We start from the raw sequence: 72089 nt of genomic DNA on the forward strand, positions 1-72089 counted from the left end.
CCAATGACCTGCACAGCACTGGACCCTCCTGAAGCCTGAACCTATGGAAGCAAGCCAACTCATCTTTTTAAAAAGGAGTAATGTAATGTATTAGCTTGTCTTCTAAAATCATCCAACACAAAACAGTTCCTCCGAACACGGAGGAACTGACTGTTAGGAATACTGTCTTTCCATCCTCTGTGCATGACTGCTTCCGTATTGTAGATCAACTAATCCACATCCTTAATGTAGGTCTCAGTAACAATTTTATTATCCCTCGCCGACAATGCTACATCCAAAAAATTAATATGTGAATAACTATGGTAATTTGTGAACCTAATACCAAACATTGTGATTTAAGGGAGAAAGAAACAATGTGATTATCCCACATCTCAAATTAAAACCAAATCATCAATATTTATGCCATAGAGAACTAGGCTTGCCCAAATATAGAATCCCATGTGTACCTCTTTTTAAAAAGAGCCATATAGAAGTTCGCAAAGCTCTGCAACAGGTAAAAATTCTACTTATTTCTTAAAACCCTTGATGAAGTAGGGTTCTTAATACCATATACATTAATTTCTCCTAAATGATCTGATCTAATTGAATCTTCCTCAATGGTTCTAATTCTTTCAGAGCTAAATAATCAACTTTATCCAGAATTATAGGCAAACCTTCATCTTTATCAAAGCTATAGGAGCAAAATATATTTTTCAATTGAGTGCTCTCAAATATTTATTAAGGTCCACTAATAAAAAGAAAAAAATAAGTTTAGTTGCTGGGGCGAATTTCAATGCCTTCTCCAAAAGCTTCATCACACATTGAGTGAGAACCTTGGAGAATAGATTAAATACTCCAATACTCCATTAGGACTCAATACAGATGTACATTTTTGGAGTGATTTCACCCCCCCCCCTCTACATCCTCTAATTTTATGTCTGTGTTTCTTTTATTTGTCTGTATGGTTTTTGGCCAAGCTTTTTGTTCATATGTTAAAGGTAATGGGTCCTTGTCACGGACTTACCTTATCCCCGCCGCTCCGTCCAGCCGCACTTCCGCATTCAGGACCATGTGACCGCACCCGGAGGCGGTCACATGACCACAACCTAGAGGCGGGGATTTTGAATCCCCTTCAGTATAAAAACCTCACTCTGACACTCGCTGAGTGTCAGAGCAACACTTAGCTGTTCCTGGCTCCTGCTCTTCGTGGATTGCAGTGTCTTCCTGTTTCCAGTGTCTCCTGTGTGCTGATCTCTGCCTGTTTGACTTCCCTGGCTCTCTAATCCCTGTGTACCGACCCGGCTTGCTGACCATTCTCCTATTCTTGTGACCCGTGTACCGAACCTGGCTTGTTGACTCCGAGTTGCCTTCTGATTCTGCCTGACTCCATTCCTGTGTACCGAACCGGCTTGTTGACTCCGCTACCACCGCTTCACTCCGCTGTACTACATCTTGAGGCGAACCTGGGGACCGCGACCTGCGACTCCTGGCAGCGAAGCCCACCCCGCCTTGCGGCGGTTCTTGGTGAACACCGGGGAGATCGTTAGACTCCGCACCTCAGGTAAGCCAGCGCTAATCAAGATTAGTAATATAGTATCCAGAATCTGTTACAGTCCTTTCCTTACAAAGAAGAATAAGAGAAATTCATACGAACTGCAGGCTTTGTAGGAGATTTATCAATAGATCTTGCCATTTTTGTCCTCGTCTGCCTTTGATCACATGAATTTTGTGACTTTTTGGGTAGATTAATTTTTTGTAGACATTCCTATCTATTAGTAAATCTAGTCTAAACGCTTGAATCTCTTCTAATTTTCTTGTCCTTCTCACTATGGGGAAGACTAGTATCAGTATGTTTTTCATATTCAATGTACCTTGTATCTTTACTAGTCCCAGCTCTACCTCCCTATCTGTGTTGAGTAAAAGATGCTTTTCTTTTTCTTTATCTTTGTCTTTTTCTACATACAAATTATCAGTTCTTTTTTTTTTTTTATAAGATCCCACCTTATCATTGCTATAATCATCTTAATCTTGTGTTAACTTGGAGTCTTTGACTTTAATTAATGATTTTTCATAATCATCAGTTCTTTTATTAACCTTAAGATCTCTATCCTTAAAGACTTCTTTATTCTCAAATTCACTCGACAGGGTCTGGGTTCTTTCAATTTTATCTTGAATCACCTCTAACTTGCTGGTTCTATACTTTATCAAAAGCCTAATTAAGCTAAATGAACAATTATCTAATACTAGTTAAAAGCCTGTCAAAATGACAGAAAAAAATAAGAGTAAGATGCAAAGTTCCTGCACGATGGTAAATTTGACCGTTAATTTGGAAAAACTAGGTACTGTGGCGGGTCAATATTAGTGCCCATGGATGCAAATGCTAAAGCAATATTAATGGATCTTATGTTGTCAAAGATATTTTTTGAATGTTCATGCTGTCCTTTCACTAAGCGCTCAATAGCAGGGACAGAACATATTGCACCCAATTTGACTTGTGGCAGCATTGATTGAATAGTTTGTCAGATGGATGCTCAGCCGCACAATGCTTAGCAAAATTCTCAAATACTGGGACCACAGTTATGAGCATTAATATTTGTTTCATCAAAGTTACTGACATCAAGAATGACGTGGCATCTTGTTTGCTGACTTTGTAGACGTTGATGTGATATTACCTCTTCGATTGTTTTCTCTATGACTGGCAATTTGCATGGTGATGATGATCACATTTGCGTTCACTTTTGGTCATCAGTCATAGTTTGTTGTCCGGCTTTATTCCACTACGCCCTTCGTCTTTTTGCTGCTTCTTGCTATGCAGTTACTCCCACAGCAGACATTTGCCTTTTAGGTGACATCGCAGTTACACTTTTCTACTCAAATTAATTAGTATATTCCTATTAATTTAACACTAAGTTCAAATCGAATGGATAGAAAATTTAATCAATTTGGAATAGCAAAGGTCGTTAAAAATGTTAACTGCCTAAAAACCAAAATAAACCAAACAAAATAAGCCCAAGAAATGAGGAAAATCTAGTGACTAGGAATAGTGACGTACACAAAAGAGTCACTTTACAAATATTTGTTTTGTTTGTGTATTTATAAAGGTGAGGAGCAGCGGTAGCCTTTTATATATTTAGATAGTATTCCACTCTTTAGTAAAAGTCAAGTCATCCTTAAATGATTTAGATTTAAATATCCTTAAACCTCTTGGCAGCAAATTCCCATCTATATATTTTTGAAGCGTCACCTGGTCCCACCAATACCTAGTTTCAGCTAGACAGAGGGACTCTAATTTACTTACTAATTTATACATACCATCAGGATTAATATTAGTGCCTTAGGACACTAATGTATTTTGTCTGAATGTCCTATGATTAGAAAGATTTTGGACAATAAGTGTAAAACATCTTTGTTGGACATATGCAGATTGATGCTTGTTCAAATAAGTAAGACATAGAAATATTTATGAGTAGCTATGTACTAATTGTTGGGCATGATTTGATACACCAGAATAGTTGGACTATATAAAATACAGATTTTATTATTTTAATGAATAAATTGTCATACTATCTATTTTCAGCACTCTCTTATTTTTCTGTTATCTGTTGCTCTCTCTTCTGCCTGGTCAGTATGTAACAGACTGGCATCCATCCAGGATCTCTATATTGCTAGCTCCTTCCATCACTGGATCCTGGCTATATCCTGATGACACCACCCCTCCAACCACTCTCTTTAGTGGGTTGTCCTTCTCCCACACCAAAAATTGGGCGAGTCGTTGAAATCCATATTTCCTTCCACTATACTTTCGGGGGTTATTTCCTATGAATCCTCCCTCACTTTCTCTTCCTTCGGGGTCCAATCCATTTGCCTTTTTCACCCAGCCCACCTCTGTGTGACTATTATCCCTTTGGTCCTGCCTCAATCACTTCGCTGCCTGGCTTCCTCACTTTCTCTCCTGTGACCTTCCCTCCTTCTCTTGATTGACTTTAACATTCCAATTAACAATCCCTCAAACACTGCGGCCTCCTTCTCTCCATCTTCTCCCTCAGTCTCTCAATGGACCTTCTCTCTCTCCAAGCTACTCCCGCTAGCTGTTCTTTTCTCAACTGTGTACTGTCTCAACTTCCAGCAATTCACCTTTTCCTCTCTGACCACCATCTTCCTCTCTTTTAGCGTCTCCAAACCAATCTCACCTATCCCCTCCTCTACTGTTACTCTGTGAGGCATTATAGCTGGTGTGTTTGACTAGGGTCAGAGCACATTTCTGTTATAAATCATTGCAAATTATTAAAACTTAAAAAAACATTCCTGACAATAAGAAACGGTCATTGAAAGTACAGTATAACAAGGTGAGCAGAGCCATCACATTAAGAATCTTGCAAGAGACAGGAGAAATCACTGGGAATCACTGGTTAATGTTTGGCTTGGCCGGCTGGTAAACAGCAACATCATAATACATGGAATATTAGGAAAGAGAAAATGCTGAGGAACACCTCACCAAGTGTCATTTCTCACCAGTCCTGCAAAGGAGTCAGAGGCAATGAGAGCAATATGTCTATGAGTTCATTCCCTAGGTGATCTAATTTGCAAGAATGCTTTGAGTTTTTTTCTACAGCTTTCTAAAAAGAATATAAATAGTCTGTACTATTGGTGTATTGGAACAATCAGTAATTGTGATCATCCCAATACATGTTTTAGTCAGGTTTTAATCTTTTGCATGTAGATAGAGATGTGTTTCTTTGCTTTTTTTTCTGTTCAGCTGACCAATTAGCAGAGCCATAACTAGGCAGGTGCGGGCAGTGCCATCGCTCAGGAAGCAAGCCCAAGGGGGCACAGTGGCCGCCCACTACCTGGCTCTTTAACAGAGACAGACAGTAGACTGATCCTGACCGCAGAACTCAGAATCAGATTACCGGGGGCCCGGCATGTCCAAAATGGTACCCGGCACTCGGCTCCTCCTGGCTTCTAAACTTTGCCCCCTTTCCCTGCAGCATCTGTGTCATGACACTGCTACTAGTGGGAGCAATGGAGCGGAGAAGAGCCAGGAGCAGGAACTACAGCACAGCGGCAGCTGGACAACTGGAAAAGCTAGAAGGCAGCAAGCAGGTAGAAGCAAGAGGCAGGAGTGATTACAGACAGTGCAGAAGAAGAAGGATAAAGAAGAAGAATACAGAAGATAAGCTGAAAACGGAAAAGGTAATTAAACCTCAGAAAGAATAGGGAGGGGTTACATGTGCTGTGGGGGTCTTTCAATACTTTGAAAACAGGTGATAATTTGCATTTATCCAGTTCAATGTAAAAGTTGCGGGATGCCCATGCTTTCATAAAATGCATACAATGTTCACAGAAGACTAAGATGTTATGCAAAAGTACAATGACATATTGGTCAAGGATGTCTCAAAAAAATGTAATTCACAAGATGCTGGAAATTTGACTTGGCCATTGCACGGTTTGAAGAACATAAAAGTGTAAAAAAAAGTAACCACATCAAGTCCAAAAAGTAGTCTTCTGTTTGTCACCCTGTCAAATCTGAATCTAATTGAAGCTTCCTCAGGGGTTCAACTTTGCAGTACCATGTGGACTTGACCAAACTAATCATCAGTTCTGAGATGAGGTTAAAGGATATCTGTTGTTAATAGTAATCTTGTTTAGTTCCAGATAATTAATGCAGGGGTGGAGAGCGTTATCCTTCCTTTCAACAAAAACATGGGTGTCCCATCAGGAGATGAGAATGGATGATTACATTTTTTCTTTAGATTTACTTCAATGTATGTTGTGTGTACCTTGAAACTGAAAGTAGACAATGTACCATATATTCTTCCAGAAGGGACCAGAACACCCACCGAACAGTCAATGGGACAGTCATATTGACAGAGTGATGGTAATATATCTGCTCATTTCTTATCAGAGACATGATAGTAATAAGCCAGTATCATGTCAAACCATATAACTCAGTGTAGATCCTATAGGACAGTTCCATGAGTGGCAGTAAAACTGGAAAGTGGTTCTGCTTGGTTGATAAAATTATGTACAGATTATGCAACAGTAGAAGCCCTAGCAAAACAGGAAAGTGAAAGAAAAAATTAACATAAAAAAACCCCCGTTCAGTATGTTAGTTGACGGTCATGAGAAGGAGAGGAGACTGTTCTATACTTATCTCATTGCAAGTGCTGAACCATTTATTTTCATCTTCACTGAATATTGGTATTTTTGGAAATATAGGGATTAGGAGGTAATGAATTCATAGGTGGATGCAAGGCGGTGATGATGGATATAACATCTTTACTGAGCAAATTGATCTTGTTAACTAAAGCCACATAATAAAAGGTGGTAGGGGTTTTGATTCTAGCCAACTATTTGGAGCCTGCATGACCAAGCCCAAATAAGTCATCTTGTGAGCAAATTCTGAAATGGCAGCAGTACCCATACCACAATTATTATTTTAAGACACAAACTGGAACCAGGAGGATACATCAGGCTAAGCTGCTTCTCAGAAATATGCTGAGAACAAAGTTTATGTCTCAGGGATTGATAAACTCGAGGAATAAGTCTCTAGCTGAGTTAACTACTTAGTCCAGAACTGGCAGAGCAGAAGTCAGTAGCTCTGAAGTCAAACAATGTCCAAGATCATATGGCTGATGAGGGAAACTGGCCATTTGTGGTGGGGCGGCTGATAGAGTACTTCCATATGAATTTGTAGGGCCAAAAGTGGATGCATTTGTGGCTGTATATCATCCAGAAATACTATTCCTATTGAGAATGGAGAGTTATTTTATATGAAACTACTTTGAAATCTGGTGTAGTGATGGCTTTTGTGGCAAGAACACTTAAATTATAGGAAGGGATACTAAAAGAAAATAGAAAGCTTACGGAAATATACATGCTGAAAATCATTAACGTTATGCAGCATAGCATAGAGTTTTGTGTGAAGGATCTTTTCAGCAACAATTATAGCCTCAGCAGCACTGACTAGTACCGCCCTCTGGTTGTGCCTTTGGGTTGCAGACGTCCAGTCAATAATAACTAGCTAATCTAGTATTTCAAAGATGTCTGCATTGAAGATGGTTATACAAACGTCCTCTGGGGGTAAATATAACCGCTAATCGTTTTGTTTTGTTTTTGTAACCTTTCTCTACCTAACCTGGAAGGGAAATCTACCCAGAGTTATGTCTCCCATGTAGTCTTTCAAGGAAAAAGAGTGATCGCAAAGCATAATATGCCCTTTTTTCCCTTGCCTGTAACACTATGCTGATTACTTGGTCTGAGGCTCTCTTATGCCTGAGCAGTCCCACTCAATTTCCACTCCATTAAAGCTAGCCGCTCTAGACTTGGATGAAGTAATGGGTCTTGGTGTAGAAGACCTGGCAGAGGAGGCAGTGGCTGTGGATGCTCTTGGAGTATCTCTCAGAAGTATTGCCATTACTTCTGCCTTCTCCGTTCTTTACTCTTTTTTTTGTTTTTAGAGTGTAAGTGATGAGTGGAATGGAGGACGTAGCGCAGGCAAAATTACCATGGAAATGGTAGAGCATCTATTCCCTCTGTCCCTGGAGCTTTGTGCCAAGAGAGGAACCTAGGTACCTTGGCATTTCTGTTTGTTGCCATATGGTCAATTTGAGGAAGCCCAGATTTTACTATCAGTAACTGGAACACTTCCTGAAGTAGAGACACTCTCTCGGATGAATTTTTCTCTGACGGGGTTATCTCTGACAGGGTTATATATGTTTGCCTGCTACATGCAATGCTGAGAGCGGCTTCAGATATTTTTCTGTGTAAGAAATGATCTTTGCTACTTCCACCATCCTGTTTCTGCTTCTGGTACCTCCCTCATGAAGCCTACCACATTCTTGCTGTCTGCCTATATTCTGAGATACCTTCCTTTTAGATGAAGATAAAATTGCTGAATTGCTTTCCACACTGCTATCATCTTCGTGACATTTACATGAAGTCTTTTTTTACTTTGCGACCAAGTACCTTGTGCTATCTCTACCTGAAGGTGTATCCCCAACCTGTGACACTAGAATCTTTTGTTAGAAATATCCATTCCGCTTCTAAAAGGGACACTCCTCTTGTCTATAATTTTGGATTTGTCCACCACCTAAGAGGCTCCATGGTGGTTCTTGACACAGTGATGATTAAGAGAAATCTGTTTGTGATCCCACTGGACCACAAGTTCCAGCTGGAGGCTACACATGTGCTACTTGGCAAGGGAATAATTCCTATGGTGTTGGATGAGTTTGCAGTTGATATGTTGGGGACTAAATCCTGATGCAACTCTCTTCTGACAGAGATACTTTGTCCCGTAGTGTTTATCTGGTCCCCCAGAAACTTTATTTGTTCCCATGGGAGGAGATGAGCTTTTGCAATGTTCACAATCCAAGCCCGCTCTTATACAAGGGCTATTACTTGTTCTGAATTTAAAAATGTGCTCTGAACTACCCACTACAGGATGTCAACCACATAGGACCATATCATGATTCTGTTTCCTCCGTCACCAGAGTGACTAGCACCTTGGTAAAACAGAAATGTCTGACCAAAGAGCAGACAGGTGACTTGAAAGTGCTGGTTCACAACCCATAACTTAAGGAATTTTCTGTGATGAACTGCAAAAGGGAAATGAAAATAAGCAGCATGAAGATCTATTCATGTGAGAAAACACCCTTCACTGATGGCAACGAGGATCGAATTTACTGAATCCATGCAAAAGTGTCTTGTATAGACAAACTTGTTGAGCCTCTTCAAATTTAGGACTGTGCATAAGGCAGCTGAAGACTTTCTGACCAAGAAAGTTCTGGAATAGAAACCTGTGCAATCTTGTCCTGTAGGAACAAGAGAAATTGCACGAGCTTCTCTTAAAGATTTCAGACCGTTTTGTAAGGCTACCAACTGGATTAGGGCTAACCGAATCCTGGATTGGATAAAGATGTTCCCCCTGATTATAGATGGAGAGGAGAGGAGAGGAGAGGAGAGGAGAGGGAGTAAAAAAAAACCAAGCTGCAGCGCCACCTGCTGGGCGGAGTTATACACTGACCTACTAAATTCTTAGTGTGTGTGGAAAAAAACAACTCAGAAAGGGCTGATATTTGGTATACTAAGATGTTTTTCATTTGTTAATTTAATTTGTTAATTGTTAAAAGTGTTTATAAAGATTTTAAAAAAATATATATTTATTTCTTGAAGGAGAAGTGACAGTTGGGAGTGGTTGGTGGTTGCCGAGGGTGACAGTTGGGAGTGGTTGCCGGGGGTGACAGTTGGGAGTGGTTGGTGGTTGCCAGGGGTGACAGTTGGGAGTGGTTGGTGGTTGCCGGGGGTGACAGAGCGAGAGGAGTGTGATACTCAGGACCGCCGAGAGAGATCCCTGTGTCTGGATAGACATCGGATAGATGTGGCGATAAAGATGAAGGATGAGGTGATGGAGAAAAATTATGAGGTGGTGACATGTGGACAAAACCACGTTAAAAAAGGGCGCTTGCATCGGGAAGTAACGCTCTTCCCCTGAGGAGGCCTGGGCTAGGCCAAAATGCATGACAAGAACCTTTTAACCACCTTAAGTAGCTTGATTTGACTAGAATGCATGAGTATCATGCACGGGTTAACTTGTATGTATGTATGTATGTATGTATGTATGTATGTATGTATGTATATATATATATATATATATATATATATATATATACATACACACACACACACATATATATAGGTTTTGTGTTGGTTTGCAGATGGTTAGTATGCAAATGAATGCTATAGTGTATTTGAATGGAAAATGTGTAACTGCATGTTATGTTCATGTCTAATAGTGTTGCAATACTGTAAATAGAGCTAGTGAGACGATGTGATGTTGTAGATCTGATCATGTAGATTGTGTGAGTAATATGTGACTGTGTTGCAGATTGATTGTATTTCATAAGCAGTGTGACTGGATGTAGTGGTAAGATGGCTGACAATATGCTAGCTCCTGCAGTACTATGCAGTTGTAGGACTGTGCTGTACATTGATTTATGAGACATACTAAAATAGGATTATATGTGTTTATATGTGAGATAAATGGTAGAATTTGTCTTTGATTTAAAATGTGATCCTAGGGGTAAATATATAAAGCTGCGAGTTTCCGGGGGGTTTGAAAAGTGGAGATGCTGCCTATAGCAACCATATTCTAGCTATCATTTTGTAGAATGTACTATATAAATGATAACTAGAATCTAATTAGTTGCTATAGACAACATCTCCACTTTTTAAAATCACCGGACACTCGCAGCTTGATATATTAACCCCCTAGAGTTCCTGTGATGTGTAGAATGACTGAAGGTTGTCTGTAATGGGAAACTATGAAATAGTGTGATTTATTGCTGGACACATTGAAGTAGTTAATATGGCAGCAAGGCAATATACAATGTGTTTAGAGCAGACTGAGTTTCAGACAATAGAGAAAATGAAGGTTGATCTCGAAGTTTCCATGCCTGCAAAATGACTCATATGTGAGGTAAATAATATCTGCTGTAATGCTAGAAGTTTCCATGTGAATGTGCTGTTGCAAAGCATGATGAAATTTACATTACACATTTTGGACTTTGGGATAAGTGAAATGAAATAATAGGAGAATAAATGGTAGATGTTTACATGCGAGATAAATGGAGTTTATAGTGTAAAAATGTGACTGATTCAGATTTGGGGTTATATTGTGAAATTATGTGTAAGGTTGAAATATGTGTTTTTGTTGAATACTTAAAATGGAATCTAGCTTGTGTGTCTTCCCCCACCCCCCACAAATATAGACACACACCTTTAACAAAAGGTAAGACTGACTCACACACACCCATATACCACACAATAGCTGGTCAAAACACACACACACACATAACTTGTATAGTTATAAAGCAGGCAGTGACTGTAATGCATTGTATGAACATCTATGCTATACCACCCATGTTAATAGAGCATACAAAACCTGTTGAGTTTGTATAATATACACTGTCTACTGTTTTATAATATATATTTCAATTTATCGGTTCATAGCAGGTGCTTGAAAGGGTTGGGTTATACTAAAAGGAACAAACACAGAGAAAAATCCCCCAGCACACTGCTATAGCCAGCAAAGGAGCTTCTATTTCTACTTGTACATAAATGTGCAAAGGTCTCAGTTGCACACATTTGCAAATGTATGGAAGCCACCCGCCACTCCACGGCGCTTTTGCCAACAGTGAGAGTCCCATATATTTGGGCCACACATATATGTGTTTTTAAATTGAGAGCTAACTTACCAAGAGGTACCTCAGAAGCCTCCAAATAGCAATACAGCACCAGCACTCCCCATCAGCTACTGATACCAATATGCCTCTCAAACAAACAATACAGAAGTGGAAGTTGCTCAATCAATTTATAGGTTCATAGCAGGTGCTTGATACTACCCGCCACTCCACTGCGTTTTTGAATTTGGACCACCCTATTAGTAAAAGTGCGGTGGAGTGGCGGGTGGCTTTCCATACATTTCCAAATGTGTGGAACTGAGACCTTTGCATTTTTATGTACAATGACACCTCTTTTGATGGCTATAGCAGTTGCCGAGTGATTTTTCTCTGTGTTTGTTCCTTTTAGGATAACCCCACCCTTTCAAACACCTGCTATGAACCTATAAATCAATTGAGCAACTTCCACTTCTGTATAACAGGTACAATTAACAGCTTTCGTAATAAACTGCTTCTTTACTGGACAATGCAGGATAGCTTTCAATGAGCATGGGAGACAACATAGGGAGCAATTTACTCTCCCTCACAGTGTCTGTTTCTACTATATCCACCTGCAAGACCTAACGCCATATACCCCATGCCCCAGAGTTGTATTCTGCACTGTTCCTTCCCTATGGGCTACAGAGACTGTAGCTGTTAAGAGACATTTACTGTTAAATTGCACAATGGACATATAAGTTACGTGGCTGAAGGTAAGGTTATCTACTGGGTTGTGGACTATGCAGTTCAAAGATAAATAATTTGTCTCTCTACCCATGGGGACCTCTCATTATCTAGGGAGCAATTGTACTAGCTATGGACTGCATTATTGTTTTCAAAGCTTACTTGAATCCTGCCTAGACTCACCTAGCAAATGCCATCTACAGAACTGCTGAACCCGACAACTTGAATGTCACTGAAATTGTCTAGTTCCAGATTGTTGAACTTCCAGTCCTTGACCCTGACTATATATCATTGAGAATTTATTGCTACTTCAAGTCACTTTGATCTGGTCATGAACTAATCTGCTGCCCTTGGTGCCTGTTTGACAACTACATTAACTGTCTCCTCACAGGACTGTGGCTTGCTGTCCTATTATACTAAATGCAAGTTATTAGATGATTACCTGTGCCTGTCTTTGAAACATGTCTGCCTATCCTTGCATTGTTCTCTTTTTGATACTAGTTATATGTAATACTATTTGATCTCTTTTGTGCACTGCTTGAGACCATACTTGTGTGTACATTTCTACATTTACACTGCCTAGAGTAGACGAAAAGTATTTTCTTGTGTTTTTGCCAATATGTGATTTGCTGATTGTTCACATTTTCACAGGTTTTTGCAGTCGCTCCTCCTTTCTTCCCCCTTCTCCTATAAAGCCTCCTGTGTTTAGTAAGTTTATACACTGATTTTTCTCTGTTATTTTTGATAATGACACACACACACACACACACTTAAGAGTATATAAGTTTTGAAAATTTTAGGAAAACGGAGTAAAAAATTAAATGCAATTTCCTGAATGTATATCAGCCCCATTCTTAGTTAAACCCCGAGGAGTGGCCATTCTGTTTCACAAAGATTTGCAATATGAAATTCAAGATTCTATTGTAGGCCGCGAGGGTCGATACCTTATCTTGGATGTCAATATTGATCACCATAGATACACGCTAGTAAACATATATGCCCTAAACTCAGCACCGCAGGCTTTTTATACTGATTTACTTACTGTATTGGCCCAAAGGGATAACTCACAACTCATAACTGTTTACTGTGTTTCTGATACTTGTGAACATGACAATGTTGAACTGTTCGCTTTTGTTAGGCTATGAGATTGCTGTGGATAATGTGGGACCCGTACAACCTGGGAACCCCCTCTCTCCCTGGAATGGGGGGACCCCTATTCATATACTATGTACATTGCTTGATAAGTTCGGTAGGGAAGGGGTGAGATAACGGAGATGTCCAATTTGGCTGGTGTCACATTCCATTCATCACCAAACATTTCAAACTGCTCTCATGGAATGTAGGAGGGCTTAATTCTCCGATAAAGCACAAGCGAATATCCACCTATCTAAGTAGAATATGCCCTGATCTAGACTTCCTTCAAAAGACTCACTGAAGGGAGAGAGATGGCTCCACATTTAGGGCTAAATGGATAACAATGTATATTGACCCCATTCTTAGTTAAAACCCAAGGAGTGGCCATTTTTTCCCCACAAAGGTTTGCAATATGAAATTCAAGATTCTATTGTAGACCGCGAGGGTCAATACCTTATCTTGGATGTCAATATTGATCACCGTAGATACACACTAGTAAACATATATACCCTAAACTCAGCACCGAAGGCTATTTATACTGATTTATTTACTGTAATGACCCAAAGGGATAATTTACAGCTAATTGTGGGGGGCGATTATAACACAGTAGATAACCCCGCTATTGACAAAATGCATCCAGTGAGGAAAGCTCCCCCTCACTCATGACAGCATATTCATAAATTGTGGACAACACTTAAACTAACGGATACCTGGCGACTGTTAAACTCTTCGGATTGCTTCTATAAATTTTATTCAGCTGTCCATCAATCTCTTTTCAGGATTAATTACATCTTAGTGGAAAACACCCTGATTTTTTGTATACATGATGCAGAGATACTTGACATACTAATTTTTAACCATGCATCCATAACTGTTTCTATTAGCTATGCACAACCTAAAGGTTGCTGCCACCTTTGACTCTTCCCTGCTTATTTGACTGGCACTAATGATTTCAAAAATTATCTAAAATGCAAAATGGATTCAGTACAGGGACGACAATATTGAGTATTGGTACAATCCTGTCCTTTTTTTGGGAAGCGTCAAAGGCGGTTATACGTGGGAACATTATCAGCTACATATCAAAGAAGAAAAAGACAGCGATTAGATATCATTCTTGTAGACAAGCCTGGCAACTCTATCTGGATGCGTTACATGCAGACTAGAGCTCTCTTGGAAAACGTCTTACTTTCTCAAGCTAAACAAAAATTTATTAGACACAAATATTATCGCTGGGTAACAAGACGGGGGAAGCTCTTAGCCTTAATGGCCCAGCCAAGCCACCATTCACGCCCGGTAGTGGCTATTAAAGATCCAGACTCTAATGCAATGTACACTAGATCCAAAGATATCTTGAGTCGCTTCCAGGACTACTATACCACCCTATATTATGATCTCTCTATAAATGCCTCTCTTCATGCCTGTCTTCTGGAAAATGCTAATTTGCCTAAATGAACATGTGATCAAAATGACATGTTATGTAGCCTTATTACAATGAAAGAGCTGAATACTACCCACTCTGGGCTAAAAAAAAAACAAAACAAAAAAACCCCCACAAAGTTCCAGGACCTGATGGGCAGTCAGCAGAATATTACAAACTATTGCAACATAATATAGCCCTCTCTTTGAGTACATTCAAACTATTCAAGCTGATCGGCCACTCTTCCCGTCCCTTAATGATGCCTATACCACTATTATCACAAAGCCAGGGATGGAACCCCAACTAGTTACCTCCTATCAGCCAATCACACTACTAAATTCCGATTTTAAACTTTTTGCCAAGATATTAGCTGACCAACTACAGGCGATTCTCTCAAATCCACTCACTGACCATCAATTGGGGTTTGTAAAAGGACGCCATTCAGTCAAAGGAATTTGTACAGCCCTGGCGGCGGATATATCAGCCTCTCACAATGGTCACTCCAATTATGCCTTTCAGTTTTGACACCAACAAGGTATTTGACTCAGTCCTCTGGCCACACTTATATGTGAGTCTAAGTGTTAGGGATTTTGATTCTACCTTTATACACATAGTAGAATATTTCTATACTAATCCCACAACTGCGATTTTGCTCCATGGCTCTAAAAGCATAAATATAACTATGGAACGAGGTACCCATCAAGGGTGCTCTCTTTCACCATTACTTTTTAATCTGGCATTCCAAGATTGGTCAGGTTTCCAGGGTATAAATATAAGCACTAGGCAGATCAAAATCTCAACATTTACTGATGTCTTGCTATACATTGCTAATTGCAGCGCACAGTGTCCACAATCCTGGAGAGAATCAAGGAATTTGGCCGGGTGTCTGGTTTTACAGTCAAGGACAAGTTCACAGCTCTATATCTAAAAGCTGAGGTAAGCTACCCCTTCTGTGGCAGAAACATGGGGTTAAAATGGGCCACTCATCACATTACTTAGGCGTTTAAATACCTAAACTCCCTTTTTTCCTTTATCAGGTTAATTCTACTATTGAAATTAAGGACTTTGAACATGAGCTGGGGGTCTGGAACCATCTCCCTCTCTCTTAGACCAGAATGGCAAAATTGATAAAGATGGCGTCCTTCCCGTGTCTCTTTTACTTGATACAATGTTTAGCACTCTTATTATTAACTAAATGAGACTTAAAACATTTGGATTTGCTCTTTAGACAATTTATTTGGGAAGGCAAAAGGCCGAGAACCAGGGTATACAAATTACAACAACATAAATCAAATGGTGGCATTAACATCCCAAATGTTGCTACATATAACCATGCGGCTATTCTCTGCTATTTAAGAGACTGGTTAAAAAAAAAAAAAAAAAAGTGTATATGCCAATACCCTTTTGGAGTGCCAATTTATTCCCAGTAAAGACTTGAAAGCCTTGTTACATATACCTGACCAGGATATTCCAAACAAAATTAAGGATAATCCACTCCCGTGGACTAACCGAAAACTGTGGTATACTCTTAGACACAAACATAACTTAAATGCACACAATTCAGTTCATTTATCCTTACTGTGTAACCCCAGCTTTCAAGGCAGTGTAGTGTCCTACCCTTTTACAATTTGGCAAACAGTGGGTATCACTACAATTCCCCATTTAATTAACAGTCGAGCATGGAGACCTATGTAGTTTATGGAAGCTTCAGAGAAATACAGGACTGTGCTGGCTTATCCGATGGCTGCCTACAAACACAACATTATATTAGTGGGGGCCTTTGAGAAGTTTGACCAATTGGACCAATCCTTTAGATCAGATTTTGCTCTCTGTACCTCACAAAAGCCAGGCTATAGTCATACATTATGGCATGTTGAGGGATGTAATTGATTATTCTACTCTTCCTATTGGTATCTCCCACTGGCTGGCATATTTTCCTGACCTGTTAGTTAGGGTTTGTAGTAAAACAGACTAACTCATGTAATCTAATCTAATTTCTGCTATGTACACTGAGGTGTTTTTGAACATATTCCATGACGCATTCTTGACTCCTCAAAGATGCTTTCGGATGGGCCTGCTACAGTCCACTACCTGTATACGTTGTCATGCTGCAAATTATTTACTGCCTCTGGGGATGCCCTCGAGTCATACACTTCTGGTGTCATGTGAAAAGATATGCGGAGACAGAACCGCTAGATTTCGTTCCATTTACTCCAGAATGGGCTATATTATTGGTGCCTCTGAATGATCAGATTTCCAGGGGAGGTAGGTGGCTTTTGCTTGCCATCAGTGCAGCTGCTCAGAAGTCTTTTACATTTATGGTTAAAAATCCACAGCTCCTCCATTATCCCTATTTAAGAAAAAAAACCAACTTGCCTTTATATTCCACATGGATTGGGTGGAAACATTGATAAGAAACATCAGGTGGGAAGGTTCTTTGATATGTGGGAAAACTACATTGACACATACATAGACACCAAATATCAGATAAGAGCATGCTTGCACCATACTGCTTGGTACGAACTATATATGGGGGCTAATGATCCCCCCCATTGTTGAATAAGTGGCAACAATTAATTTTTCCTCTCTTTCTCTCATTTGACTTGGTTTGTGAGCAATGATTGGTTGGGAGTTCTGCGTGGTCCCTCACTCAGCAATCTACACTTGACTATGCAAACTAACCTTATGATGCACATTTATATTTATCTCCATATTAGAGATATTTCCCTTACATAACACAAATGATGTAGTCTTAATCTGTACAGTTTGAATGTCATGTTTTTCTTTTTGCTTGTATGCAATTTGTCACATTTGATTTCAATAAAGTTTAAAAAAAACCCAAACACACTCCATAAAATTAGACGAACTCCAGTATCAAAACAAAAAGAAAGTGGTCACCACTTATCCTTTAAACTGCATATCTGTGTGTGTCTAGCAAAATGAAAACATGAGGTATTAGTTCATATTTTGATCAAAAGACTTAAGCCTGCATTCCAGCATCAAGGGTACCTCATTATATGCAGGTCCTACACTGACCTATATGCTTTAAACACTATTAAAATGCAGTTAAAATCTGATGCACTCGGATGAACTCCAGTATCAGTTAAAATAAGTCTGCATAATGTAGGCCTAAATGGTTCCATAGCTTGCAGAAAACCATTGTTGAGGTCTGTAAATAAAGTGAAAGGCCTTCAATAGGCCAAAGAACGCCAGTATTGGACACTGGATAAGTGGAAAAAAGTATTTTGAAACGAACAGGTCCAAATTTGAACTTTTAGGAACCAGAAGACTTCAGTATGTTTGATGAATGGTCAGAGAACGTATGTTAGATAATTGTATAAGTCATACAGTTAAACATGGTGGTGGTCATGTCATGATTTGGGGTGGTTTTTGTGGAGGAAATGTTGGAGATTTAGTTCAAACAACATCAACTATGGATAAGAGCCAATACCACAGTATTTTAGTTCATCACGTAGTACCAAGAAGAACTCAAAATATTGGAAAGGGGTTCATCATGCAACAAGATAACGACCATAAGCACACATCTAAACTGACTATCAATTATTTGAAAAGTAAAAAAAAGCAGAAAGTTCTACAAGTTATGACATAGCCCCCTCAGTCACCCGATCTCAATCCCATTGAGAAACTCTGGTATGAATTTGACAGAAAAGTTTGTGTAATGGCTCCAACAAATAATAAAAACTTACGGGAATGTCTGAACGAGGACACATTGATGAAAGCCAAATTTTATCTGAAATGTATGTTATACTATAAAATTATAAATAATTTTGAAATGTTTATTTACAATATCATGTGAAACAGTTACGAATAATAAGATTTTTACTCACCGTAAAATTCTTTTCTCCGACTCCATTGGGGGACACTGCGAGACATTGGGGTATAGTAGTGGGTCCAGGAGATCTTTTCTCTCCTCCCCTACTATGCCCCTCCTCTCCTGTGAATTCCTCAGTTTTGACTAACCAAGCGTGAGAGGAAAGGAGGTGATAATACCTGGAAGGTCTCAAAGTATAGAAACATATGATAATACCCTTCACACACAGAACTATATCAGAGCAAGGGAGGGTGCGCAGTGTCCCCCAATGGAGTCAGAGAAAAGGATTTTACGGTGAGTAAAAATCTTATTTTCTCTTTCCTTCCATTGGGGGACACTGCGAGACATTGGGGATATACCAAAGCTTCCTCAAGGGAGGGATTGCTCTGGACCAGCTGCGTGTAAAACTCTGCGGCCAAAGCTTGCATCGGCCGACACGAAGCCTTGTAACCTGTAAAATTTGGTGAACGTGTGGACGGAGGACCATGTCGCCGCTTTACACAACTGTTCCGCCGACGCGCCGTGTCTAGCTGCCCAAGAGGCGCCTACTGCTCTGGTAAAATGCGCCTTTAATCTTAGCGGGACGGGTTGCGAGGCCGAGATGTAGGCCTCTCAAATTGTGGATGTGATCCAGCGGGCAATTGATTGCCTTGAAGCTGGCCACCCCCTCTTGTTGGCGTCAGAGGACAAATAGATCTGTGGTTTTCCTAACAGGAGCCGTGCGGTCTATAAACCAGTGCAGTGCTCGGACTACATCAAGTAACTGGAAAGCCTCCTCTGGGGAGTCCATTCTGACCCTGAACGCCAAAACCACTATCTCTTGGTTAAGGTGGAATCTGGAAACCACCTTAGGGCTGAACGAGGGCTTAGTACGAAGCACCGCCCTGTCTGAATGGAAAATGAGAAACGGGGGTCACAGCGAAGCGCCCCTAGTTCCGACACTCTACGCGCTGACGCTAGAGCCAAGAGGAATGCTGTTTTCCACGTCAAGTGTCTCAATGTCGCCGAGTGTAAAGGTTCAAACGGGGACTTGGTGAGGGCCCCAAGGACCAAGTTGAGGTCCCAAGGCTCCACTGGATGAGAAAATGGGGGTTGTATGTGAAGAACCCCCTGCAGAAACGTCTTAACGTTTGGGAAGTCTGCTATCTTTCTCTGAAAGTACACGGGCAGAGCCGATACCTGTACCTTGAGCGACCCTAGGCGGAGGCCCTTGTCTAGGCCGTCCTGTAAGAAGTCTAGTAAGCGTGGGAGGGAAAATTTGGAAGTGTGGACTTCCTTAGATTCGCACCACATAATGTATGCCTTCCAAACCCTGTAGTATATGGAAGACGATGATGGCTTTCTGGCCCTGATCATGGTTGTAATTACTTGCTGCGAGAGCCCCCCCTAGCCTTGAGTACTAGGGTCTCAATAGCCACGCCGTCAAAGCTAACCGTTATAAACCTTGGTAGAGGAAAGGACCCTGAACTAGAAGGTCTGTTCGCATGGGAAGGCAGAATGGGGGGGCTGCTGCCAGCCCCAGAAGGTCTGTGAACCACGCTCTGCGTGGCCAATACAGGGCTATTAGAATCGCGGGCACCCGTTTTCTTTTTAACTTCTTTAGCACCCGAGACAGCATGAGGATGGGGAGAAATATGTAGACCATGCGAAACCTCTATGGGGTCGTCATGGCATCTGTGAGCTCTGCTCCTGGGTCTCGTGCCTTTGCACCGTACCGCCTGACCTGATGGTTTAGTCTGGAAGCCATCAGGTCGATCTCTGGGGTGCCCCAGCGATCCACCAGCAGAGAGAATACCTGCCTGTTTAGGGCCCATTCCCCTGGGTGGAGTCTTTGCCTGCTGAGGAAGTCGGCTTCCCAATTTTGTACCCCCGGTATGAAGATGGCCGAAATCTTGGGTACATGAAGTTCTGCCCATGCCATTATCCGTTCCGTCTCTCGCATTGCCGCTGAACTGCAGGTGCCGCCCTGGTGGTTTATGTAGGCTCCTGTGGTGACATTGTCCGATTGTATCTGTAGTGGCTTTCCTGATAGGAACCCCTGGGCCCTTGTCAGAGTATTGTATACTGCTCTGAGTTCCAGAATGTTTATCGGTAGTCTGGCTTCCTGAGGGAACCAGAGCCCCTGAAGTCTCAGGTGTCCCGTTACACCCCCCCACCCTGACAGACTTGCTTCTGTTGTGACGAGCGTCCAAGACCAGGTCTGTAAGGATTGGCCCTTCAGATTGTTTCTGGATGTCCACCAGACTAGGGATAGTCTTGTGCGTGTGGACAGGTGAATGATCTGTGTCTAAATGGCTTTGGGATCCCGACCACTTTTGTAAGATCTCTCTCTGAAGTGGGCGGGAATGAAACTGCTTCGAATACCGAAACCATTGTTCCCAGGAGTCTCATGCAACTGAGGATAGAGACTCTTTTCTTTGCTAGGAGGGTTTTTGCCTTCCTGCGCAGTGCTAAAGCCTTGTCTGGCGGGAGATATATTCTCTGGGTCTGAGTGTCGAATATCAGGCCCAGGAAACACATCTGCTGCACTGGGGTTAGTGATGACTTTGGTATGTTCAACACCCAGCCGTGGCTTCAAAGGAATTCCTTTGTGGTCTCTATGTGCTGTGATAGGAGAGCAGCTGACGGGGCCTTCAAGAGAAGGTCGTCGAGGTAGGGGATAATAGTAATTCTCCTTTGCCGCAAGAGACTCGCCATGGTCGCCATGACCTTGGTAAATACCCTGGGAGCCGTTGCTAGGCCAAAGGGGAGGGCCTTGAACTGAAAGTGTGCCTCTCCTACCGCAAAGCGTAGAAGGCACTGGTGTCCCTTCCATATAGGGACATGCAGGTAGGCATCCTTGATGTCTATGGATGCTAGGTATTCCCCTTGCTCTATACTTGCTATTACTGAATGCAGGGATTCCATGCGAAATTTCTGAACCTTTAGTTGCTTGTTTAGCAACTGGAGATTTAGAACGGGCCTGAAAGTGGCGTCTGGCTTTGGTACGAGGAAAATGTTTGAGTAAAACCCTCGACCCTTCTCCCGGGGAGGTACCCGTACGATTACCTGTGCTGCCAGAAGTCTTTGGATGGCCTCTTGGAGCGCCTTGCGCTTGATTGGACAAAGGGGGAGGGGGGTGCAGAAGAATCTTTGTCTGGGGGGCTGGGCTAAGTCTATGACGTAGCCTCGGGACACTATCCCTCGAATCCAGAGATCCGTTGTGGACACCCACCATTGATCCCTGAACTGAAGGAGTCATGCCCCTACCTTTATCTCCCCCTGAAGGGCCCCGTCAAGCGGAGTTCTTTTCTGCAGGGCGCGAGGATCGCCTCCTAGTAGTGCCCCTGCCCCCTCTGCCTCTGTTAAATGCTCCTCTAGAAGCTGAGAACTGGCCTCTAGGGGGGCTCCACCGCCTCGGGTAAAGTTCCGAAATCTGCCCTGGCGGAGTCTATTGACTACCGTCGGGAGAGCAGTGCTCTTTCCCCCCGTAGTTTCGTGAATTACCCTCTCGAGTTCTGAGCCGAAGAGAGTTACGCCATCAAAGGGTAAATTCTCTAGAGCCTTCTTAGAATCAGCATCTACCGCCCACGATCGAAGCCATAGGCTACGGCGAGCCGCCACTACAAGTGCAGAGGACCTAGCATTAACAGATACGGTGTCTCTGTGGGCATTTGCTACATACTCAGACGTCTCTAGGACGTGCTCTGCTACGTCTAAGAGCTCCATGCGAGGAGTGTTGTTCTTAAGGCCTCTAATTAATTCCTCCGTCCATAGTTGAATGGCCTTGAGAGCCCATGCTCCGGCCAAGTTTGGTCTAAACAAACTGCCGATTGCAGTGTATGCTGAACGGAGCGCCAAGTCGCACTTTTTATCAGTGTGATCTTTGAGGGCTATCCGCTCCTGAACGAGGATGACGCTAGCCGTGCTACTGGGGTATCTACCCTAGGTAAAGCTTCCCATTTTACCGCCTCCTCTGGTGGCAAGGGGTACAGGGATTTGAATCTGGACGACATCATAAACTGCTTATTGGGCTTTTGCCAGGCCTCAGCTATAATCTCCAAAATTTCTGGTAAATGTGGAAATGCTGGTAATTGTGCCTTTGTTCTCTTAAAAAGGGAGACCCCTGTGGGTGCCGAGGGCTCAGGTTCAGCAAACCCCAAGGTATGCCTGATCCCTAAAATGAGACCATCCACACTATTTGCCGAGGCTGCATCATAATATCATGGTAGTCTTCACCCTCTGGGTCTAACTCGAACTCTCCTTCCTCAGGCGAGGAGAAATCCGATTCCTGATCCTGGTCTTGAATCGTATCAGAGGATCCTCTTGCCCCTATGAGTAGTAGACATTAATCTATCTTCCCTGAGGGCTGCCCCTGTCTGTGGGGCTGAGTCTTCATCAGCCTGACTGTGTATGATAGTGAGTGGAGTGGAGCTTTCACGTACCTCTGCTACCCGCAGCATGGCGTTAGCTAGTCTTTCCACGGTTGATGAGAAGGATCGTAGCCAAAGCGGTAATTCCACTGCTGTAGACGCCTCCTGGGTTGAACCTCTTCGCGCCTGGGCGTCAGCGGTACAGGCTGCGCAAAGGGCGTTACGGTCTGTCTGTCCAACTGAAAATTTAGTATTACATTTGGCACAGGTATAATACAACGCAGAAGCTACAGAGTGTCCCTTGCTTTTTGCTGTCCCCTTCTCAGCCATTGTCCTTTCTTAAGGAACTTAAGATAATACAGTGTTAATGAAATTAAAGGCTGATGGCTGTTAAGCTAGGTAATCTACAGAGTCTCTATACAGGGTAGTCCTAGAATGTCAAAGCATCCCTCCTCTAATCATATAAGGTACAGTGCTGTCTGTGAAAGAACAAGAGTGCAATAAAATCACAGTTCTATAATAACAAAACCTTTGTTTGTAAGCTCAATAGGCACCAGCCTGTACCGATAGCCGAGCATGTCAGCAGAGGAGAGGCAGAGTAGGAGAGTCTGGCGGCGCTGCTCCGGTGGTGTCCCTGTGTCTCCACGTGCAGGCAGAATCCGGATTGTGGCCGGAAATGACTGAGAGGAAGGAAGTCTGTCTGTACCTCCTCCTCTTCCTGTCTCTATGATGCCGCCCGCTTCCTGTCTCCTGCGATAGTGCCCCCTTCAATATGGCCACTATGTTCGCTTGGCGCACAATGTTAGTTAGACCAGGTGCATGCGCCGTATCCTGCATTCTCTCTCACCTCCTAAAGAGTGTGAGCGATGCTTACAGTCCCCCTTCTGCTCGTTGTCGAGAGGATTGAGCGGGGACTTGCCGGCATGAACAGCAGTCCGGGAGGAGAGGCTGATGCAGCTTCACGCCCTTGTCCGCTAGCGGGGCTGGGGGATCGAGTAATCCCAATTACTGTGCTCTCCACACATGGATCCAGTTTCTGGCCAGAAATAAACTATGGTGCCCCAAAATTGCCCTCTGTAATGCTCGTTCTCTAGGGGAATGCCGACAGAGGTGCCAGTAAGTGAGCCTCAGCTGCTTCTTACCTTCTGCGGGACCCCGAGTGAGCAGAGCCAAGTCTTGTTCACTCACATGGGTCTTGAGATCGAGCCCCGCGATGCACCTATAGGGAAATAAAAATAAAAACGTGTAAACTATAAATCTAACTTGGTATAGGCAGGAGCCCATACCCTAGTGACCTTTGCTCCTAGTCACTTTAAAGAAACTGAGGAATTCACAGGAGAGGAGGGGCATAGTAGGGGAGGAGAGCAAAGTTCTACTAGTAGATAAAGTGACAAAGACTCCTGGACCCACTACTATACCCCAATGTCTCGCAGTGTCCCCCAATGGAAGGAAAGAGAAAAATATTTTCATTATTTCACTAGATTATGTCTTTTATTAACAATTATTTTCATTTGTCAAAGACCTTTGCACGCTAGTGTATATGTAAACCTTAATTAATAATATGGTACAATGTGGTGGAATGTTTTCCAAGAAATTCTAACTGTTTCCCTTAGTGCTCTATAGAACATTAAAGAAAACAGTTGATTGGCTGCTATGAATTAAAGCACATTTATGCTCCAATGTTATTTAATAATCCCAAGTAGATTGGCATTTACAGTCGCTATGACAGAATAATAATCCAGTAATTTAAGCACTGCAACAAAAAAATGTAAATATATAAAAAACAACAACACTTTTTCCCCATTTAGACATGTTTATTATACACTTAAAAAAAATGAAACAACTAGTCACAAAACAGACAAAATGTTTGAAAACAAGCAGGTCATCTTAAAATATGGAAATTACATCTGAAAAGAAGTGTATTAAAAAGTGTTTTATCCAGAGCATCCTCTGCAGCCACAGTGTGTGCATTCAATAATTCTCCCCTGCAACAAATCAAAAAATTATTATTTTACAACTCTGGATTAAACAAATAGTTATAGTTATGCACATTAAAAAGGTAATACACAAGGGTAACTCAACCAGCATTGCAAAACTGAGAGCTTTGTTCCCTATATCACGTCAGACAAGACTAGGAAAATTATAGTTTAACCCCTTGAGGAGAGGAAGAAAATTATGCAAAATTTAACAGTTTCTTTATGCCATCAACGGTAATATTTGAGATACTGGGTTTAGAGTTAAAAGTGTCTTATCGGGTCTGTCAAGCACAAGGGCAGACTGCACTGATCTACTGGCAGTAAGCCTACTTCCAGAATATCCAGCTAGGCAGTGTTGGGCTTGGATGAAGACAGCCTGTTGTAGTGGTGCTGTACTAGAAATATCAGTACAGGTTGCACTGGCATTCAGTGGACGTTGTAAACACTTAATAGTCTGATCTCAAGCAATATTAGGGGATGAACTGACCCAAACGAAGCAATTCATTTACACCTTCACCACTCAAGTCAGTCATTAAAAGACATTGGGCCTGATTCATTAAGGAACATAGGCAAGAAATTTCTTACTTAAGTCTCCTGGACAAAACCATGTTGCAATGCAAGGGGTAAAAACTAGTTTTCTATTTTGCACATAAGTTAAATATTGTCTGTTTTCTCATGTAGCATACAAAATATCAACTTTAAATTTCAGTGTACAAATAAACTATCAAGTATTTGTGTGCTACATGAAAAAACAGTCAGTATTTAACTTATGTGCAAAATAGAAAACTAGTTTTCACCCCTTTCATTTTAATATGGTTTTGTCCAAGAGAATTAAGAAATTTATTGCCTAAGTTCCTTAAGGAATCAGGCCCATTATAAGTTCCTTAAGGAATCAGGCCCATTATTATTAAATTATATTTGTGTACAGCAGCTTTCAAACATGTTTTTTATATGCATTTTTGTTTTATAAATTGCTTTTTAAAAATGGTGCATTTTACTTTTATTTGTGACTGTATTCAGATCATTAGAATGCTGTCAATGGCACATATTATTTAGGAGAGGCATGTGCTGATCTTGTGGGAGGCAGTGACCAGTAAGTACATAAGGACAAAGCTGTCTGTTATAGGGGCAGGGTCTTCATGCGAGGATGGGAGAAGGTAAGGAGAAAACCACAGAATGAGACACAGAGGAAGGATCATGCTGTGGAGTAGGGGGGACAAGAGGCTGCTGGGAGAATTGTACAGGAACACTGATGCCAAGTGCACCTCTATATAAAAAAATAAATAAAAAAAAGATATCACATTTTTTGCAAAACTAAATACTATTTTAATAACATTATTAAAGAAGTGCTATTATTGGTTGTATTCTCCAACTTAAAACATGTAATAGTCAACATTAGTAGCTCCTCAACTTGAGCAAGGGGACACAGTCAAAAACAAAAAACATTAGACAAAAGCAATTAAGTATTTTAGAATTCAGAGATATGAGAAAAATCAAAACAAGAATACTGATAGAGGTTCCATTTAAAATAACAGCAATACAAATTCTTACCACTTCAAGTTTGCTCTTGGGGACCCGACAAATACAATTTGTTCCAAAGTTTGTATCTCTTGTCTGTATGCAACGCAAGCAACACAGGTTCTCATATCCCTGTTTCTTCCATTTCGCAATAAGGTTTTTGTCAGCATACCCTTCTCTGATACAGTAGTCATACAGCTCTTTAAAAAGCAAGAACATAGGAGACAATCACTGTTTGGTTAATCATAATTTACTTACAACAAAGTAGCTTTTGCTAAATAAAATACAAGTTTGTTAAAATCATTGTTTATGTATTTTAAAGCTCTATATAATACAATGTAACTTTTGAAAATTATTAAAGATAATTACATCTTGAGATTGCTTTTCTTTGTATGTTTTCTTTATTTTTGAAATACCAATAAAAATACTTGAATTAACAAAATTTCATTTTTATACAAAGATTACATTTGACAAGTTGCAATCTCATCTTTTTTCCTATACTTCCTACACATTTTTTTAAAGGCAAAGTCCACTTTTATTAAGTATTTTTCTATTTAATACCTGATAGAAAATGAAGATAGCCTTTAAAGCATTCCTATACGATTCCTGTAATGGCGATATGATGAAAAATGTATACAAATATTTGGACAGAAAAGCTTTTAGTACATAATGTGATCATGCTAAAGATAGCAGTTAACAGCAAATATGAAGTGTCACTATTATCCTATTATCTTTCAAGAGAATACTTCTCCTGTGCGTAAGGTCGGTACACACTGGAGGTTTATCAGCCAATTATCAGGCCACTCACCTGATAAACGGACCGCTTGGCCACATATCGTGTTAGTGTGTATAATCACACGATGAACGAAAATCGTTCAAAGTGCCGATTGTTGTTTTATTTGGTTGGTCGTACTGTTTAATAATCTTGTTCCAATAACCTCCCGATCACGTACTATGTATGCACTCACGATCACGATCTCCATAGAGTTTACAGTCATGGTCTTTTCAGCCGATGTTGGCAATGAACAAGTTCTGGTGACTCAAATGTAGTGTGCTGCAGATAGAATAGTTTGTTCATTCGTTTTGAAACTGAAAATTTTGTTTCAGAGTCACAAAAGCTAACGGAATTTGTAAGGACATGTGGATAGTTATAACAAGGAAGTTTTAAACAGTATGACAGGAATGAATGACTATTGTGCTGTCATTCTCTAAAAGACTAGAGGGCCAGATGAAGGGCACAGATCTAAAGGTAATTTGTGTCAGTGTGTACACATGAATCGCCGGAGCGATTAGACCTTTAGTCGTTCGTAAAATCATTGTAGATAACGTGTCGGTCGGAAAATTCTTCAGTGTGTACCTAGCCTAATTAGAAATTATGTCTCCCACCTCCTCCCATCTGTAGCAAGAAGTACTTTGTTATAAGACGGTTGCTGTAGAAGGAAGAGGATGGGAGGTAAGAGAAGAGGGTGGCGGGAAACAAAAGGGACCACTCATGGCTGCTTACTGTGTGTAAACACACAAAAATGTCTTTACCCAAAGACAGAGCACCAACATAGAACACAATAAATGTAATGAGAGACTATCACATTGTCAGAATATTTTTATGTTCAGCAACGATACAAGATAATGATAAAAACAAGAAAAACCCTCAAGTAGCAAACTTCTCCTTCATGAACCTGTTCATGGTCATTTATAAGCAAATGTAATTTTAGAAACATCACTAACGTCAGTAGAAATCTATGTTTCACAAAGGCATACTACAATGAGAACTATTACCTCTGCTTATAGCTTTCCTCTTGTAGAATAGGTCAAAGATATAGCGGGTTTTTTGATGATGAATTCGGAAGATTGGCCACAGAGACTCCACCTTCCTCTTTCCTTCATGAGGATCAGTCTCCGCTGGAAAATAAACACCACAATAATTACTTCAATGGTTTTGGTTTTCAAAGCAATTCTACACAACTGAGTGTAGGTGACCTCACATCATCACACGAACGCTGGACCACAGGTAAGTCATTTTGGGATTTGCCATTACTTATATTTCACTCAAAACTGAAATTTTACTTTTGGATAAAGATGAATGAGATACTGCTTACCAAAAGGTAAAAACAACAATATGTTTGAATTTGCAAATTAAGGTTCAGAATAAATTCAGAACAGGACTCTGCATCCCAAGGTTTTTTTTTTTGTTTTTTTTACACAACACTGCATTACAGTGGAGCTAACAAACTTCATATGGTAAGAAATGACTAAAAAAAATGACTTCTGAAAAAAGCAAATTCTGCAACAAATAGCATGTGTTATCTTCATTACACAGACTGGTTGCGATTTTTTGACTAGACGTATTGTCATAGTTTTAAACTGCGTTTCTTTTCCCATTATCAACCTTTTCATGTCGTAGTCAATCCAAATAATTTTATATTTTTTTCCTCAACATAGTATTTTCTACTGGCAGCATACTAATTGAGAGTGTGTTTATGTTATGCTATTAGATATGGGAAGAAAAATAAAATCTCAAAATTACACTTCCCATAATTTTTATCAAGTACTTTTATGTACATAGAGACTTTTAAAAGAATAAACAAATGTATTTGTATAGTTTTATTTTTAAATTTAATTTCACATGGAGAGACATTTAAGAGTTGCCAAGATATTAAAAACATAAACTTATCACCAAAGTCCTGCATGTGCCAGCTGATTCATCTATCCCAAACAAGGACCAGAGGCCTGATTCATTAAGGATCTTAACTGAAGAGGTATCTTATTTCAGTCTCCTGGACAAAACCATGTTACAATGCAAGGGGTGCAAATTAGTATGCTGTTCTGCACATAAGTTAAATACAGACTGTTTTTTAATGTAGCACACAAATACTTGATAGCTTATTTGTACACTGAATTTTAAAGTTGATATTTGTGTGCTACATGAAAAAACAGTCAGTATTTAACTTATGTGCAAAACAGAATGCTAATTTGCATCCCTTGCATTGTAACATGGTTTTGTCCAGGAGACCGACATAAGAAGTCTCTTCAGTTAAGATTCTTAATGAATCAGGCCCCAGGTCATCAAATCTTCAACCTCTAAAAACCACCTCTTTACTAGAGCATAACCTACTCCCATCTCAAGAACTGTCCCAGTCTGCATTTTGAGACACAATTGCCCCTTGTCTCAGCTGTGCTCTTTTCCTACTAGAAAATAAGCTCTCTCATGAGCAGGGGCCCCCCTCCATATGCTTTGTTTGCATTTAAATTGTATGTCCCTGTTTTATATATGCTCTGTTTACCATAATGCTGGATGCTGTAGAGAACTGTGAAACCTCACAGATCATCAATAATAGAAATATGAAACCATTAAAATATTGCATAACAGCATTTGCACAGGTTTTGGAGGTACCAGACAGAATGGTTTGAGCTCCCCATGTTAGACTTGATTAACTGTCTATCATTGACAGAAAATGTCCCCAGATAAAGGGTTATGCAAGTGAGCAAAACTAAAATTCATTATGACTATCCCAACGGGAGAATTTAAATGACTGTTGTTTTTAAGAACAAATTATTACTATTAGTACAGTAATTTTAACGCAGATTTTTTGCTGATGGCTCTGAGCAGTGAGCAAAAGTCTGCGTTAAAATTACCGTACTAACCGTAATAACGTGCACTATTATCATAGTAATGGTAATAGTGCGTGGGCCACGTTGTTCTCACAAACAACGCAGTCAATTGAATTCCCCCACAAGTGTTATATTGCACAAAGGGGTTAAATACAAGTATGTTAACATTTTTACATATTTTTATTAGTCATTTATTTAAGCATGTTTGAGAGTGCTATTGCTACAGCTAGACGATAAAACAACAATGCCATCTGTGATGAGAACACTTGGAAAAAGTATCCTTTCTCCTACATATGTGAAAACAATATTTTGCCCAAACCCAAGATCAATCACCTTCTCTCATTTTCTGATCCAGTTCATCCAAAGTAGGCTCTATAAGCTCCCACCCATCTGGAGGAGGCTTCCTGCTCCGCTTTACTTTTGGCATGGTTTTCAGAACCTGAATTAGAAGAGATTTATGATGAGTTTACCTTGTAAAATGTGTATGTTTGGCACAAAGCTTCTATTAGTAAGACTACATGAAGAAAAAAAAATTGGCTCACTTCACAAAGAAAAATATGACAAATGTACTACCTAGTTACTCCTGTGACCACAAGTACAAATCATTATTAAACCCATACCTAGGAAAATGTATCCTGAAGTTGGAAGACAGGAATAAAAGCTAGGAGCCAGCAATTTTTTAATTACAAGTTTGTGAGCCACGCAGAAAGTACTGGAATTATGCATAATTACAGGTAACATTATCATACATTACAATGACCAACAAATTGCTTGAAACAGCCAAGTAACCATCATACTATTCACAGCCTGCACATAAATAGTCTGTGTCCCCATAAATGAAGAAAAAGAACCACAGCAGCCTGCGCCACCAACAAAAAGAAAATAATCATCTGTCCTCACAAAAAGCAATATGCTCCAGGCTGACACAAGGGACCATTTCAAGGTGGGCAAATATGCACTCAGAACAAAGTCGGACATCAAAACATGTGTCTAGCTCAAAAACAGTAGCATTTGTTCCAGACATGTCAGGCATAATAGTTGCGTCCCATAAAGGTGTAGAGAAAGTAAAGAGATGTGGCTTGACTACGTTAGTAGCAAATGGTTGCATTACCCTATCTGTACTCAATTTAATATTATAATGAAGTGTCATATACACAAGAGAATATTGTCTTGACATTATTAACAGATATGAAAGCCTCATGTTCAATGCAAATATAATTAAATACAAACACCTGTTTCCCCCTTCAAAAATGGGTATCTTTCCTGCAAATGGAAATGCCAATTAATTAACGTAAATAGGTGGCGGCAACTTCACTAGCTAGTGCTGCTAATAGTAATCTTCATCATTGTATATCCTTGCACAAACCCTCCAGCACCTACAAGAAATACACCTGCTAAAAGACTTATCAGGGGATGCATCAATGTCTAATTGTGTAGCAATTATGTGACTATACTTTTACTGTTCTTGGCCTCTTCCTCACTCCCCTGTTCCACCTTTCCAGGCTCAAGAGAACATACGTCAATGATACACAAAAAACTACTTTTGGACATATGCATTCTTAGTGTACATGCATAGAACAGAAATGCATATCTTATGCAAAAAAACAACAACAAAAAAAAGCCTTACATCCAAATCTAAGTGTGACCCATAGCATTAATTGATATTTCTATTGGAACAGCTGCTCTTGCAGAAAACCCTGGCAACAATATCACCACTGATATAGTAACACTATGTCCGCAAATGTACTATGGAAACATTAGTCGTGTTATTTTAAGTGACTGCTGTTAGCCACTTACTCTAATGCTGGCTACACATTGTATACACCTGCCACTCATCACAACTGTGTGTGACAGATTTGGCCCAAAACATTAAGCTATCGGGTGTCATAAATACGGACTTTTCTATAAGGACTGATCTCCTAATGTAAAGCATCTAATGGTCATCCTGTGTAACATTCCCTGCTACTCTACTTCATATCCTTATAGACTGTAAGCAGCGTCCTCTTACCACTGTGTTTGTTTCCCCAATTGTAGAGCTCTGGGGAGAAGGCTGGCGCCATATTAATAAATAAACAACAAAAATTCAGCATATAAAATGTAATAAGACAACGAACAGAAAGAAATGTAACTAGAATATAGCGGACATTACAGTGTTATTATACGTGACAGTAATATTACCTGCACGCAGCAGGAGCGGCAGCACAATCACAACAGCTCCTCACCCAGCAAACTATCTAACCCGGAACCGTTCCTAATCCACTGCATCCGTACAAGCGCCGGATGATGACATCTAACCTGCCGGGGTCCTTTCTGACTTTCCGGGCATTACCAATGACGCCAATAACAACCGCGCTGAGTAGCGGTGTATCTGCGCTTTATGCATTTCAGGCGTCAGGTTATTTCCACAGCCGTACTAGTAAGAGGACTGTATCTGGCTCTGTATGAAGTGAGGGATGCGAGAGTGAGGGAAGAGCATTGCATCAGATGAGTTGTCCTACATAGTGCCTGCTTGTAAACACCCAATAATTCTTGTAGTTAGTGTCCGCTAATCTATGCCACTTCGTTCTGGGTTATTCTTTCGAAATAAACAAGTCCTGGGTAACGATATATATTTATTTAGATGTCTGCAGAGCTGATATATTTATAACATTAAAACCGGCGGTGCTGGAGACTTCCCTCGGTTCCAGGGACCTTAGCAGCGTGCCCATCAAGTTGTGAGAGAGGAAGAGACAGCGAGCAGAGACGATATCATGCCGAAAGGAGGTGAGGAGAATGGGGGTGATCAGTGATGAGTGTGTATGGGGGTGGAGTATAACTTGCGTGTGTATGAGTGGGATGATTGGGCTATGAGGGAACAAAGATGGGGGTGTGATTGCTGTGGGGGGATACATACACTGGAAGGCGCCGGATCAGGCTGGGGTACAGTGATGGCTACGTGTAGTGACCGGTCTTTGCATCTGGCTCAGTAGGGGATTGCGCGCTAGTTGTCATTTCTTTTTCTCTTCATGCTTCAGTGCCCGGAAAGTTGTAGAAATATGCTACCAGTATATACTGGTTTTCTACCCCTGTGCTCATCCAGTTTGTCATTTATGTAATGACTGGCAGACAGTGGCGGTCTGCTCACACCTGGGGGTGATTATAAATGCTTGAAAGTTTCACAAGCTCAATGCATCTGAGGTAACATTCATACTGTAAGTTCAGTTTCCCCCCACACCTGACTTGACAGGTGAGGGTGGAAGAAAGAGCCAGCAAGGTGCTTTAATAAATTCTATATTTGTGACTTTTGATGCACTGTACATTCTCTGTTATTGTAGGATGGTGACAATGTCAATGTTTTGTGCTCAGTGGCATCGCTATCATCGATCCATGTGGTCATCGGCTGCCCTAGTCCGTATCGTAGATCAGCTTTGTTTAAATGCATGAAGAGAACATTGAAATTAGGACAATGGGACCATTGCAATGTAAAATCTTACTGCTACATTTAAAATTTTATAATGCAACATGTCCTCTCTCATGTGTTAATGTTACCAGTACAATAGATTGTATTGGTAAAAGCATAGTGTGACATGAATGTGCACACTAGGGTCCATTTCTGTTACCAGCCAGGTGAGAATAGAACCCGTAGCCCCATTGCAGTGAGCCAGTAATGCTAATCACTGTCACTGTGCCACCTATGTGTGAACTAGCTCAGCGTATGAAAGTTGTGATTTATGTAGATTCAGGTCTCAAAAAGTAAGACTTTCTGAAAACTTTAAATAAACTACTGCCATCTTTCCTAACATTGTCATTGGAATGCTTCTTAAATTGTGTAACAGTGTTCCCCAAAGTCACTTTAGGAGGACACACTTGGTGATCGTAGTATCTAGTATCTGTGTATATAAAATAATCACTGAGCAGCAGCAATTATTTTCTTTTTTCTTTTTTTTTTCCATTTTTCTCCTTACTGTATTTTGGAGCGGTCTTGATGATTTCTATATAATAGTTAAAATAGATTTATGATATTTGTATTAAATCATATCCTAAATATTGTGTCAAAATGGAGGAAAAGCAACTGTGCATGGGCTCTTATATTATAAGTGCACGTTTGTAAGACTGACCATAAATTAATAAAGTGTGTATCAAAAGCATTTTCTCAGGTCTGCTTACACTTGTAATGCAGTATTTAACACAGCCTCTCAAAGTTATCATATTAAGTAAATCAAATTCTGCCCACTGTCTATTGGTAATCGTAGGCATAGCTTGAATTCTTGGCTTAAATGCCAGCTACTCTTTTGCGTCTCTTCTTAATTCCAATACTGGTGTACAAGCCTCCCTTCTTGCATCAGTCCTGAGATGTACTACAAAACAGATTGTGTTCCTGTTTTCTACCTTAAGCACATTCTTATACTGGAGGTGAGTGCATTGTGTTCCTGAGGTGAAGGTGTAAATTTATCAAGCTGTGGGTTTGAAAAATTGGAGATGTTGCCTATAGAAACCAATCAGATTCTAGCTGTCATTTTGTAGAATGTACTAAATAAATGATAACTAGAATCTGGGTGCTTTCGGCAACATCTCAATTTTTTTCAAACCCACAGCTAAAAACATTTATATTTATTATACTCTACCAAGGATTGGAAATATCTTAACAAATTTAGGATATTAGGAGCTAGAATGTAATTTTTTTTATTTATAGCAGTACAGATTGTTGATAGATAATATTCAGGAGAATCTCAGCTTAGAAGTGTTAATAAAAATATTATAGTTGATTTATTATACAATACTAGACAGCGGAGAAAACAGCATGCATAAAACAGGGGGTGACAAGGTAGACAAAATAAGGGGAGGTTGTGTCAGAGGTAAAGACACTGACGGTCTCATGTAGAGCTGGACACAATTTCTAAAACGCAGATGTAAATTGCATCCGATAAAAAAAAGCACACTCTACATCAGGCCTGTCCAACCTGCGGCCCTCCAGGTGTTGTGAAACTACAAGCCCCAGCATGCTTTTCCAGTAGACAACCTGTTAATAGCTGGAAGGGCATGCTGGGACTTGTAGTTTCACAACATCTGGAGGGCCGCAGGTTGGACAGGCCTGCTCCACATAATATTCTGAAGTGGACGCATCTCAATGTTTGCAAAACAAAATTAGATCTAGTGCGCCTCAACAACCACAGCAGCTCGAACAAACTAAATGGAATACCACCAAACCACTAAAGCAATTCGAACATACAATGGTTTGTACAATGGCGCTCAGTAATTTGTCATACAAGGTGCAAACTAAATATTTTCTAGATCCAAGCCTTGAAAAAGATCTATGCTGAGATCGAAACGTGTTGGTTATTGTTTGGTATATATTAAACTGCCTTCTGGTCACCAATACCCTGGAGCCACTATAAAAGCAAGATTGGATCTAGATAATATTGGATTCATTTGTTATATGCAGCTGAAAGGAGAGATTCTGTAAAAAGAAAGAGGATACAAGAGAAAAAAGAACGTAAAGACCCTTGATTGAAATTAGCCATATTACCCTGAGTAAGCCTAATATTGACTGATCTTGGAAGCGTCAATACTTAGATGGACTACCATTTGGATATATGATATAGCGATGTGGTTGATTTATCAATATAAGAAGAAAGAGGATACAAGGGAAGAAATGTAAAGACCCTTTATTGAAGCTGATGTCGTCTGCCTGTTGATGTAAGCATAACACTTTGGGGGGGATCATAAGACACCTGTCCTTTCAGGATATATGACACAGGATTTTATGGAACTATTTTCATTCACTTCATTGTATATGTTACATTTGTCTATGGGGAATTTTAATATATGTTTTTCTGACATTTAGTTTCCACCTTGTATGACAAATTACTGAGCGCCATAGTACAAACCATTGTATGTTCACATCTCAATGTTTGTCCACTGCTGAGTTGCTCATATATACATTTGATATATACCTGTAATAGGCAGAATCACCTGGTTTACAGCCGACCATTGTTAGTATCATGGGCATTAGCATATTTAAACACAGTACCCAAAGTGTACACAATATAACAGTATGGACAATGGTTACTCATAAAAGTGAAAGGCAAATGCTAATCTTTCCTGCAGGGGTCTGAATGCAAATAACAAGTAATGTAAATAAATCCGATTCATTCATATCTTGCACCAGGGATAGAGCACATGCCACAGATAACGTTTCCGGACAGGCATATCTGCTTCCAGGTCTAAATATGTTGCATTTACTTCTGTGCTTGACCTATACTTGCAAGTCCCTTGCCTCCCGTGATTCACCTCTATAAGTGTGAGGAATCAAATATGCAAGATGCGACTGTCTCTTCATATAGATGTAAGTGTGCGCATGCACAGTAGTGATATTCATCTCTATGCAATGGACTTTCTTCCACTTCTCAGCCTTTTGGCTAAGATCAAGTGAGTACCTGTCTGAGTAGGGATTCCTGCACCTGAAAGGGCCATGGGAAAGCTTGGTCTGGCCAGAAGGCTGGTAGCTTGAAAGCCTTGAGATAGTGAGTGGTGACCCAGGGGTGCCGGAAATCACCTGAGGCCTTGTCACCCTCACTTGACACGATGGGACTGAGCACAATCTCACTTTCAGCTACCACCTTTCCTTGCCCCCCGGCCTTTTGGCCAGGCAGGAATAATTTTCAACATCTCGGCCGAAAGGCTGGAGCCGTTATGCACGGCACTATTTATTTTCTCCACTGTTTTGTCACTTTGACTTATGTTTATGTTTTTTTCACTTGGATTTGATGGGTGTGCGGCTTCCCTTATGGGTCCGATCCCCTGACGATCTAGAGGAGGTGGTGTGGTCCTAGTGGCTCCCACCTCCCTGAATCCCTCTGAGGTCTCTCCTTCCGGGGGGAGGCAGAAGAACTGGTGCCAAGGGGTAAAATCCTTGGCAAAAAGGACCCCCCTAGCCTTGTGGCGACCCCTTGCCCCTTAAGGGTCCTTATGGATCCGGGGATCAAGGGATCCTTCCTCTTTTGAGGAAGGTTTGAACCCGCAACCCTGTGCACGTTTTTTATTTGGGTTTTCTCACTTATTTTTTTCGAGCACTGGGACACGAAAGCACGCTTAAGGCTTTCAATAGAGAAAAAAAATAAAAATCACTTTCTTCCAACTCTACATGAGGCCATAAAGAAGCCGGTGAATAGGTAGTAAGTGAAACAGGAGATTACTGTGTCATGAAGGCTAATGTACCAGTATGAAGGAAAGGACATTTACAGTGGGAAAAGTGCTTAGTGTTATACCTACAGTTTAAAAGAAGTTCCTACATAAGAATTTCCCTAGAATTTCATCAGGATTTCAAATAACTTGCTTGTAATTACCAGCTCACTATAATTTTTTTTTTTAGAATCACTATATCAACAATATAATTCCCCAATCATCCTCTTGGCGGTGTACTGAGTCCCAGGTGTGCTTTAAGCACAAAAGTACTGATGAGCCCCCAGTGTGCTACAGGGCAAAGAAGCTACTAGCAGATGCCATTTAAGCCATTAATTCAGTAAATGATGATAAAAAAATAACTGCTGTAGCAGAAATTGGAGCCTGCTGTTTTTGCAGTCATCACATGGGCTCCCTTTTATTTTAGATGGGGACTTTGGTTGTTTCTGAAGCAAATAACATGATATAGGTCTGATTTCCTTGTGCCCAATTGTCGTGCTGCTCGTTTATCTTTACACGTTTAACACTGGAAAAAGGCATTAACACATTGATCTCTCAAGCCAACACCGAAAAACTTGGGGCCTGATTCATTAAGGATCTTAAACGAAGAGGTATCTTATTTCAGTCTCCTGGACAAAACCATGTTACAATGCAAAGGGTGCAAACTAGTTTTCTGTTTTGCACATAAGTTAAATACTGACTGTTTTTTCATGTAGCACACAAATATCAACTTTAAATTTCAGTGTACAAATAAGCTATCAAGTATTTGTGTGCTACATGAAAAAACAGTCGTTATTTAACTTATGTGCAAATCAGAAAACTAATTTGCACCCCTTGCATTGTAACATGGTTTTGTCCAGGAGACTGAAATAAGATACCTCTTCGTTTAAGATCTTTAATGAATCAGGCCCTTGGTTGCTAAAGTGCAGTGATAGGCACTTTTGGGACTGCATGGGTCGGCCCTCTATCCTTTAAAGGGAATGCACATCACCCTTAATCTCTGTGATTAATTAAAATAATATGTTTAATTATAGAAAGTGACAACATATTAGCAAGCATTTTAATAGAAGATAAATAAGTGTTACAAGTTTTCACTAACAAATCCGACATCACAACATGAAGGAGATACAAGTGAAGGCTCGGAGAGCTGCTTGTTGCCCATCTCTGCTTGAAATGCATGTTTTAGTAGCTTTGATTGGTAATGAAACGAAAGGTTGGGCACATAGTTGTCAACTTACTCTTTAGGACACCCTAATGTCAAGAATGCAGTATACACTGCTGACTGAGCGATGTTCTGCCACCTTTTAATTTTTTGAGCAACAATGCTTATATGCTTATGGCATGGAATGTATACATCACAGGAAGATTTTCATGTCTGGGGGACAGTAAGAACAAAAAATGTCCCCTATAGAGCATAAAGCAGTGTCGCCCTTTAGAAACACTTTTTATTTTTTATTATACATAATTGTGTTGCATCTGCGATTACCATTCAGTCAGCTACATTTCATCTCAGTCCTGCTCACTTTAAAAATGATCAGGTGTTGGAATGGTTGGTACTGCTGGTGGATCAGGAGCTGCCGCTGTCTGAATGTATGTGTAAAGGAGTTTATCAGAATGAATATACTTGAGATAAAGTGTTCTTTATCGGTTAGGCATGTTGTCCCATATACACCAGTCATCCAGGTATGAAAAATGGAACCCACAACACAGCTGATTACCCTTTGAGGCATGCTAAGGCTTTCTAGGTTTTCTACTGGTATGTCCCAGATGTGCAGCATCTTTATGTGCCTAAACTTATATCTTTCTGAACTTGTTAAACTTAACTGAGTTATTACAAGCAATAATATGTTGTACTCTCTGGCTCTGAATGCCTACTACTCTTTTCACAATTATGCTGCCGTCACCTGGCATTGGCATTTACAGAATGGATGGAGTTCAAACCCTTTAAAATAAATTGTTGCTGCTAATACTGCATAGAGGTGAGATCAAGCAGTCTATCCTGTCCTACCATTTATTATACAAACTAATAATGAATATGTGGTCTTCTTGAGCTCTAGAATAAATCGGATTTATTTTTACACAGCTGTGAAAACCATGGCTGTCTTGTAGTTTTGCAAGAATCTATTCTTTTTTTTTATATATATATATATATATATATATATATATATATATATAGCTATAATCTGTTTGTTTTTTACCCCTTCTATTTAGCAGTAATTTAATAATTTTGACATTGTTAGAATTCATTATGTGTATCTGAGATTGTAAGATTAAGGTACATGCAATGTAGGATTTGTAGACCAAGGGAAGCTGCAGTGTCTCCGTGGCTGGGGATTGCTTTTAACTGAATTTGGTCTCAATGCTTTGCATTTTCCTAGCAATTGCAAACATTAGCAGCAGTGTTAGAAAATCTTGCTGCTTATTTTTTCCCATAAAATTAAGCATTAAAGCATTTATGTTTTGTTTCTGAGTCTTCAAATCTTTTGATGGGATATAGTTGGATATGTCCATAATAATATCCTGCATTAAAATAGCAAAACTATTATAAAAGTATGCAGAATGGGCAGAGGTTTTTGATTTAATATATCGGGTAACTATAAAAAACAAACAAACCTATAACCTATCCCCGAAAATGCTCTTCTCACAATTATACCTCTCGCCTCCAGAAACATAATCCATATGAAACGAGGCTAATTACGACCAGAGCCGCGATAGCTCAACTCTAAAAATCTTACCCCTCTATCGCTTTATATGATCATATGCAAAATCCAGAGAATTTGTGCCATGTCAACCATTGGGTTTAAGTGCTCAACCTAAGCATCTTCCCTTTGACTAAGTGGAATTAATGGTTTGTCTACTTCTCAGAGCATGTAGCCTCGCCACACACCCTCACACCTATATAATGAGCATTACAGTACTATTTGTCAATCTAGTCTCTGCACTCATTTTTGTCTCCTCAATAAGATTTGTGTTGGTAATACAATATTGTCAATAACAATGTATTGAGTTAAAAAGAAAAAGAATGCAGAATATAAGCAAAACATACACACTAGGTTTTTGCAAATCCTTCACAAGTGATGTACAGGCTGACTGCATCTCCGCCCTTGTAAAGTGCTCTCTGAAACTTGTAGAGTGCATAGTGACCTAAGGACCGTTAATACTTTTTATTATTTAATTCTTAATTTATAGAACACCAACACATTCCACAGTACTGCACAATTAGGGAAATCAAATGTAACATTCCAGAATTTACAATACAATACAGACCATGACCAATACATGCCCAATACAGGCCCTTGTTGTTTGAGCTTATTGTACAATGTAGCAGAGCAATTGAAGAGACTTGAACATTTATGAAAGGCATGTATAAGATCCTGTGTAGAGTTCCTTTTTCTGTTTGTACATAAACAATTGCTAGGTTATTATGGCTTCCACACATAGCCTTTGGGTCATTTTATGGTGACATTTTGTTATGTATGAATGCTTATTTTAAGGTTTGAAGTGAGGATTTCTTTATTTGTTGTTGTTGTTGTCTTAAAACCTGTAATTTTATGCTCTGCAGGTAGAAAAGGAGGTCACAAGGGTCGGGTGAGGCAGTACACAAGTCCAGAGGAAATTGATGCTCAGATTAAAGCTGAACATGAAAAGGCTCAGGTTGGTCTATAACTTACTAATAGTACAATTTTACAAGTTGTCTTGAAAGTATGAAAGCATCTGAGTAGGAGGTAGTAATAATTACAGCCTTAGTAAAATATGAGTTAATAAATTATGTTTTAATGTGACACATGAGACTGTATATAGACCATGGGAATTAATATGCTAAACAATCAATGCTTTTTATTTGTGTTAATAAATGTCAAATTGCCCTATACATTTTGAAGACTAAAGGAGACCATGTAGCAGTTGATTGACCGTATTATTGTTCAATTCAACCACACCTGTGGGTGGCCAAATTGGCCAGTAGTCTCTTAGGTCATGTGGCTGGATCACTTCTGACTTTGTTGCAGCCTGTTAGTGTGGCCGTGTGTAACTGCAGATGAAAGATGAGTTATTGGACTGTGTGTATGTAATCCTCTTCGGACAGCACTGACAGTCCCTTGTCATCCAACTGAGCAAAGTAGAAAATCATCCTGTGGTTCAGTGTGTGGGTAGAATAAGAATTAACTAATATAATCAGTGAGTCTCTAGAATACATTCATATGACGTTTATCGTTCTCCCCAGAAAATTCTGCCACCCAGGTGGCATTAAGAAGCAGCCAGGTGGGGGCAGTTGTAATACTTTGCAATAATAATGAAAAATGTTGGCGGTTATTGCCCACACCTTCCAGGACTGGTCAGACTGGTGGTCAGTGGTGTTATAATAGGAGAAATTATGGTGTATTCTTTTATAATTGGACTCCAAGAGCTGGAGCACACGGAAAGTAGGTGCTGGGGAGAACACTGACTTTGATGAATTGAGTTAATTTGTAAAATGAGTTCATAATTAATTACGATAAATTGATCTCTAGTTTAATGTTGTTGTCAAACTGTCAGTCCTACAAATAAAATTCAGTAATATACTTATTTTTGGGTCACTGTCACCATGCTAAGTGAATATATTTTAATAGGAGTTGAAGGCAGTCTTATGAATATCATCATTTATTTATCTAGTGTCAGCAAATTCCATAGTGCTTTACAATTGGGAACAAGCACTGTAATAAAACAATACTGGGTAATAGGGACAGACAGAGAGGTAAGACGGCCCTGCCCACAATCTATGGGTAAATATTTATGCTAACTAGAAAATACCCCTTTGTCTACAAGGGCCATCTGGGTCACTCTGTATATCTTCTGAAATGGCCTCACTCTTATATACTGCCCCACTGTTAGTCGCCTACTGTACTATGGAGAGATTTTAACTAAAGTCTCATCTTATGAGACTAACCTTAGCATCGCAACAAGCTTGCTGCTGCCTGGCTGGCCCTGGAAGCTTCTTCACAGGTGTGCAGGTGGGTAATTTCCTAGGAAACTGCTGGCAAAATTAGTGGAGGCCTGAGTTACATGTTATTCATGTATAAGCAAATTAGAGGTACATAGCTGTGATCTAAGGTTGATGTGAAGCCTCCCAGTCCATATAGCATTTATTACATATAGCTATGATGACTTGTATGTTAAAATGCTGTTTTTTGTTTTTGTTTGTTTTTTTTGCATATATTTGAGCCATGCAGATTTACTATGTTAACGGAAACAAAAAATATTGTACAATCCATGCTGGAATAAGAAGTGTTCTCTTTTGTAATCTCTTCCACATAGGAAGCAGAGCTCGAGGAAAGTGGAGTGGGAGCTACTGGAGACCCCACAAAGGAAAAGAAAGATCAGAGCTCAGATGAAAGCGATGAAGACGATGACTATCAGGTAGACTGTCTCATCAAGTGTCGGATCAGAACAGTCTGCATGAGATTAAAATTATTATTTTTAAATTCATTTATACATCCATTTTTTGTTTATTTTATTTAAATTGACATTGAACAGCAGCATGGATTGGAAAATGTTTCTCTGCCCTTTCTCAATTGCTAGCATTTAGTAGCATTTAGTGGCATTTTATGGAATGGTGAGGGGTGAAGCAGATTGAGTAGGATATAGTAACGCTGCTCTCTTTACTCCACAAGCTTAGTACGTAGGGAAGGGTCACTCCTATCTGCTAAACATAGGCAGAAAGTTAATTTGTAATGTTTTTCACTTACTTGTTACTTCTAGCCTTATTTCACTGGCTTTGGTATTTGTAAACAGATGTTTCACATCCCAGCTTCTAGAGTTTAAATAGGCATACATTGACTAATTTTCAGATAAGCATGTGTCCATTCTATTCTACATCAATTTAAAATTACATAAATATGTGTGTGTGTGTGTGTATATATAATATTATGGGAAATAACCTTTTGCAGGTAACGGGTGGCGTGACCGTTGTGGCTTTACTGCTTTCTGGCACACAGTTTGACAATTAAAAGATCACTATACTCCACACCTCATTTACCACAGGGAATTCAAATGTTTAGATTTGAACCATGAAGGGAAAATGCATTTTTAACCTTTCAACAGCAAGTCTGTTTAGAATGTAAAGTATTTTCATCATACTCCATTAGACAGCTGTAGTCTTTCCCACATTATTAAGAAAGTGTCCTAGTGGGATTTGATGTAGGTATACGGTCATATAATCACTTTACTTGTATGTATGTATGTATGTATGTATGAATCCACCGAAAAATACAATGTATAACTGCAAGTCCGCCTGTAAGCCTGTCATTTACTCTGTTCTCTGTTGTGTTAGAGAAGCTTTTCAGCTTTTCTCTTCTAACATACCATCCTTGTAAGGATGATGAGTGAGAGCATGGTAAACTTTAAGTTATTGTAGGTATTTTATCCAACTCCATAATATGTAAAATAAATATATAATTAGTACACTGCCATCTAGTGGCAGATTTGCATAATGCAAATTGCAGTGTACATCCTTCAAATGGTATGTGATAGCTGTTGAAAGACCACAAACAGATGTTCTAACATGCATTTCTCAGAATACGAAAGCCCACATAACAAGGGGATATTTATGAAGTAAAAAGCAAATGTGTACCACCTTTTTGTCTCTTATGTCTAGTTCTTTGCACAAAATGTAGTGCACTAATGTGAGTTGGCACTGTGGCCCTTGCATGCTTTGCACATAGAACACATTCATTGGACATTGGAAAAGTCTTGTATAAAGCCTGTATGGAACACTCATCCTATGCAGGTGAGATCGCACAAACAAATGGGAACCCTCAAGCAGAAAACTCCTCTTCCTATTGGTCCTTGGGTTCAACCCTTTCAACCAGGTCTGGACCTGTTTCACAGAAATGGGAGCATGGGAAAAACTGCTCCAAAGTGCAGCTTTGTTAAAATTTAAAATTAAATTGGAAATTTTCCTTTAAATAGTTGACAAAGAGATAAAGGGATATATGATACTTCTAGCTTTTTTTTTTTTTTCCCCAAACCAAAAAGGGAAAGTTGGTGGGGGTGAAATTTATGATTAAAAATTAACTTCGCTATGCTTAATGTGCCCAAATATTTGTGTTCATTAACATGGACTGCTGTCTCCGGTAAAGTAAAATGGAATATCTGCCATTGGCCCCAACAAAATGATGCCTCAGGGACCAATGTAATCATGAAGAAATGGTAACATGTTTGCTTGTGAACATTGTTCAGTAGAATAATTACATTTTCCAGAGGTTTTATGTTATAAATACTTATGAACATTTAAAATGTTACTGTAATCCCAATTCTGTAATCTCAACAAGTCCAAGTTGCCATGATGATCATAATATGGTCACTGAGCAGCTGTTGCCCAAGCATGGAAGCAAACATTACCTCCCCCACTGACAGCGATTATATCAAAGTAAGTTATAGTTTTGAAATGGAAACTTTGGGGGTGCCCTATTCTACAGCGGCTACCTCTCCACTAGTGAAATGGAGCAGTTGGCAGGTCTATGTAACTGAGGCAGCGGACGATCCTCCATGTACTTCCCAGCAGATTGATAATGCCGCCTCCTTGTGAGTATAAGTTTTGTATTGCCAGAATTGCCTAATTTCATATATATACTAGTCTTGGACGTTTAAAGTATAAATGTGCACCTGCTATTTTTTCAGTAATAGAATAGGCTCACACAGCAGGAGACATTGTTTTTTGCAGGAGAAGATTAATTGAAAAATGTATACACTTCAATTAGCATTTTATAGATGTCAGCAAGTGGGTTTCTGAGTTTCCTACTCACAGCATACTGTATAAATTGTTTTCCTATGTTGTGTTTTCATGCTTTTGCATACTCACTGTTTCTGCTTGTTGATCAAATTATACAGTGGGTTAATTCCACCTTCTAGTAAGCAGGAACTGGCTCAAAGTTAGGGTCTTCAATTTCTGCACTTTTAAATTATTTTACCAAGGTTTGTAATGGGACTCAAAGCATTACACTTATGAATGTTGGTCTTTTGTCCTCTATTTTATTGTTTTTGTCTCATTTTTGAGAGAGTCTTTACTTTACTGTAACTTCACATATTGAGTTTACTTTTCTTATGTTTCAGCAAAAGCGTAAAGGAGTGGAAGGTTTGATTGACATAGAGAATCCTAACCGGGCAGCACAGGCTTCTAAAAAGGTTGCTCAAATTGATCTGGAAGGTCCTAAAGAACTCTCGCGAAGGGAGAGGTAATTGCCTATCAAATGTTTATATTGGTGCATACAGAATAAATAATGTATATTTCCACCATATTTCTTGTATTAATATTATAGCAGTAGCCATATTGAATACTTACATATGCATTCTCTGCACACTTGGTAGCGATGGCTTCATCCTCTAACATCTTACAGGCTATCTTATGAGTGTGTGATGCTGTGCTCCAGTGACTGCAGTGTGATGGCACTACTTAATGCTGTAATTGTCTTACTACCATTAGCCTGTGAAGGCCTATTGTAACTTGTCTGAAGAAATGCAGCATTGAGCAGAGCCTTCTCATTGTAGCCAAAAAGGATATTAACACTTCTTTCCATTGGCCTCACACAGAAACTGTGGTCTGAGTGGTGCAATCTTTATCTAGGAATTACACCCAAAAGCAGATGACAGAAGCGGCAGTATTACATAGACAGAATTGTACTGTATGGCCCAGCCCTCCTGTCACAATTGAGCTGTTAGGATCCCCAGCCATCTTGTGTCTGAGTTTAATCATTACATTTAAATTTAAGACCACATTCTGTACCTTTGTACATCTGAGGTGGTCAGTAACCATTTGGAATAAGCTAATTAACATTAATTATATACAATGAAATATATTATACATTTAAATATGATTGTCTTCTTTGTTAATCATTTTAAATGTACTTTTGTAGACCAGGAGATACATCAGCCAGGGGTGCATCTTGTAGTTACGCAGCAGGACCTGCTCTGGTTGTCAGACTCCTTCCAGACAGGTGTACCATACATTAAAGATTGTAACATTATTGTCACCCCTCATTTGAACCCTTGTGACGTGGGTGTGAAAGGGTTAATCAATACAAAATCCACTGGTCTATCTGAAAACTCTTAACTTTCATATCTATCTGGCTGGTAATTATAGTTGGCAAATTGGAAGTAGCTCAATGCACAGATCATGAATGTTGTACAGCCGTCCCCTGAAATATGGATTATAAGAAAGTTTGTTTTGATGTTCCTTCCCTACCTGAAATATTGTAAGGCCTTGGGATGACTAAATGGTCCTTTGTAGGAACAGCATCTGGATGGTGCTGTAAAACCTTATCTGACCTGCTGATCGTTGGATCCCAGTCCTCTCTGAAATATAAACAGCCAAGTTATGTGACAGGACACAGACTGGAGGCAGATTGCTAAGGGAGACATCAGCATAGTTAATCCCTGATTTCCGCACAGTGATTTCAGAGATCATATTGTTCGAAGTAATCCTTTGTATAGTTATATTTTATTTTTTTGTGTCTTGATTATGCCATAATAATGACAATTGTGATACACAATGTCTAATTTATTTACTAATGCATATTGCATTAACTAAGTTTAAAATAGATGTTTCCCTTAAATTGCGATTTGCTGTTTTTAATGAGGACTTATGGCAATGTCTTTATCACATATTGGATGTCATTGTCTTAAATCCAGCATTTGATGGCACTCTATAAAGTTTATAGGCAGGGTACCTCCCAGCTCACTGAAACTTAGACACCCGATTGCGAATTAGACAAATGGGGAAAGCAAAGAGTGTATTGAAATTACACCTGGGTGACCTGACCATTAATGTTTCCTGCATGAATGAGATGATATATATCTGTCACTGCTTCTAGTGTTTGAGCAAGAATTACAATATTTACTGTTATTCCCCTCCCCATATAGTAGCCAAAATATAAACGATGATTATGGCAGCAAAATAAAAAAATAAATTAAAAAAAGACATTAACTTTTATATAAAAATGTATTTGTATACAGTAAAAAAATAAATAAAAATGTTACTCCTGCGAAAACCAATGCTGTTCAAAAAAGTCTTAGGTCTGTGGTACGATTTCTCATGACTGCAAAAGGGTAACAAATCAATAGGTTTATTATAAGCTCAGGGTTTTGTTGTTTTTGTTTGTTTGTCTTTTTAAAGTTCTATTTCTGTTACTTGTCCTACTTGTGAGGTAGAAATACTGACTATTTTCACCACCCTAGGGTAAAGAAAGCCATGTACTCTGGTGTCCTAGAATAATAGATTGAATGAGTGTGTTGTATTTTAAACAGGGAGGAAATAGAGAAGCAGAAGGCAAAAGAACGCTACATGAAGATGCATTTAGCAGGAAAAACAGACCAAGCAAAAGCTGACTTGGCCCGTTTAGCAATTATTCGAAAACAGAGAGAAGAGGCAGCAAAGAAAAAAGTGGAAGAAAAAAAAAGTGAGTATCCTCCTTTTGGCCAGCTAGTCTCTTGCTTTGCACTGGAACAAAACAAATTGAGGTACTAGAGTAGCTGAGTCACTTGAAGGGGTTTCCTTGGAAGCGGAGCCCTATTTATAGAATTATCACCAGCTTGCTTACATCCTCCCTCCCCCAAAAAGTTGGAATACTTTATTTGATATTATCTAGGTACTAGAAATAATATGTGAAGATTTATCCAGTTAATCTATAATGATCGGATTTAATGTAAAATGCTTTTCTTTTTGTAAACCACTTCTCTACCTGTATATACATTTCCTCTGCATTCGTAAAATACATACAATGTAACTCAAACACTGTACAGTGAATCTGAGACCAGAAGTTTGGGTAGGATAATCAATCATTTTTGTATCCTGCTATTCAGTCCAATCCAATTGGTCTTTCACAGGTTCGGATTCAGGCCCATATATTTTACAAAGGTTGGCCCACATGGTTAAAATGTACCCAGTCGTTTCACCAAATCTGCATCTGTGGCCTATGTAGGACTGTTAAAGGGCAGTATATGGTCACGTGTGTGTGCACTATATATTAAAATATATATGTTACATATTTAATACTGTTACTATTCCCATAGTTGCTCCCTTTTCCCAGGTGCTCTTGCCATAAGCTTTTCAACTTTTCCTATTCTTTTCCAGATCAGGCACTTAGGATGTGTATACAAATCGGTACAAACAAATTACTCATGGCAGTAAAAACCATATTTAGGTTATTAATACATTGTATTTTACTTTGCAGCAAAAGATCCAACGGGAGGAACAGTCAAATCAATGCAGTCCATGTCTCTTAATAAATAACTGCTGTCATACAGAGACCACATCCAGAGGATCCTTGGGCCAGTGCAGCTCTATATGGTCTGTAGACTACTCATCTAGCCACTTCTCTGGTCCCTTGTGTGTCTGCAACATACTTTCCCTGATCAAGTCAGCACAGCATTTGCAGGCTGAGGATACTGCAATTAAAGACTGGACATGCACTCGGCACATATTTATTTAATGCTGTGTGTCTGTGGAGCTTGGATCCGGAACGAGGGGAATAAAGTTTGGAATTAAAACTACAATTTCTGTCATGTTTCTTTATCAGCAACTGGAAATATATAACTTTTTGTATTATTTATTTGTTGATGCATAACATTACTGTACAAAAGTGTTATACAATCTATATTGCAAGGCCTTAAGCCTCATAATTTCCACAATCCCAAAAGTTTGAGTGGAAGTAAAGTGAACACACATGTAGAAGGTAGTCTGCCTGCATATAGGTTGAGATCCTAGCTTTAAGATTCCCGTAACAAATCGTCATGTTGTTTTCATTCTCCTGACTCCCCCCCCCTTCTATCCTCGGGTTGCCAAAAATGTGTATAATGTTAGTTGGAGGTTCTGATCCAAGTATGGTAAGCAATGCAGAGTTTGTAGTGGCAGACATACAGTTCCCCACTGCCCTTGTAGCACGCTTTTACTGATGCACTTTTGTATCTCTAGGCATATAAAATGGCACAAGCATTGATTTATATCATTAACTTTTTATATAGCAGTTACATATAACACTGTGCTTTATGGAGAATTTTTAATCCTTTATATCGGACCCTGTCCCAGTGAAATTTAGTCTAAAGTCTCAACCACACCAAAACATATGCACAAGTCAGTTTTGCCAGACATCAATTAACATATTAACTCTACACACAAATGGAGCCTGTCATGACAAGAACCACCTGGGCATGTGTGAGAGATGGGTGTGAATGAGTTAATCAAAAGAAATCCACCTGGCCTGTCTGAAAATTACTGAAATTCACAAAATTTGTATCAGTCTCCCTATTAAAGCCAAAGATTTTGTTCAAGAGCTAATACTCTTAGGAAGTCTTCAGTTACGCCTTGTCTTACCTGAAATTGTAATCACAACTTAATTTAATCAGTGAATACTGTAAGGTAAACAATTGCCTGCATAAATGTTACGTTAAAATGGTGATAAATTGACAAACAGAAAATATAAATGCAAAGCACACACAGAAATGGCCATAGCACAATTGCATACATTTGCATCTTCTGCTGTCTCGGCAGGCTGGAAGGAATGGACAATGTATCAGTAGATTACTGAGAATGGACAAATCCTAAAATAATTTCATTAATTTTAAATAGTCTTCCTTGTCTATCTGTCTCCATTTCTCCGTTACATCACAGAAATGCTGATATGCTACTGTTTTACAATAGTTTTATTGCCTTCTGTTTAAAAGCAGTTTTGGTACTAGCTCCTTTAATCTCATAGCTTTATTCTAGACCAGAGTAGAGAAATGATATTGGGTCCACTTAACAGGGTTTGATTTTCTAAACATATGCATATGAAACATGATTATGTCAAATGGGTTCCTTGGGAAGATGAATTTGGCTGGTTCAACATGTTGAAAATTTGTACAAAGATCTCCAAACATGTATTATGAAAAGTATTGGCTCAATGTATTTTTCCATATAGGAAATAATCCTGCCCTTGGAAGGACCACAACTATTGTCCTGTGTAGCCAGAGAAATGCCCCAATCTGTTAGTATCTGTGTGCTGTGCAATACACCATACTTGACTGTGAGACACCAGGCATCTCAGAGTAAGCAATTCAAGCTAGGGGACAAATAGGCCCCTGAAGGATACATTAGCACCTTGTTTACTTAGTGATTTCACAGGTTATCTAAAACAACTCTCATCTTTGGGAAAGATGATAACTATAATATATTATTTCCTTAATTATTCTGATAAGACCATAATCATGAAATTGCCCTTGTTGTAGTAGTGCTGTGAGAAAGCAATGCTAACATCTGCAACACTATGGCATCTAAGCACTGTGACCATGGTTCTTTTCTGATCAGTTCCTTATCCATGTGGACTTTCTATTGTCTCCCTGTGTTTTAGTCTTTACTGGGGCAGGGATGGGTGTACAGCTAGAAAAGAAACCTGGAGGTATATTTACTAAGCTGTGGTTTCTGACGAGCTGCCAATTATTGGGTATTTTATTAATGGCCATTTTATTAAAGAAAAAGCCCATCAACATAATATCAAAAATGGAGGGTGAAAGACAAAATACTTAAGGTAAAATGAACAGAAAAGTTATAATAACATTTGGCACCACAAAGAAGACATCCATACCTTATATTTACCATATATACTCGAGTATAAGCTGTCCCGAATATAAGCCGAGGCACCTAATTTTACCACAAAAAACTGAAAACTTATTGACTCGAAGTATAAGCCTAGGGGTGGTAAATGCGGCAGCATGTTGAGTTTTGTGTCTTGCGCTACCTTCCCCTCCACACACACACACTTTTGGCAATTCTAATGCTAGTCTTCCTCCATTTCTGCACTGGCTCATAGGGGCATATTCAATTGTCGGCGGAAATGCCGAAAATCTCGCGGTGCGCGCACTATTACTGTTATTACGGTAATAGTGCGCGTAAAAACCGTTATTACAGTAGTTTTCTCTGAAATCCAGCTTACTATTACCGTAATAACGGTAGTAGTTTTAACGCGGCGGGGAATCGGAAGAATTTAATATGCCCCATATACTCTTATATGGTAGCGTGGAGAGAGAGACTGGATTGTGGGGTACTATTAAGGAATAAATAAAACAAACCACAATACGCACACACTATTTCTAACAGCATGTACATTGTTCACCGTTTGATTACCCGTCCCTATAAGAATGTAAACTATGCATAGTTACCTTGGAAAGAAAGTGTATCACGTTCCTTGTATTATTGGTGACATTCCCCATTTATCTAACGCCATTTGCAATGCAAGTTTGCGTTCCAAATACCAAACTTCCTGTCAGTGAAACGTTAAGAGCTGAGGGACCGGAGAACAGGGACTCACTCGAGTATAAGCCGAGGGGGGCTTTTCAGCATAAAAAATGTGCTGAAAAAGTCGTCTTATACTCGAGTATATGCGGTAAGTAAATAGGAAGCCATAGTAGTGGAAAAAGAGAATAAGCTATAGAAAACGGGACAGGGCAGTGGTAATCAACAAAACAAAGTGAAATCTTAAAAAAACCAAAAACCTAGGACATTACTGTGAATATCAATTAAGAAGATTGTAAGTCAAACAACGGATAATTCAGTAAAATTTTACCCAACTTGCAACAAAGGAATTGGTAAGGAGAGGGAAGGCACCTGAATAGGTTCAAATTAAATGTGACCAAGATTGTACCTTATTGTCTAATCCCTTCTAACACATCCATGACCAGACCCATGTTCATAGTTACTCCAAAAAAAAACAAAAAACAAATATAATTGTAAATGTCGTATTGCAGAATTATTTAATTTGAATGAGGGCAGAATAGGAAAAACGTTTTTGGGAAGAGTATAGAGAACAGGAGGCAAGTGATGAAGGAGGTCTATGTGATAGTCTGCACTGTAAACAGAAAGAAGTGACAATTATTTTAGGTTATCTAAGAAAAGCCAGATATAGGTACATCTAGGACACAGGTTTCCATTAATGTCCAGCTTGTCAAATATTAAGCTGACACCATAAACATGAGTATCCTGATATAGCAGCTCTCTTGTGATGCAGGCTTACTGCAATCTACCTCTCCATGGTTACAGCTGCTCCATCATGCAAATGAGCAGCACCAGTGCAGTTGGAACTCATTCCAGAGTGGCTTAAGGCAATGCAGGCATCAGAAAAAAATATCAACCCAGTGAGAGGATGTCCAGAAATTCTTCATGGGCCCATGTGATTTATGTATCTGATTATTTGTTGTTGTTTATTTTATGTTTTTTTAATAGGAAGTATCAGGGCAATTGTCCTGTTTTCCACTGTAAAGAGACAATTAAAATGTTCTTCAAAGGAGAAATACAACTATACACCACTCAAAGGTCACAGAAATATAAGGGTATCAAGTTCTATTGGTAGTGCACTGATCATATGCCATGTACTTGTTTGGTGACAAGCAAATAAATCCGTAATTTGTTATATCAACAACTGTTATTGAGCTAAATTTATACCTTAAATAACCAGTGTTTATTTTCTGTAAGCTTTTTGTCCCATCTTGTTATTGGAGGTGGAAGTCTTTAGAAAACAAAAAAACAAATTGCAGCACTAAAAACCTAACTGGCTTGAAATAAAAAATAATAATGACAAAACAAAACCTGAGGTCACGGATCATCAAGTATAAATAAGATTTATTAAGAACAAATATGTAGGATAAATGCAACTAACCAGCTTAAAATACTATAGATAAACATTATTATTATTAATTTTTATTTATAGGGCGCCACAAGGTGTCCGTGGCGCCGTACAGGGACAAAAACTAATTACAATACAAGGTGAGACAGCACAGTACAGTAAACATAAAGCACAGTAACTCAGTAAGCTCAGGGCACAGCTAGTGAGGGCGGGGGGAGTATCCGCAAATGACTGGGCCCAAAAGGAGGGCGCGGAAGACAGGGAGACCCCCAGAGGGGGGAGGAGGGCCCTCGAGGGCAAAGTAGCTGGAGAGCAGAGTTAGAAGTGGTGGAAACAAGAGGAGAGATGGCCCTGCTCAGAGGAGCGTGCAATCTAAGGGGAGGGTTGGACAGACGGAGAAACGCGAGGGAGAGTAGAGGGACGGAGGCAGGGAAGGGGAAAGAAGGATGAGAGGCAGAGGATAAGGTAGGTAGTTAAGTGGGAGACTGGAAGGCTTTAAGAAAAAGGTGGGTTTTTAAAGCCCGTTTGAAACTGGACAGGTTAGGGGAAGTCCTGATGGAGGGAGGGAGCTTGTTCCAGTGGAGGGGGGCAGCGCAGGCGAAGTCTTGGATACGCGCGCGGGAGGAAGTGATCAGGGGGGAAGATAGGCGACGGTCATTGGCAGATCGGAGAGGGCGGGATGGAGCGTGAATAGATAGGAGTGTGGAGATGTAGGGTGCAGTGGTGTTGACGAGGGCCTTGTATGTAAGAGTGAGGAGCTTGAACAGAATTCTGTAGGGGAAGGGGAGCCAGTGGAGGGATAGGTAGAGGGGGGAGACAGAAGAGGAGCGGCGAGAAAGGAAGATAAGCCTAGCGGCTGCGTTAAGTACAGATCGAAGGGGAGCGAGATGAGAGAGGGGGAGGCCATATACAATAAATGGACAGTGCACTGGGAAGTCTTTAGAAAGGTTGCACTCATATCACTCAGGTAGAGCCAAAACCTGAATCATGGACCTGCAGTGCCATAGCAAAAATGTGCTGTACAGATTCACACGAGAAAGTGGTAATTGATGTTGCAGCAATCTTACAAACACCATATTCTCTGCATAAGCTTCCCAACATAATCATTTTAGTTGTTTTATGGTGGCCTCTATGAGAAGGGTTTGTAAGCCGCACACCTACAGCCGGGATCCGTTGTGGAATGTTGAGGTTTAACATAATAGGGGCTTCAATCTGATGCATCAGTTTGCGAGGAGACATTCCTACAAAGTGGAGAGAGTTGATTAATTTTAAATTGCTTCTTAATTTCGCTGTCCACTGATTTGTATGTCCTGTTCTCCTCAGGGAAATAGCATATCCTTGATGGCCATGGTGGTGTCATTGTTTGGTGTTAAAAAAACAAAATTTTATTAAACTGTAATAATTTGGCAATTTTCCCTTTAGGATGTGGGGGGGGGGGGGGGGGTGTGGGTGTGGGTGTGGGTGTGGGTGTGTGTTTTAATGGATTGTTTTACACACTTTATATCGAAGCTGAGTGACATCACAAAGGCTAATTATGTCAGTCAGTCACATGATCACTCTAGTCAGCTGTTAAATCCAGTTAAGGAGCCTCTTTCACCACAGCATGCAAGGATCCACGTGCTTCCTCACAGGGAAACAATGGATGTTTCATAAACGTGAATCCAGAGTTCAATCAAGGTGATTCAAATTTTCCTGTTGTGACCTAAAAGCTACCAGTGTGCCAAATGTCAACTTTGTAGATCTTCTGAAAGTGAGTTAAGCAGTTTCTGTCATATGTACATTTACTCTGCTTTATATATGCAGCACAAAATACACAGAAAAGGAAAGCGTTTTATTTAAGATAGATGATGAGGAACAATCATGGTTGTCAGCAGCAGATTGTTTTAGGATTTCTAAAGACTAGTTTTTTGTCTCCACCTTCCACTGTCTTTCCTTATTCCAACTATACCACACCTTCAGTAGCTACATACAAATACCAGTCGCCAATGATGACTTTGATATTGGTAGCTGGCGATGCTTCTGCCTTATAGTACACACATTCTCCCCACCATCCTCTACAATTGATATTTCACTATCTTATGTATTAGTTGTTCCCCACACCTCTTAGAGTATATACTCATTTAGACATGGGTAGCTTTACTTTCTGCTTCATGTTATTGTATGTTATTTGTTTGTACTATGATCCCCTCAATATACAGCACTGTGTAACATGCTGCCACTTTATAAATAAATTGTACTAATGCTATATGCTAAGATAGGTGTTCAGGGTTAGCGTGAACCTCCGTCGATTCTGTTGACAATTATTGTAAACTCCGTTCCCTCAGCAGAGCTTCCATAACAGTTATACATCAGCAGGGTTTCCATGGTGATGCTGATAATCTTTGTGATGAAATCATTAGACATTCCTATTCAATCTCCTCATTTTCAACCTATGAAGAAATCCGTATGCTAGCAGGCAAACCACATAATAAAGTAGCAGTGCTTCTAACCGTTCTATAAAGCTAATTAGTTCTTCACTTGAGCCATCAATGTAATGTATGTCCCTAATTGACGCCACCTTTTAGTTAACATGTATTAGGAATTCTATTGACTCACAAGCTCAGAAACACTATTAAAATCATGTAATTACCAAAATAACATTTTTCAGAGAGCTTATCTTATTGATTTGTTAAAAAAAATTGCTACTTAAATAGTATTTAATTAGAATGTAGTGAGTGATCTACACCTCATGAAATATTCAGATTTTCTCATGCTGTAAATGATCTTAGAAGGAGCCAGTCTCACTGTATGTTATTGCACAGAGGGTGGAAGTGATCAGGCATGAGGAAGTGATAAGTCAGACAATGAGGTATTCTGAGGCAAGAGAGCAGGAGAGATGAGGGAGCAGTATGACAAGTGACTAACAGAAATCAGGCAAGAGGCAGGTTAGAATGGGGTTTGGGAGGAGTCAGTACAACACGGTGGTGAGGTAAACAAATGTGGCAGATATGAGGGATGGATATTAGGCAGAAGGAAAGCAGGGGGGCAGCAGAGTCCTCATTAAAGGGCTCACCGTGTATGTTCCGTAAACCTTACATCAACCTTATAATTCTAAAACCTTTGCCATGCAAATAAACACACGGAGACTTGTATAAGTTATTAAAAATTGCCAGAACTTTTATTATGATTTTAATTTTAACTAGACCTATGGTGGCGGAGAAAGGGCACTGCGAAACAACTCTCAAGCTGACAAACACTATCACGTGTGGACTGACGCAAACCGCCGTACGTCCACCACCACGGGGAACAAATCCCAACATAACTTTTGCGCTGAGTTGGCGTCAGAGTGACTGCCCCTTTTAAAACTCACTCTGCCCTCCCTCACCGAGTCGAACAGGGACCCTCCTCACCGAAGGGCCAAAAAGGGAGTTACTGGTACCTCAACGGGGGGCAGTGACCTACGACAACTACCAGTGCGCCCACAAATCAGCCGCTGAACGCAGTGCCTTCCTACCGCAACATAACCGGACATACCCTACCAAAGGAGTGGGTGGGTGGGATCTTGTGCTGTGGAATGAACCAGAACAGGAAGTGCAGCCTCCTATATCAATCAAGGTCCCTCCCACTGGATTACACATTGGTCGGGCCAACCCATGTTAACACCTTCAGGTAATTGTACAGCTTACTACAAACCCTGTCGCCCTTTAAGTGCATTCGTCCTATTCACCCTCATTTGTCATATTGTGAAAAGGTAGATGAAACCCACCACCTTGGGAGACGCATACATTCTGGGAGAAATAGCAGGAACAAGAAAGGTTTTATATATCTGCTTTCACTGTGTAATAGTTGTTATTTTGGGGGCTGAGAATGGGAAAGGTTGATGTGGGAGTGGAGCCCAGAGTTTTTAGCTAGAATAGATAACATAATTACATGCCATTCTAGTTTAAACTGTGTCTTTTTTTAGAGACAGAGTGTAGAGAGAAATCTACCTTTTTGTACAAATATAGCTTTAATGATATGGTCTGTCTGAGGCTGTAGTGAACGGTCAGCCCTGCAAAACAGTGAAGGAAATGCAGCTGTACACGGCATTCATTTTATTGTAGTTGGTACTTTCCTTGTATCTGGAGCCATTTTTTGATTTATGCCATTTTTTTATTTGTTTTCCGGAGACTAGAAAATTTTAATTATGTCCAAAAGTGACTTGAATACGTTGTCTTCTCCAACTTCCACTCTCCAAATGAATTTCGACTTCAAATGCTGCTTCGTTGTTCCTCTGTCATTTATTCCACCATTTAGCGAAATCCCCACATTCGTTCGACGCTCTGAGTATGGACATCCGTGTCAGGATCGACAAAATTGTAGAGATGATTTACTTTGAAATGTTGAAATCTGGCCTTTTCCAGTTCTTACGTCTTGTAGGTGCGCCAACTATCCGAGTAAATTATAGAGCCTCTTTTGATATTGTCCAAACTCGCAGCCATTAATGTTTCCGCACTGCAATCATCCACTTTTACTAAAAAGCACTTGTGCGTCTCCTGACAGAGTCCTCCGAAGATCCACTGCTGAGGAAGCACTCGGCTGGCATTGCTCGAACACTTAGTAAACAAGCTCTCGTCGATTTTGACGATTAATCCTTCACCTTCGATCTTCAGTTTTGAGAGTCAATTGAGGTACTCGACACAGATTTTTCGCATGTAGTTGTTCCAGTTGATGGTTGTGTATTTGTTCATGCTCAAATCCTCTTTGCACAATTTGATCAATGGCAATTCCTTGGTCCAGCAATAGAAGAAGCGAACGGCTGTCACAAATGGTAGACGACTGTCGGTGAACCAATTTCGCTGGTGGATGTTGACCTGCTTTCGACAATTAGATTTTCTACAATTCCAGGAAATACACAAACCAAATGTAGCTTCATTTCACGATTTCTTTGACACAGTATCCTAGCTGGCAGGACTCCTTTCTTTTGCAAGAATGCCACAGCCTCTCTTTCAGTAGAATGCAGAGTGAATAAATTCATTTTTAAATGTCAGTTGTATTTTTTTTTTTCAAATATCTCCAGATAACAGTAAAGTTTTAAAGGTCGGTTGAATTAATTTTTTTTGAAATAATTTGAAAAAATAGCCATTTTTTAAAATGGCTGCACATAACAGGAAAGTACCTTGTAGTTTAGTTTATGCTCTGCATCAAATTATTAACCGTCGTAAACAGAGAGGACGAGAACCACAATATTCAGTCATTTTCGATAAAGGGAGAGAGTAAGAATAAAATTAAACAGACTGTTTAACAGAACAGGGGGTGTATTTACCAAACTGCAGGTTTGATAAATTGGAGATGTTGCCTATAGCAGCCAAATAGATTCTAGTTATTATTTATTTAGTACATTCTACAGAATGATAGCTAAAATCTGATTGGTTGCTATAGGCAACATCTCCACTTTTTCAAACCCGTAGTTTAGTTAATATACCCCCATGTGTCACTGCTATCTTTTTTTCCTCTATTCACTTCATTTTAAGTTGCATCTAACATCACATAAAACAATCTTGTGTTTTTAAAGCAAATGACAATCTGTCTAATGATTGATAACAGCTGGGGAGTTACCATTCCAGTCATCTCCATAACACATTGTGGAGGGAGACATTTCTTTTCAAACTACCTGTAAAAAATAAAACAAAGCATAAAAACTGAAAAATGTAATTATCGAAGAAGCTGACACAGTAGCTACAAAAGAATTACCATTTGTGCGCTGGGTTGTAGGGAATTATCTCCTGAGTGAAAATATCAGGGTCAAGAAGCTAAAACACTTAGATGTGGGGAACACATTGTCAGGCGCCGTCCTGCTGTCTCCCCGGGATGGCCGCCTGTGTTTGTGCCAAGCGCGTCTGTTTGCCTAGCAACCAGACGCGTAAGTTCCGGCCGCTCGGCACGGCCTTCTCCGCATGCGCTTCCCGTTGCTAGGCAATGGGACGCTACTCATAGTCTCGGCGGCAGCCAGGAACAGCGCTGCCGTCCACAAAACATCCTATTGTCTCCTAACACTTTATAAGGCACTTCCTGTTACCTCACCAGTGCCAGAGTATCAGGTCTTCCTGCCTACAGCGTTTGTGTCACTGTCCCAGCATTTGTTCCTGACTTTTCCTCGTTTGCCTGTGACCTTCTGACCCGGACCGTTTGACCACCCTTTTTGGATCTCCCCTTGTACTGCGCTACTTGATTGTTACCAACCAGGCTTCCCGCACCATCCCTCCGGATATCCCTGTGTACTTCAATTATCTGAACGTTACCGACCCGGCCTGTCTGACACCCCCTTATTGTATCTCGCTGTTGACTCGTGTAAGGACCGTGACCTGCGTGTTCCTGCAGCTGGGTCCATACCTCCTTGCGGGGGTCCCTGGTGAATACCAGGGGCACGTTAGACTCCGCACCTTCTTCTGAGTTGCACCAACAATAGCAGGTATGCAATATAGTTGTGACACACATCTTATTGCAGTGACATTCTTAAGAGAATGCAGGCACTTGGTCTGGAGCCCTGTTACCATATTGCTTTACTTCTAGAGATTCTCAAACTGGCCGCTTTTGTAAATCTTAATTCAACGTATATATTGTAGCTTTTTATTATATTGTCTTCAGTTTTACATATGATGCTTATTTTCATAGTTATAAACGTATAATTAAATGCTAAATAAGAACTTGAGTAAACAATTTCCATCTTTGTAAATATACATAACAGTGTAATACAGTGAAAAACGGAAGAGTTGCTATTGACTAAAATATGTAGTCTCATGTGGCACGAAAGGGGTCTATCAATATATAGTTTTCACTTGTCACTCTATATCAGAATTAGGGCTTTTTTAACGGGATACCAGATACCCCACATTATATGAACTCATAATAGCCCCCCCCCCCCCTAATGTTTGGGTTTTAGTGGCAGCAAAATATTTATACTTAGTCCTACTAATAACTTTATATAACCAGGGGCAAACGCAGGATTTTTAAGGGGGGGTTTCCTCCTCCCCCCTCAAAAAAATAGAGCGAGAGAGAGCTGCTGCGCATGCGCAGTAGCTCCATTTTTAGAGATGCTGTACTGTACAGCACCGCCACGGACGCTTCTGTGACAGCGCCGCGGCTGCTGTACAGTACAGGGCAATGTGTAGTGCCCGATCGTTCGCGGAGGGGAGGGGTTTCTGGAGAACCAGTAACCCCCCCCTGCGTGCGCCCCTGATAACTATATAATATAATAACGAATGTGTGTGTGGATTTCAAGAAAATATTAATTTCAGGTTAAAGAAATCCATTTGCAAAAAATGAACTGACTTGAGAGATCAAAGTCTATGAGAGCCTTATCAACAACACAACAACAGATATGTACAGCTCAATGAGTGATAAAGGTATTTTTAAAATAATTGAAACAAACCCCTTATTTACTTGTGGCTTTATTGATAATGCATAATAAGAATAAAGACCAGAAAAACAGTAGTCATTGCTTGTTTTAAAAACAATGGTGGACAGATATGAAAGTGAAGTAAAGGAAAATGGATTAATAAGTCATATTATTTAAGATTTCCACTTGGAATTCTCACATAAATCATGTTTGATATTTTGCTTCCCCTTGTTCCTTCTTTATTCACTCTGTGAATGCGTGCGCTGTTCATAGGGAAGTGTGCTCAATGTTTGTTTTTTTTAATTGCCTGTACGTTGGTTAATGTTAGCTCATTATTACATTGGGCCTCTGGGGTGTCAGTCAACACAAGGATGTGGCTAAAGAGAACAATAACAAAGGAAGTGCATCTGAAAACATTTGTTAGATGATTTTCTCAATTTCCTCCTAGCCGGATGGCTTACCAGAGGGGATTCTCATCCTGTTCAGGTTTATCAATCTTTTCCCAAAACACATGAAATTTCCAATAAACACAATCTATTTTTTTTTTATCTAGAACTGTCAATTTTTAAAAACACAAAAACCAGGATGCTTCTTTAACATCAACACAGAACGCACACCATTTCCCTCATATCGGTCTAATGCATTAAAACTTATATAAGAATATGGTGTCTATTTATCATTGATGTCTAGTGGGTGGCAGTATGTATCATTCGCTGGCAGCCCAATGCTACTTGTGAATGGGAGATCTGACCCCTGTGTGGCTATTACTTATGGGCGGCTCAAGTCGCACATGCGCATAGTGATGGCACCCAGCGATGCATCCACAGCGTCTTCTCCAATGGTGATGTAGTGTCTGATTTCTTCTGCTTTAATCTGTTTTCTCCAGATTTTTGGCTCATTGTAGCTTAATAAATAGATCCTTGTAATTCTACAAACCCAGTTGTTGTTCTCATCTGTGAGGATTTATATTTAACAATTTCCAGTTATAAGTACTGGTAAGTACATACATCAGGATCCTGTAATCCAGCAGCGCAACCCTGTTGAAGATTGAGCATTACAATAAAATATACCCTTATATTGCAACATAAACGTGTTTGCGTGGGTTTCCTCTGGGTGCTCTGGTTTCCTCCCACACTCAAAAAACATACTGGTAGGTTAATTGGATGCTAACAAATTGACCCTAGCCTGTGTGTGCGTCTGTCTGTCTCCCTGTCTGTGTCTGTCTGTCTGTGTGTGTTTGTTAGGGAATTTAGACTGTAAGCCCAAATGGGGCAGGGACTGTACAGCGCTACAGAATTAGTGGCGCTATATAAATAAATGGTGATAATAATAATAAAACTTGCTTGCATTCTCACATTTTTCTTCATTTATTTATTGCAGTAATCAGTGCTGGAAAATAAGAAAATGTCAAGGCCTAGGGGTAAATGTATTAAGGTGCGGATTTTGCAAGTCGCTGATATTCGGCAACTTTGCAGAGGAAATTTAAAATGGCAATGGCTTTAAAGGCAGCTACTTGTTTCTAGAGATGCTCAGGATCGATTCCCCGAGAACCGAGCACACCCGAACTAAGTTGATCCGAGTACCGAGCCGAGCCGTCATTGGATCTCGCAAGTTTTGGATTTTATAAGTACCGCCGTCCAAAGCGATCCAGTACCATTTCACAGAGGGACACAGAAGGGGTAACACAGTTCTTGGCAGTCTCTAGAGCACTTGGGCAGCTTCATAGGTAGAGAAGAAAGAGGAGGGGTAGCAGTGTTCTTCAAATTCTCCAGTGACTTTCAGGAGAGCTCCATTGCTCCTTTGCTAATTGTCTTAGCTGAAGTAGAATTAATAGGTCTGGCAGGCTTTGTCTTCTAAATCTGCAGTCACATAATGTACTTTGTTATATAGGTAACACACAAAGAGGAAACCTCCATTGATAATTGTCATTACTGAAATACAAATAATAGGGCTGGCAGTCTTGATGTGAATCTGCATTTACATTGTACGGTGTTATATGTTACACACAAAGAGGAGAGCTCCATTGCTCCATTGCTAATTGTCATTGCTGAAATAGAAATACTAGGGCTGGCAGGCTTGGTATTCTGAATTGGTAGTCAAATTGTACTGTTATATAGGTTACACACAAAGAGGAGAGCTCCATTGCTCCATTGCTAATTGTCATTGCTGAAATTGAAATACTAGGGCTGGCAGGCTTGGTATTCTGAATTGGTAGTCAAATTGTACTGTTATATAGGTTACACACAAAGAGGAGAGCTCCATTGCTCCATTGCTAATTGTCATTGCTGAAATTGAAATACTAGGGCTGGCAGGCTTGGTTTTCTGAATTTGCAGTCAAATTGTACGATGTTATCAAAATAGATTCACAGCAGTACACAGAAAAGCAGGAGCATCAAGCAGCTGTTGGCACCAGTCATGATGATAGTAATCCCTCTACGTCATCTAGTAAAGCCTATGTTAAAGTGTATAGTGTTTGTAAGTCAGGGAAACAAAAATGTAAAAAAACACCTTTCACCTTGGTCAAGAAAAAAAGACCTGTAATCCAGGCAAAGTTATTTGCAGCAAAAAATAAAATTGCCAACATGACATTCTACACACGCAGTGGCAAGGAAAGAATGAGGCCTTCGCCTTTCTCTATGAGTGCTAGTTCTGCAACTGTCACTGAGGCATCTTCTTGTAAGGTCAGTCGTGACCAAACAGGACCTTGTCATTTGGACTCCAAAATTAGTGTCCAAATACATTTACGTGTAAAAGCCGAGCTGGAAGAAAACAGTAGGGCATTAGAGGAAAATGTATGTTCAGAAATGACACAAATCCCAGAGGAGTCTATTCATGAGTGCCATGTGTAATCCTGACCATTATGATAGTGTACCCATAAAGAAGGGCCCTTTCAGCATTTCTGCATATGTGTGCATGAACAGCCAAAGTGTAGCCGGTGATACACAAATTGAGAATGCCACTTTGGAATTGCAACAGGATGAGGGAGATATTTGTGTAGCCGACGAGGGCGCTAATGAGGATGTTTATGAGGATGATGTTGTTTGGGTAAGTCCTGCCCCAGTGAAAGCAGTTATTGCATGTGATAAGAAGAAGGCCATGGTCATGCCTGGACATAAGACACAAATATCTACCTCTTATGTGTGAAATTATTTTTCCCCAAATCCTGACAAAAGTTGTCTAGCCATTTGTAGTTTGTAAAGCCACAGTCAGTAGAGGTAGGGACCTTAACCATCTAGGAACCTCATCCATGTTACGCCATTTGTAGCAAGTTCATGGCAAGCTATTGGGAAAATCAGAAACTTGTGCTAAAAAAATAACAAGCAGTCCAACATCAGCTAGGGCCCTTCTCTCAGCTAGATTCCGACACCTGCAATTTACACCCACAACACCGTCCTCATCAATATCCTCAGTAGCAATCAGAGTTAGTCCTTCATCCAAATTGGTAAGGCTAGATGACTCCTCCACTATCCTGGATTCCTCAGAGGAATTCTTGAGCATTAGTCCCACTGCTGCTGCTGCTGGGCGTGAATTCTCATCCCAGAAGCAGACCAAGAAGAAGACTGCTAGTAGTTTACAACAATTGACTGTTAAACAATCCTTTGCAAGAGGAAGCAAGTATGAAAGCTGTCACCCAGTCGCAAAGTGGATCACAGACGCCATGGCAACTGTGCTAGTATTAGATCTGCGTCCAATATCCACTATTAATGCAGCAGGTTTTAGACAGTTACTTGAGGTCTTGTGTCCTCGTTACCAAATTCCATCATGACACCATTTCACTAGAAAAGCTATTCCTCACTTCTACCAGAAGGTTCGTAAAATTTTTATTATTGGGCTACAAAATGCCATTCTACCCACTGTACACTTAACCACAGATATGTGGATTCGCCTTCACCAGCAGGAACAGCAGCAGCATGTACCCAAGTACGTCACATTTGTCAGAGGCAGGCTACTCTGTGTATCACCGGCTTCACAAAGAGGCATACAGCTGACAATCTGTTACAAACTAGGGGATGTCATTGCAACATGGCTTATCCCGCTTGGACTCTCTGGGGCATATTCAATTCCAATCCCGATCCGCGGGATCGCGCCGGAACAGCCGCGAACCTAATCCGTGGTACCGCAATAACGTGATTTTCGTTCGCAGCCCTTAGGGCTGCGTACGAAAATCCGTGTTATTGCGATACCGTGTTACCGGCAGTAGTGCGCATTTTCCGCGGTAACGCGCGTTACATCGGATCGGAATTGAATATGCCCCTCTGGGTGAATTCCATCACATTCCCTGTTTTGCTCACACAATAAACTTGGTGGTGCAGAGCTTTTTAAAAAATGACAGGGCCGAGATGCTGTCTATGGCCCGTAAAATATCTGGACATTTCCGGCATTCAGCAATTTAAATTGCCCTGCCACTAACTGAAGCAAGAGGTGGTGACAAGGTTGAATTTCACCCTGTATATGCTTCTGCGGATGAAGAAACAGCGAAAAGTCATCCACGCTTACTCCACAAGCCATGACATTGGGAAAGGAAGGGGGGATGTATTTTACTCGAGCGCAGTGGAGAATACTTTCCGTGTTGTGCAAGGTGCTGAAACCATTCGAAGTAGTCACCTGTAAAGTGAGTTCAGACACTGTTAGCTTGAGTCAAGTGGTTCTCTTAATTAGACTTTTGGAAAAGCAGCTTGAGAAACTGAAAGGAGGAGATTAAACAAAGCAATTATGCTAAGTATGTCGGACTTGTAGATCAAGTACTTTATTCGCTTCGCCAGGATCCATGTCACACGGCGGTCATTCGGCTTCCACAACCGAAGACCGACACGCTCACATGTTCCTCACTGATTCATACTTCAGCCTAATGGACAGACTGAGAGTGTCAATCAAGATTTGGAGACCTTCCTCAGAATGTTTTCCTCTGCAAATTAAGATGATTGGGTAGATCTTCTACCTTGGGCTGAATTTGTATATAACAATGCCCTTCACGAATCGACTTCTGCATCGCCCTTTTCGATTGTTTATGGCATCCATCCATCCTTTCCTACGTTTACTTCCTTCCCTTCCACCCAGGTTCCTGCCGTTAATACCTTTCAGCGCAGATTTGTGTCCATTTAGAATCAAGCAAGGAATTGTCTCAGGAAATCTTCTAAACGTTTAAAGTTTGCGACTGATAGGAAACGCCGGGCTACACCTGCCTTCAAGATTGGTGATAAAGTATGGCTTTCTACAAAAAAATATTTGCCTCAAAACTCCTTGTGCTGAACTGCTCAAGCTGCACCTGTCTCCGTTACCTAGCTGGCTGGACAATTCACGCTGCACCTGGCTCCGCTGTGCTGCTATACTATGGGCTGAACTGCTCAAGCTGCACCTGTTCCCGCTATACTGCTGGCTGAACTGTTCACGCTGCATCTGTCTCCGTTATACTGTTGACTGTATTGCTTAAGCCGCACCTGACTCTGTTCTCCTGCTGGCTGAACTGTTCATGCTACATCTGACTCTGCTATACTACTGGCTGACCTGTTCACCCTGCATCGTCTCCACTGTGCCATTGGCCATAGAGCTTACGTTCCATTTGCCTCCACTGTGTTTCTCTACAACATCTTATACTATTTACTCCCCTAGGATCTCGCCTGACACTCCTGGTAAGGGTTGCGACCTGCGGGCGGACACCGCTAAGCCCAAATCACCTTGCGGTGGTCAATGGTGAAAACCATCCGTCTGTTAGACTCTGCGCCTTGCTGGGAGTAGCGCCAAGTTGGGCAGACCTAAGAATCCAGTTTACCAAACCGTGACAATCCAAGAGTTAGCAAAATCTTGAAATCGGATCACTACATTTTGGCGACTGTGCTTGATCCTTGGTTTAAGAGCTATGTCTTCTCTTTGTTTCCAACTGACCCATATCTGAATAGATGCAAGGAGCTCCTGGGGAGCAAGATGACAGCTCAAGTGTTATGTGACAGGACGACATCTCCTCCTTCAGTTTCTCACTCAACTGCTGCTAGGAAAAAGCTTTCCCAAGAGACCCATCGATGATGCAGATGACTCAGTACAATATTTTGACATCCTGTCTGGTCTAAAAGAATTGACCACAAAACATGACACCTCTGCCGTAACTCCACCTGATCCTACTATCAACATCCAGAGGATGGTGGAGGATTATTTTCATAACAGCATAGAAACAGATACATCGGACACATACTGGGAGGAAAAAAAGGGAATTTAGAGACCAACTCGCTTTGTACTGCCTAAGCTGCCCACCCGCCAGTGTGTACTCAGAAAGACTTTTCAGCACAGCCGGGAACCAAAAGATGATGTTCATAAAAATTAACTTCAAATTCCACAAGGAAGGCCTTTCCCGCCAATTACATCAAAATACTGAGACTTCTGTAATGATGGATTCCAGCGGTGATGAATTAATAATGTGTAAGGATGATGTACAAACTGATGAGGGTGATAATGAGGCTGAGGATGATGACAACAACATCGTACCACAGTAGAGTTAATTAACAGCACTGTTACCTTAGGTGCCTTAAGCCCATTGTTAGCTTGTTTTGTGGGGGCCCAAACAAACCAAGCACATCAGCCTCAAAAGTGGCACTCCTTGTCGCTGAAGTGCTTGGTTTGTTAAAGTGTGCATGTCCTTTTTAAGATGTTATGAGCGTTTTGTCGCTATCCAATAACGATTGTCGAATCTCGGTTTGTGTTTCCAACGCACAAATATTTATTCTCAAAAAGTAGCAGAATAATTCAAGCGAAATAATAATAAGTACAGCCGTTACTTATCGCAGGCGCTCTGGATCCAGTGAACAGTCATTCAGTCCTGAAGTCTGTGGTCTAGTTGACTGAACACTAGATGAGGAGCTGCTGCTTATATGCAAACAGAGATACAGTAAAACAATGCAAAGGTGTGGCTTGCTTCTTTTGGTCCAGGCATCGGGAGGGTCCAGGGGGTTGCAGATCATAGGCTAGTTTTAAGCTCAGGAATCCAAACGAGGGGGTCATCTCTCCAGGGGATGGGTTCTGATCTTCCCGCCAAGATTTCTAATCATAATAGTCCATAATTCCTTAACATTAATAACTTGCGTATGCACTCTGCAATCCCTTCGCAGAGTGAACCGGACAGTCGCAAATGTGAAGGGGATTAGTATGACACCACACATGACATGATTCCTTCAACGTGTACAATATGTTTTACTGGTATGCATATAACTTATATTATAACACATAAATACTACTATATTTCGACATAACTGACTATGTGTTGCAACTACCATTAATGTGTACTATTTTACAAGTGTGCGTGTTTGTGAGAATGTATGTAAGAGACTAAATACTGTTGTTGCCACGTGTTGCAGCTGCGTACGCCCTTCCACGCCGTAGCGTGCCGTACGCATCTTTTCAAACAAAGACAACCAAGTTTGCTCAATTTTAATTGAAATGACTTTATCCAATTTGCTGACTTCGACAGCTCCACCCTTTGATAGTGTAATAAACTATCACCTAATTACTGTTTCAAGTTCAGGGTTATACAACAGTTCTTCACATACCATGATCTCGGTGTCTTGCACCACCCTTTCAGTCTCGTTCTCAGTGTTTCTCTTAGAAGACTGTTTTCCACACTTCAACACAGTAGGAACACATTTGACACATAAACCAATTGCTAAGATGACACCCAGTATAAGGAGAAGGAGCTTACCTACACTAGCAATCATTTCCTGTACCCACTCCCCCAGACCAGAGAACCATTTCACAGGGTTCAACCATGAGAACCAACCTGCCACCTTTTCCCTGACCTCATATAACAAAGAATTATGGTTCCTTCGAAATTCCCATTTCAGTTGCAGAATTTCATTCATCTTGCGGTCTATAACCTCCTTAGGGTCATCTGTATTATTGGTGATGTACGTGCAACATTTGACACCGAACTGGGTGGCCAGTGTCACACAGTACCCACCAGTAATAGAGGTGAGATAATTTAGTACCAGTCTATGTTGCACCAACTCCTTCTTGTACGTTTGTAGCTCCCTTCCAGTATACCTGAAAGTGTCATCATACATCTCGGTGATATTGTCTATTAATTTAGCTAGGTCTTGGATATATTTAAAGTTTAACGTTCCCCGAGCGGTCCTGGTGAGATCTAAAGCAACCATAACTTGGAAACCCGCGGTTTCACTAATCAATTTTGGAGCTATGGGTTCCTCACCAGGAATCAAATTTCTCTTGTCACGGTGTTCATACTGTGTGTGTATGTATGGGGGTGATGTAGTCTTGTGAATACCAACCATTTCTTCATGAGTAATAGTCATGATTTCAGGAACCAGTTTAGCTAAGAAACACAAGCCCTTGGAACTCAGAGTCACCCAGGAATAAGCTTTCCTTCCACAAACAAAATACACATCATCAGGGAGAACATAAGGAACAGTATGCCCATTAATTATATCGCACAGAGTTTTGGTAAAACTACCCATGCCTAGTGTCTCCATTTGCTCAAGACACGTGTCAGCATGGATGACATTCTTACAATTATCTATAGAGACTTTTCCAATGGATACTTTCTTATGTTTGGTTACACGCCCTAATTTGTGACTTCCCTCAACATTCCTGCTTATTGTTGGCCTCAGTCTCCCTCCAAAATGAGTGTGGCGAGCCATTATCTGATCTGATAGGTCAGCTTCCCAATTCTGCAGACGCTTTGCATGAGAGATATTTAGACACAGCAAAGATCTGTCTACAGAGTATTGTCAAAGCGTTAGACTAGGGGACCTAGTGTTATTGTACCTCCCCTCTATGGGCCTCCCACCCCTCAATTCGAGTACATCGGAGATGTTTAATGGGAATGGCACTAGTCCTATGTTATGCTGCCCCTACGGGACGTGAGAGCACACCCAGCACTCGGTTTGGTTTAAGACCTTACCCACCAAGGAGTGATAATCCTCCAGAGGATGCCCACCCACATTCAGGTTACCGGTGGACTGGCATCGCTGGATGCATTTCTCTTTAACTAGGGAGTCACAGAACTTGCAGATACAATACTCATCAGACAATAGCCCCTCACACTGTCTTAAAGTTCCCGAGCTAGCAGACCTTTTCATAACCCCTGGACCAAGCTTAATAATGGACTGCTCTGGGTATTCTAACTTTTCCTCGATCTCCATTTCATCCGTATCACTGCCAGAACCTTCCTCTGTCCTCCATCTTCCTTCACAAAAATAGAATGTCCTAGAAAAAGTAAAAACAAGGAAAATCCTGGAACAAAAGAAAAAAAAAAACGCCACTCCTTAGCTGTAAAGATAGTTCTGAGGCAGCGTCTCTGGTTCAGGTGTCTTGACTGCAGGCTTTAGGTCTCCCGGAACAGATTTACGAGTGACAGATCTGTGTAGTCGGTCTCAGTTTTATCTCGCACTTTCTCCGGGTTATTGACTCTCCTGCAGTGGGTGGAATGGACCCAAGTGTCTCTCTCTGCAACTTTCAGTGATGTAGTACTGGTCAGCAGCACTTGGTACGGGCCTTCCCAACGGTCTGTTAAACAACCTGAACGTAAGAAATTGCGGATCATAACATAGTCCCCAGGTTCAACATCATGACAATTCGTTTCTGGCATACCAGGTGACCGCATATTGAGTTTTTGTTGTTGTTGTTTCAGCTGTCTGCTCATTTTTATAAGATATTGCTCATTTACTTCATTGTTACACTTTAAGTCGTCTTGCGGACTCACAATCAAATGAGGTTGTCGTCCGAACAATATCTCAAAGGGGGACAGATTAAGAGGAGGTCTAGGAGTGGTTCAAATGCTATGGAGGACTAGTGGCAAAGCTTCAGGCCATGCCAACCCAGTTTCAGTTATTATCTTACCAAGCTTGTTCTTTATAGTGCCATTTACTCTTTCCACCTTACCACTGGCTTGTGGTTGGTAAGGGGTGTGAAGTCTGCTACTGATTCCCATGAGCTTACACATGTTCTGGAAGATATCACCAGTAAAGTGGGTACCCCTATCACTTTCAATGATTCTAGGGATACCGAACCTACACACAAAGTCTTGTACAATTTTCTTTGCAGTGAACACAGCAGTATTAGTGGCTGCTGGATATGCTTCTACCCAACCGGAAAACACATCAATACATACTTTAGATTCCTGCACGGTGGTAATTGGATATAGTCAATTTGTATTACCTGAAAAGGTCCGTCTGTAGGAGGGATGTGGGATGGCTCAGTTGGAATAGTTTTTCCGACTTTTTTCCTGAAACAAGTAAGACATGACATTGCTTTCTTACCAGCCTGAGAGGAAAATCCAGGAGCACACCAGTATGCTCTCACCAGTTTGCACATACCTTCTTTACCCAGGTGAGTCAGACCGTGTGCTGCTTCAGCCAGGCTTGGATAGTATGTTCGGGGAGCTACAGGCTTACCTTGTCCATCCCTCCAGAGTCCTGAGGACTCTTGACCACATCCCTTCGACTTCCAGACCGCCTTTTCCTGCAGGGAACACAAATCTTGCATTTCAATTAATTTCTGCATGTCTAATGTCTGACAAACCATCATAGTCTCGGTCGATACAGTCATAGGCTGCCCTGCTGCCCATTTAGCAGCTTCGTCTGCCCTGTTGTTGCCCAATGACTCTGGGTCTTCTTCAAAGGTATGGGCTTTGCACTTTATGACGGCTACCGTTCTGGGTAACTGTATCGCTGTCAGAAGTCCTTTTATGTGTTGTGAGTGTGCCACTGGCATACCTGCTGCTGTCGTAAAGTTTCTAAGACGCCAAAGGGCCCCAAAATCATGCACTACCCCGAAGGCGTACCTAGAGTCAGTATATATATTGGCTGATTTACCCTCTGCTAATTCACACGCTCTCCTTAATGCTACTAGTTCCGCCACTTAGGCTGAGTGAGGTGGGCCAAGGGGTTCAGCTTCTAGCACTTCCTGATCATCTACAACAGCGTAACCAGTACATAGCTCTGCCATCTCTGTCTGTCTATGGCAACTTCTGTCTGTATAAAACGTAAAATCTACATTTTCTAAGGGGGTATCACGTATGTCGGGCCTTGCAGTAAAGGTCTGGTTCAGGTGTTCCATACAATCATACGTATCAGTACTCTTGCCTAACTCATCATCAACCAGGGTCTCCTCACCTCCCACCCTTTGTGTCCCTAGAGACACATATGGAAGGTATGTAGCTGGATTTAAGGTGCTACATCGTTTGATGGTGATGTTTGAGGGTGCCATCAGGGCTAGTTCCCACTTTGTGAATCTAGCTGAAGAAACATGTCTGGTTTGAGCTGAATTTACCAGAGCTGATACAGCATGGGGTGTATAGACAGTTGAATTATGCCCTAATACTACGTCCTCGCTCTTACTTACCAGAAGAGCCGTTGCTGCTACGCTTCTGAGACATGTTGGGAGTGATCTAGCCACAGTGTCCAATTGTGCACTGTAGTTCTACCGGTCTGCTAGTGTCACCATGTTTCTGTGTGAGGACACCTGCTGCACAACCATCAGCTTCCATACAGTATAGCCCAACAGGGTTTTCATAATCAAGTATTCCCAATGCAGGTGCTCTAGTCAGACTATCTTTAAGATTAAAGAACGCTTGCTCTGACTCTTCTGTGTGTACGACACATTCTGGTTTCGAGGAAGAGACTAGTTCCTGCAATGGTAATGCCAGAATAGAAAAACCTGGGATCCAGGATCTACAGTATCCACACATCCCCAGGAAAGTACGACTCTGCTTCTGGCTCTGCGGCAGAGTCATGTGTTGTATGGCCTCAATCCTGTCGGTTGTCAGATGTCTTAGCCCCTTGGTGAGGCAGTGTCCTAAGTATTTGACCTTAGTCTGACATGGCTGTAATTTATCCTTTGCCACCTTGTGCCCTGTTTGTGAAAGATGAAGCAACAACAATTTAGTATCATGTAAACATGACATAAAAGAATCAGAGCACAGCAACAAATCGTCCACATATTGAATTAGAACAGACCCATTGCAGGGTTGAAAGGATTGCAAACAGTCATGTAAGGCTTGGGAGAAAATACTGGGGCTGTCAATGAACCCCTGGGGCAGTCTGGTCCATGTGTATTGCAATCCCCTGTAGGAGAATGCAAATAGGTATTGTCAGTCAGGGTGAAGAGGGACTGAGAAGAAAGCAGAACATAGGTCAATGACAGTAAAATGACTAGCAGACGGTGGAATCTGCATGAGGATGACAGCTACGGGAAATTGGCTCTCAACAACTTTATTAATTCCCC

General features: G+C 40.6%; 2 protein-coding genes across 3 annotated transcripts; one reads left to right on the forward strand and one right to left on the reverse strand.

The window, feature by feature from the left end:
- Positions 1–24410: 24410 nt before the first annotated feature.
- On the reverse strand, positions 24411–32005 carry BUD31 (BUD31 spliceosome associated protein). Of its 2 annotated transcripts, none has more exons than XM_075179927.1 (5): positions 31899–32005; positions 30054–30159; positions 27888–28010; positions 26145–26311; positions 24411–24602 (listed from the first exon to the last, which is right to left on the reverse strand). In XM_075179927.1, exons 2-5 carry the CDS (start codon positions 30145–30147, stop codon positions 24552–24554), a joined length of 435 nt encoding a protein of 144 aa, XP_075036028.1. In that variant the 5' UTR covers positions 30148–30159; positions 31899–32005; the 3' UTR covers positions 24411–24551. The 2 variants fall into 2 exon arrangements, with proteins under 2 accessions (XP_075036028.1, XP_075036029.1); XM_075179928.1 differs by lacking the exon at positions 31899–32005 and adding an exon at positions 30951–30973.
- A 374-nt stretch (positions 32006–32379) lies between these two features.
- PDAP1 (PDGFA associated protein 1) lies at positions 32380–48407 on the forward strand. Its single transcript, XM_075179926.1, has 6 exons — positions 32380–32483; positions 40444–40535; positions 42174–42275; positions 44970–45091; positions 47160–47311; positions 48086–48407. Exons 1-6 carry the CDS (start codon positions 32471–32473, stop codon positions 48142–48144), a joined length of 540 nt encoding a protein of 179 aa, XP_075036027.1. The 5' UTR covers positions 32380–32470; the 3' UTR covers positions 48145–48407.
- The last annotated feature ends 23682 nt before the right edge of the window (positions 48408–72089 follow it).

This window comes from Mixophyes fleayi, chromosome 7 (assembly GCF_038048845.1).
Source record: "Mixophyes fleayi isolate aMixFle1 chromosome 7, aMixFle1.hap1, whole genome shotgun sequence".
Taxonomy (NCBI): Eukaryota; Metazoa; Chordata; class Amphibia; order Anura; family Limnodynastidae; genus Mixophyes; species Mixophyes fleayi.

Coding starts and splice junctions, on each gene's coding strand:
- BUD31 (XM_075179927.1), bottom strand. CDS start 30,147: ATGCCAAAAGTAAAGCGGAGCAGGAAGCCTCCTCCAGATGGGTGGGAG. Junction 28,011..30,053: donor GGATCAGAAAATGAGAGAAG/GTGATTGATCTT, acceptor TTTATTTTCCAG/CGGAGACTGATCCTCATGAA. Junction 26,312..27,887: donor GAGGAAAGCTATAAGCAGAG/GTAATAGTTCTC, acceptor TGCTTTTTAAAG/AGCTGTATGACTACTGTATC.
- PDAP1 (XM_075179926.1), top strand. Junction 45,092..47,159: donor GAACTCTCGCGAAGGGAGAG/GTAATTGCCTAT, acceptor TATTTTAAACAG/GGAGGAAATAGAGAAGCAGA. Junction 47,312..48,085: donor AAAAGTGGAAGAAAAAAAAA/GTGAGTATCCTC, acceptor TTTACTTTGCAG/CAAAAGATCCAACGGGAGGA.